Genomic DNA, 72,089 nt, shown 5'->3' on the forward strand with positions numbered 1-72,089 from the left:
AATTACCCAGTGCTAGAAATTCCCATGGATTTGTGGCATGATTTGGCTATGAACTCTGACCCTCAGATCTCAGTCTTTTGAGTAGCTTTGATTCTAGGAATCAAAGAATGTTTTGTGAGGAGTTGCTTGGAGAGAATATGCATTCTTGCCAGACTGGCTTCTAAATAAACATCCCCAAATCGCAGCCACCTGAATAGAATTACAGGCTTGAAACACTGGAACCTGGTGTGAATATTTCATTCTTGCTTTTGTTTAGTATGTGTGTGTGTGTGTGTGTGTGTGTGTCCCTGGGTAAAAGAGTGTAATATAACAAAATGAACTGCTCCATATGGTTCAGGCAGAGGAAAGTTTGTTGGGGAAAGAGCAAGCTGTATGCTTGAACAAGATGGAGATCCTCAGAGACAGAAGGGAAGATGGAAGAGAAAAAGAGAGAGGGGACTCCTGTTGAGCTGGATTACATAGGGAAAGGTGGGTGGTGGGACCACTGCAGATCTGGAAGTGATCTCAGAGCCTGGGGACCTCTCCCTGCCTGAGGGAGACAGGACCAGGCATTCTAGGAAATGACCTCAGCAGATGAGGAAGTGACCTCAGAGCCTCGGTGTTTTGCTGCCTCACAGTCAGGTGATTGCCAATCAGGTGATTAATGGTTTCAGGTAGGTGTAGTGGAAGGGGAAGGGGTTGTTTTCCCTTCCACATCTAATAGGCAGAAAGTGCATATTTATTGTAGAAATGCAGATTATTGCTGGTGTGCACTTTGAAGGCACATTTGGTTGAATCTCAGCACTACAGCTTTAAGTACAGAGAATTCTCATCCCCAAATGAAGTGGAGAGAGAGAAAGAGTTCTCTTGACATTAATGGGACCTCATTTGTTATTTGATGTTGAATTTTCCATCATAATTTTTTTTTTTTTTTTTTTGGCCAGTCCTGGGCCTTGGACTCAGGGCCTGAGCACTGTCCCTGGCTTCTTCCCGCTCAAGGCTAGCACTCTGCCACTTGAGCCACAGCGCCGCTTCTGGCCGTTTTCTGTATATGTGGTGCTGGGGAATCGAACCTAGGGCCTCGTGTATCCGAGGCAGGCACTCTTGCCACTAGGCTATATCCCCAGCCCCTTTCCATCATAATTTTTATCTAGAATATGGTCTATGGCTTTTTGACCTTGGTCATGGGTTGATTTGTTTGTGTGTTTGTTTGGGCCATTTCTGGCATGTAGGTGCATTGCCTGAGCTCCACTCCTGGTTTTTTTTTTTTTTGTTTTTTTTTTCGGGGTTGACTGGAGATGAGAGTCTCAAGGCCTTTCCTGCCCATGCTGGCTTTGAACTGGGTTCTTCAGATCTCAGAATTTCAGTGTAGCTACTATTCTAGCCATGAAAAATACTCTCATTCTTTGGTGTGAGAAACACTATCTGTTTGCTGATGCTTTGGAAACCTTTTGCTGTTGGCTGAGTGACACAGTAAATTACAGGTAGAAAGCATGTAGAAGCTTGCTTACAAGCATTGGTAAAAACAAGATCATATTCCAGTTCTTTTCCAAGCTGAATTCATTTCAAATTCCTGATGAGGTGTGCACAGGACACATGTACTCCAAAAGCACTGAAACTCCTGGGGCACCAGAGCCATGCTTGAAGTAGTAAGCACAGCACCAGATGACCTGTCTCTTGTACCCCAGCCAAACTTGTGATTTCAGGCCCCCTGGAGAAGACACTTCTGTCTGGGTTTTCATTTCTGATGCTGAAAAGCTATTCCAGGAGAGAGTGTTCCAACTACACAGATCAGAAAGGCCGGGAGGACCCTCCTCTGTGAATACCTAGGAACCATTGGGCTCCAGACTATAGAATTGGCATTTGTTAACCACGTTACAGAAATTGGTACAAATCTGGACTTTCTGTTTTGTCCCCATATCTCTCAATGGCGGCACCATGCCAGCCTGAACCCTGAAAAATCTCTCAGGGTCAATGCTCCTATGCCACTTTTGAGGGCAGTAGCTCTCCAGAGGGGCAGGAGAGAGCCCCCTTTTCAAATGGCCAATCCTGGCCGTGAGGCTCAGGAGGTGGTGGAGGGTGGCCAAGGAGATGGTGTTTCCATAGAATCTGAAGAAGCTGAGCTTGGAGCACTGGCTCAGAGAGGATAGGATGGCAGAGAGCTGCTTATCAGTAATGTAACAATGCTCCAGGGCCAGGGTCTCCAAGGTGCCAGACACTTGTGCCAGCCACACTCACAGGGGCTCAGCACTGAAGGAATACATTGGCAAACTCCTCAGATGCAGGTGCTTGAGCTGCCTGGTACAAGGACATTAGAACAAAAACCCCAGGTCAGCTTCCTGAAGGTCACATGAGCTTAGAGACAAGGCTTTCAAAGGCAGCAGGCTCCTAAAGATGACATTCACCTGTCCATAAAGGACTCTGGCATCATGCACATGAAGCTCTTGAAGAGGCTGCAGCTGCCCCACATGTACCCCCCCAATTTGCAGGAGTACCAGGAATTTTTGAGGCTCAACATTGGGAATTGCCACACATAGCAGAGAAATTGAGAATGTGAAGGCTCTTTATCTGGCCCAGGAAAGGATCAAAATACTCCATGGTTTCACCATGCGAGATTTGACTTGCCACCAGCTCCTAAACGGAGTCCAGCTTCACTGCAAGCAGAGCCTTTTGCATTTCAGAGATGGACCCAGACAGAATCTGCAGCTTTCTTGAGCACAGCTGGGCAGGTCTTTTCCTCTCCCTGGCCTGCTGGAGCAGAAAAGCTTGGAGATCATCCTAGATGCAATGTTTAATGGTCAGGTCCATGGCAATAATCACGGGGATTCTGCTTAGTCATTCCTGAACAGCGACACCCAGTATGCTCAGTCAGGGACCCTGGATAGGAGATTTGGGCCATGGCATGGTACCCTAGTGTCCACTTCTCTGAGTGGTCACCTTGCAGATTGAGCACTTGCAGTTTCCACCAACTGGGGCACTCTTTGTTGGCAAGTAGCAGATCCAGCCCATCTAGGGAAGCCTTAAAGGTTTCCGGGTCTGGTGAGTGTGCCAGGTCCCCCAGGGGGAGGCAAGAGAAAGGCCAGGCCTTCACCATGGCCATCAGCAGCTCTCTGTGGCCCCCAGTATAGGCCTCCATGAAGAGCGAAAGGAACAGTAGCACCGGCAGATTGTCCAGGACAGAGATGGCCAGGGCCAGGTGCCTCAGCAGACTCTGCATGGTGAGATGCTGGAGGGAGAGTGGGATCCTGGTGCTCATCTTGATGGACACGATGTAGATCAGCAATGCAGGGCATGCCATCCAAGGCAGAGTCTCTGTTTCTCTGTCCTGTTTTGTCTTGACTGGTTTTGTCTTTGAGATTGATACCAGTTTTAAATATAAATTTGTGTTTCTGATTTTTTGTTATTCATTTGCACATTTATGGGGGAAAAATCAGAGTATGCAATGTGCTGTGTCCTCTTCTATAAGAGGCAGTTGGGAGTGTGTAGGCAGCTGAGGACATTGTACTAACAACTAGCTAAAGTTAACAAGTTGAAACTATGAAGTGCTCCTGGCTAAAATTGGCCTAAGATAGTCAGGCCACCTGGTGAGCTAAGTGATCAGCCTCAGGTAAATGCCCTTCTTCCAACTGAAGATACTTAAAGGGTTAATTGATATGTAAAATGAGCTAGGAAATTGGGCTGAGACTGGAGTCAAGTACTGTATGTGGGCTGAGTCTTACTCCAGGGAACCCCCATCCAGCTTTCTCCAGCTGAAAAGTATTTGGTGTGCTAAAATGTCTTGCTAACACAAGCCCTGGTAAATCAGACTGGAGAATGCTAAAATCATTTGTTAAAAGTTTTATCTTAAATTTTGGTCATTGCAAAAGTAAGATTGGCAAAAATACCTCTTGCCATTGGAAAATGTATGGCTGATATTTATTTTGCATGCTTTAACATCTTTCACATGAATATGTGTGTGTGTGGGTGTGAATATGTTCAAGATTAAAACTTTCAGCATGATGTAGGAATGGGGTGAGTTTAAACTCAAAAGTTATCAAGTTTTACTGTTACCAAGAGTCTAAAAGGATATTGCATGGTCTTAATGAGAAACAACAGTTGAAAAGACTTCTCTAATTTGTGGTTGAAAACTTGGTATCTTAATGCATAAAACCATTTGCACTGTAATCAAGCTATCTAGTTTAGCAAAAGGCATTGGGAACTTGAAATTTATTTCCACTGTTAAAATTTGGGACTAAATGTTAGAAATTTGGATATTAATGTTTTATTATCATTTTAAGGAACTGCTTGGGTTTCTCATTCAGAGATCAATAAGAAAAGACAGGAAAAACCAGGGGCAGGCCTGTGAGTCTCTCATCCGGAGCAAGGGATGATCTGGCAAAAGTGCAGCTTAGACAGTCCACGCATGGTGGAAAGTACGGGCCCCGAGGGGGAGTCCAGACATGGTGGGAAGGGAGTAAGCTGGCACAAAGGCAATTCATAAAGCCCCAAGGAGTAAGATGGGTATATGCCTGTTCTGTAGGACAGGCCAATGGAGGCCTTTCTTCATCCTGTCTCTTTTGTTCTCAGATGAACACTGGAACCCTGATAGTAAAAATGAATGATTTGATTGGTATTTCTTTTTTCTTTTTCTTTTTTCTTTTGGCCAGTCCTAGGCCGTGAACTCAGGGCCTGAGCACTGTCCCTGGCTTCTTTTTTGCTCAAGGCTAGCACTCTGCCACTTGAGCCACAACGCCACTTCTGGCCATTTTCTGTATATGTGGTGCTGAGGAATTGAACCCAGTGCCTCAAGTATACGAGGCAAGCACTCTTGCCACTAGGCCATATTCCCAGCCCTTGATTGGTATTTCCAAAACTGCTACATAGGATGGAATAAAATTGGAAAGTCTTAAAAAGAAGGTTAAAAATGTTTACTTGTATGATGTAACTTGATTTCTGTGCTGTTTTGCAATTTGGATGTATTGAAAAAGCAAAGATGCTCATTCCGGATTCTTGTGTTTGTAATTCTTGTATTAAGGAAAACCTCAATTGAGTTCAGATGTTCTAGGCAGTGAGTCAGAACAACTGCATGCACAGGGACAGTAAGGACCAGGTGGAAGACAGAGAAGGAGCGGCATCCACGTTTTTGCAGGCCGGGAAGGAAAACTGTATGGTGGAGTTCACCAGGAGCTGAGCATTTGAGATCTGGTTCATCGCCATGTTGGCTGCAAGGGTGTTGTCTCCGGACATTACCTTCTAAAGTTTTCCTCCCAGCTTTCACCAAGGCTTTCCCTGTTGTGAAGAATTCCATCACAAAGAATCAATGGCTCTTAACACCCAGCAGGGAATATGCCACCAAGACAAGAGTTGGGATGCGCCATGGGAAAACTGCCCAAGAATTCACAGAAGCGGCATTCGAACCATCAATGGAAAACATATTTAAAATTGACCAGATGGGAAGGTTGTTTGTAGCTGGAGGGGTTGCTGTAGGTCTTGGCAACCTGTGTTACTATGGCTTGGGAATGTCTGAGATTGGAGCTATTGAAAAGCCTGTAATCTGGCCTCAGTATGTAAAAGATAGGATACATTCTACCTATATGTACTTAGCAGGAAGTATTGGTGTAACAGTTGTCAGCTTTGGCAATAGCCAGATCTCCTGTTCTGATGAATTTTATGCTGAGAGGCTTTTGGGTGACAATTGGTGCAATTCTTGTAGCCATGATTAGATCTGGAATGCTAGTTCAAACCATACCGTATCACCAGAACATGGGTGCAAAGCATCTTGTTTGCTTTCTTCATTCTGGTGTGATGGGTGTAGTGGTAGCTCCTCTGACTATCCTAGGGGGACCTCTTCTTATAAGAGCTGCATGGTACACCTCTGGCATTGTGGGAGGCCTCAGCACTATGACCATGTGTGCTCCCAGTGAAAAGTTTTTGAGCATGGATGCACCCCTGGGAGTAGGTCTGAGTCTTGTGTTTGCATCTTCACCGGGGTCCATTTTTCTGCCACCTAACACTATGGCTGGTGCTACTCTCTGCTCAGTGGCAATGTATGGTGGATTCATTTTTTTCAGCATGTTCCTTCTGTGTGACAGAAAGTAATCAAATGTTCAGAGGTAACACCAATGTATGGACAGAACAGATATGATCCAACCAATTCTATGTTGGGAACCTACATGGATACACTGAACATATTTATGTGCATCACAACTATGCTAGCAACTGGAAGTAACAGAAAGAAATGAAGTGGCACTTCCTGACTCCCCAGTATGTCAGAAGTCTTGTTGTTGAATGGGGGCAGATACCCATAGCAGAGTTTGGACAAGCAGCCTGAAGCAATGGGTACTTGTCTTAGGTTTCACAGTTCTTCAAATGAAAGCTAAAGTGTTGAGTGTTAAAGCAGAGGTTAGTAAAAGGCTCTACAAACAAGAATGCATTTATACATATGAAATTTGGAAGTGAAATTGTCCTAAATGTTAGTTTCAAATTGGGTAAAGGAAAAATTAGGGCTACCAAGATGATTGTTTAATTGCTACTCCAGTTTGTCTTGCAGTTTTTTTTTTCTGTAAAAATTGCAGACAGGCCTACAGAGGACAGATGATTCCTACAAGTTTGTCAGATGTAACTTTGGCCCTTAATAAGTTCCAGGTAAGAACATGCTTAAAAACTACTCCTGTATGGACCACGTTGTTGTTTTTAATTGGAGTAAAGTGACCTTTTGTAAGACTCATTGGTCTGAAGTCTACGGTTTGAAGCTAGCCAAGGCAGAGAAAGGTCCCTGTGAGAGTCTTCATCTCTAATCATCCAGCAGAATGCTGGGAATAGAATTGTGAGATGTGTGGAGCTCAAAGTGATAGAGTGCTAGCCTTGAGCTGGAGAGCTAAGGGATAGCACGCAGGCCCGGAGTTCAAGTCCACTGACTGTAAAAGTGTAAAAGTCATTCCTGGGACAAAAGTGATGGTGTATTTACAAGCAGTAAGCCACTGCTGGGATGGCAGAGATGGTTTCAGATCCTAGAGTCACTTGTCTTTGGCACTCCAAAAGTTAATCAGAGCCAGGAGGTCCTAGAATAGTTTGTAAGCAGGCCTTTCTAATGCTCATGTCTGTCTACTTAGTAACTAGACAGGAACTTGTCATCATCTGTGATAATGGGTAATAAAATCTAAGTTTGGGGATATAGTTTAAAATCCCAACCCACTGCATCTGCTTAAAGCCCTAACTGAGTGAATTTTGAGCTGGCATATGTGTTCAGGAAAGCAAGCTTATGGACCTTAGATTGTCTCTTTATTGAGATCTAAGGCCTGCAAAAGTAATTTAAGTATTGTTAGGTCATCAGAGATCAGTTTCCCCAGCAAGTCAGGAAAATGCTTCTGCAAACCAGAGTGCTAAAAGACTACAATGTTGTAGCCCAGAGGAGGTCTGTGCAGTTGTTAAAAGTTAACTGTTGTATCTAATTTCCAGTGAGGAGTGACGCTCCTAATAGATGCTGGCAAACCCTTGGTAAAGTAGGCTAATTGAGGTTATGGATTCCTGGCTAGGTAGGGTCCACATCTCTGAGTCAGCCTGAAGAAGTTACAGAAGATGTGTGATTTTCACCCATCAGCTCCCCTTTAAGATCAAGGTACCTGAGTCATTTTTGGGAAGATGAGACAGGATAACTTAGATACATGGAAAACAATGGTAACAAATGTGTAAGAGTGGAGACTTGCACTTGTGAGAGCTGGTTCTTTAAGCAGTCTATGCACAAAGTTGCAGGCAACCCAGCAGAAGGTGTGACATTCTATTGGAACCACTGAGTGCCACTTCCCCTGCCTATTCTGTTTGGATTGAGATCATAGATGGCCTGAGAGACATCTATAGGAATCTACAACTTCATCCTGAGCACCTCTACCATGGTAAAAGCAAATAGGACTTCATCACATGCAACTGATTCCTGCTGGAGGGCTGCTTTAGATCTGCTGAAACTAAGATTCTGGAGGGACATTCTTTCTGTGGTAACCTCCCCACTCTTGAGTTGACTGACACGCTCTAGTTAAAAAAAAAGGATAAAGTATGTGTGGCAGGCTAGAGAGTCACCCCCAGAACATGCCTGTGTCCAAGTGTATTAGGGTGTGTCCAGATGGATTAGGGTGTGACCCCAGAAGGGAGGGAGGTAACTGCCTCCAGTTACTGTGCCAGTTAGCTAGGTAACTGGGTGGAGATTTAAATAGATGAGAGCACCTGCATGGAGCCCTCCTGGGAATGGACCTCAAAGTTATGACTGGCCAACCTCAGGCACTTAGAGGCATAGGAAGCTGAATTGGCCCATATGTACAAAGAATTGTAGCCATAAAACTGATGGTCCTATACACCCAGAACACATCCCTTAATGTAAACAAAATAAGTCAATGGTTTGACTAGGCTGAAACAATGGGATGTTGTAGACCTGACTCTATCTTGATTATTAGGTCAACCTGACCCCAAAATTCTGCTTCTGTAAGTGGCTTGCTTAACTTATTTGCTCTAACCCCTGTGTCATCCTCCTATATCTGTGCCACGCTTGCTCGTTTTTTGCTTACTCTACCCCCTGTGTCAAGCCCCTACATCCGTACTACACTTTTACCTTTATAAACCCTGCTAACTGAAGGGTTGGGGATCTCAATTCAGATCTGCTGCATCAGTGACAGTTGTGAGTCCAAGCTTGAGCTTGCAATAAAGACTCTCGTGCATTTGCATCGGAATAGGGTCCTTGGTGGTTTTTGGGGACCCCAAATCTGGGCATATCACTGGCACAGTCACCAGACCCAAAAACTTTTAAGGCTCTCCTGGATGGGCTCAATCTGGTAATTGCCAAGTAAGAGCATTCTACTCTGTGGAAACTACCAGTGCTCAATCACGCAGAATAAGAAACTGGAGATCTAGATGTGGGGGTGCCGCTCCATTGCTGGGATCTCTTAGTGTTCCTGCCTGACTAGGTAACAGTGAATTGCTGTACTGTTGGGGTCCATCTTCCCCCTTGATGGAAGGGGCTTGATGCACCTGCCCCAGCCCTGGGGAATGCGGCCCTTCTACCCCCTCTGGATTGGAATCCAGAGGAACCGGTTGGGCAAACAGCCCCCCAACATTCTAGCCAGCCCGGCGCGCTCGAGTGACATTAGCCCTTCGGGGTCAGGTGATACCTTTCAGCCTATCGACATCCTGGCCAAACCCCTCCCTCGGAATCATCTCCCCTTGTCCTTATCTCAATAAAGTCAGTTCGCTCTAAGAAGCCGGCCCCGTTGCATATGTTTGCCAGACTTCTAGCGTAAGGAGGCGATCACATATCTGCGGCAGATCCCGTGCACGTCAGGTCGGAGCTGACCCCCGTTCCACTCTAACTTACCTGCAGGTTGGGTGATTAGGGGAGAGGGCGAGAAAGGAGGGTGGAAAGAAAGAAGGAAGAGTCCGAGCCGGGAGGGGCAAAAAAAACCCAACACTGTACAGGCATGACTGAAGAGCACCCCTTGATGATGGCCATGAGTCTGGAAGTGCAAGATGGGGCTTGGGATGATCTCCAAACCTTGGTTTTTCAGTGGGCCTGGTTGAGGAAAGAACATGTCCAGCTGTGCTTGAGGGAGTTGTAGATTCTGTGTGACTCCAGCTCTGAAATACAGAAGGCTCTGCTGGTTGTGAATCTGGACTCCATTGAGAAACTGTTGGTGAGTGAATTGTGGCATGGAGAGTCCATGCAAATCTATGCTCTTTACCTGAGCCAGATGAAGAACCTCCACATCCTTTCTGCAATATGCATGGCACATTCTACACACTTCCAGCTCCAAGATTCCTCTTATTCCTCCCAATTGGTGACACATCTGGGGCAGCTGCAGCGTCTCTAGGAGCTGCATATGCAAGAAGTCGGTGGAAAGCTGCCCGCCATCCTCAGGAGCCTGCCACCTTTGTAGGCCTTGTCTGAGCTCATGTGACCTGCAGGAAACTGACCTGAGATTTCTGTCCTAGTGTCCCTGTACCAGGCAGCTCCAGCATTTGTGGCTGAGGAATTTGTCTATTGATAACTTCAGTCTCGAGCCCCTGAGAGCCCTGTTGGAGTAAGTGGTAGCATCCTGGAGACCCTGGTCCTGGAGGACTGCAACATCACTGATGCCCATGTCTCAGCCTTCCTACCTGCCCTGAGCCAGTGCTCAAGGATCATCATCTTCAGTTTCTATGGAAACCACATCTTGATGGACACCCTACAGAACTTCCTGGGCCTCATGGCCAGGTTGGGCCAGTTGAGCCGAGAGATCTAGTCTCCTCCTTTGGAGAGCTATGGGTCCCCAGGGAATATTGACCCTGACAGTTCTTTTTTTCAGGTTCTTTCTGGGTTGGCCCAGGCACTGGGAGACATGGAGACAACCCAGAAGATCCAGATCTGTACCGATTTCTGTCCTTACTGAAACAGTTTCCAATACTACAGCCTTGGGCCAACTGGTTCCTGGGTGTTCACAGAGGAGGGGCTTCATGGCCTTGTTGCTCTGCCTGGGTAGTTGGTTGCCTCTCTCTGGGTATTTCTTCTCAGCATCAGAATGAAAGCTGGGGCATAAGAGCCTTCTCCAGAGGCACAGACCTCAATTTTTCATGTTCATGAAAGAGACAGGACCTGTGGGTCTTAGCTTTTCAGTTTATCAGAGCTCTATATCCCTGGGAACTTCTGCCCATTTTGAGGGTACATGTGTACTGTTCACATTCCATCAGGAGTTGAAATGATTTCCCCCTGGAAAGAGCTATTATACACTCTGTTTTTCCAAATGGTTATAATAAAAACTCCAAGGTCCGAGGCAGTCCCTGACCTCATATAGTTTACTGTTTGTATCCATCAGTTCATTGCAAAAGGAAGGGACAAAAAAAAGTAAATAGAAAGTTGTCATTTCTCAGAAATCTACAACCAGAGTAATTTTCATGCCTAGAATCCTAGCTACTCAACAAATTGGAGATCTGAAGATCATGGTTCAAAATAAGCCTAGTTTTCAAAGTGTGTGTGTCTCTCATATAAAGTAAACCACCAGAAAACTAGAAGTAGAACTGCAGGTAAACATGGTAGAGTGCTAGCCTTGAGCAAAAAAGCTTAGGGACAGAGCTCTAGCTGTGAGTACAAACTGGTATCTACTAAAATAATAAATCATCATTCAGACTCAGGTTGCTTCTTCACACATGTAATTGTAACTAAGGAGGAGGCTGAGATCCGAGGATCATAGTTCAAAGCCAGCTGAAGCATGAACTTTAGAGACTTTTATTACAAATTAGCCACAAAAAAACCCAAAGTGGAGTTTTTGTGTCATATGATAGAGGGCCAGCCTTGAATTGAAGAAGATGAGAAACAGACAGTGCCAGACTCATGTGTACATTTCCTAATACTCACACAGACAAGGAAGCAAAGCAAAGGAAAACAGAAAGGACATGGCTTATTGTTGTTATTTTCAACATACCATGTGATATTATGACCTTTTTCTTTTCTCTTTTCTTTCCTGTGGTTTTACCCCTGATATCACTGTAACTGATTTGGGGACTTTGGATATTGTATATGCGTGTATTGAAACTGGGAAAGGCAAAGGGAATACCCAAACCAACAGAGGATAAAAAGACAAACCAATGCAACAGCTATACTTACAAAACTATATATGGTATAAACCAACTGTTCAACTCATGGGCTGGGGAAGGAAATATGGAGGCCAAGGGGGCATGAGGGAGGAGGTAAGAAATACACAAAAAGAAATAATCTTGCCTTCTTGGAGATAGACAACCTTTAGTGAATAAATAAAATAATTGAATTAATGAATGCATGGGCTTTCTTGTGTTACCATGATTTATAAAGTGCTAAACAAAAGTAGCTTCAGTGAAATGCTCTTTGTCATCTTTCAAATTGGACCATGAATTGCAGAGAGGGTATGTTGGCTGGACACAGTGTAAAGGAAGCGTTATGAACCCTCACAGGCCATGTGAAGGGCACTGTACACCCACCTTCCCCTCACATGTCTGCAGCTCAGACCACCCTCCTACACTGACATCCTCAGACAGCGATCCTAGCTATGTCTGTGTCACAATGAATCCCTATCCCCCTGCACTTTGCCCAATGGATACATACTCACAAAAATTATAAAAATAATGAAATAACAAAGCACACAGAGAAAACCAGGGGCTGGTGTTGCACACTTGTCATCCCAGCTACTCAAAAGGCTGAAATTTGAGGATCAAAGTTCAAAGCCAACCAGAGCAGGAAAGTTCTTGAGATTCTCATCTCTGCTGAACCACTGAAAAATCCAGACCTTGCACTATGGTTCAGTTTTAGAGCTAGCACTGAGTACAAAACATCACTGATGGCATTCTGGCCCTTAGTTCAAGCCCCAGAAATGGCACAAAAAATTAAACCCAATAAACAAACATAAAAACCAAAATGATGACCAAGGCCAAGTATTGACAGATAAAATTTTGGAGGAAACCTAAGGGGGCAAATTTCAAAATCAGATGCCAAAAACATTCCATGAAAGCAATAGAATTCTATTGCTTGTTATCCATATTTCCTTGAGTGATGAAGGGACTTTCTGCAGAACTGAAGTCAAAAGAAGGTTGCTGGAGGTCAGGCAGGCTCTTATCTCCCACGAGAGACATGAGTCTCACAGACTTTCCTGCCTGGGCTGGCTTTGAACCCCCATCCTCACATCCGACACTCCTAAAAAACTAGGATTACATGTATAATCCACCAGTGCCCAGTGGTTTATTCTTAAGTATCAAATTTGTAGCACAGTTTCTGAGATATAGGCAATGTTTGTTTTATTGCTTTGGATACACAGTATACTTATTTTCTACACTGAGATTCCACAGAATAGTTATTCTGTACCTTCTGATAGTTCAATAAACTCGTGATTATTTCCTTTCTATTAGCACAACTATCAAGTTAACAAAACATAAACAAATGTGTCTTTGTTGAGATTTCCATTGCCCTGGCCCACGGGGTTTTGTCAACAGGAGCCCAAGGAGGAATTGACCTGAATGAGAGACAAACCAGACACAAGGAAGGAGACCAAGACAGGATTCTGATCAAGGTTTCAAATTTTATTTTTGCATGGAAGCTTATATAGTAATTAGCAAAAGGTAACTCACATAGACAGGGTCGTTAGGTTGCTAGGTTACAGAACCATGGGATGGTCTTTCCCAGGACAGGGACTGGGTGGAAAGTTCACAAGGTTGTTCATCAAAGCCAGACAGGATGTTAGGCTTAACAGGCAAGGTTGTAAAAGCATCAAGTGTTCTTATCAGTTAAGTTTTATAGTATCTATATGTTATAACATGGCAGCCATTTGGCTCCCGGCATCTCCTCCCTTTTTATTATAATTAAAAAGCCAATTATTACTTTGGTGGAGTGGAAGGCCTAGAACATAGCCAGCGCTTTAGAAGACAGTTGTTGTACAGTTATGTCGGGAATGGGGGCATTAACCCATGGAAGGAAGTAGAGACCCATCCCCCTAAGGTGTTTTAATGATCCTTTTTGAGGGGAGAGGATTTTGAACGGATTCAACCTCTATGCAGATGGGCATGCTTCCACAAACCCAAATGGAAATTGTTTGCAGCCCTCGTTGGTAGATACCGCTATGTTCTACCCTGCCATAGGTGCCCATGGCATATGTGTCTAGACGTTCCAGGTTCCAGCTGCCTTGGAGGCGCAAGGCTCTCTGTCCTGGCCACACATGTAGCAGGACACAGTGACCGCACCTCTGTTGTCCTGTCCTTGGCTGGCCAAATCCAGCCTATGATAGTGAATTTGAAGGGGTTTAGATGCAAGGGAATCAATATGCTGTTTTATAAAGCTCATAATTCTATTAAAAACACAGGGGCCGACGGCCACAACAATTAAAGTTCCAAACAGAGGGCCTAGTAAAGAGAGAAGATAGGGAAGGAGTACGTTCAGTCCGGTCCACAATGGGCTGTCAAATAGTTCTCGCCTCCGTTTGATCAAGTCTTCCTGGAGCCTTTGACCTTGTCTCTATCAATCCCAGATTTGTTGGCATAGAAGCAGCAGCGTTCCTGTAAAGCTAAGCAAATCCCTCCCTGTTCTGCAGTAAGTAAATCCAGTCCTCTCCTATTTTGTAGGATTACCTAAGCCAGGGAGTGAATTTGATCTTGAACATCATTTATGGTGCTAGATAGTGCCTGAACATCCTCTATTAGTTGATTAGACAGTTTTGCATAAGAACGGACAGCTACTCCCAGGCCTGCAGTTCCCGAGCCCACGGCAGCAGTTACGCCTAGTCCTGCTAAAAGGGGTATAAGTTGAACCACTCTTTTCTTTCTTCCTCCTATCATATCAAAACTAGGAATGGGTAACGGTTCACTACCTGGAACAAGGTCTACGTCTGGAAGTAACAAAGCAATCACAGACAATCCAGCCTAGTTAGCAGGTAGCATGGAGAAAGCCAAGTTTCCTTCACATACAAAGATCCTTCTTTTGGGGGGCAAAAGGGGCTTGTGGGAGAGGAATAATTAGTTACTTGTTAGAATTTGCCAAAGGAGATCAAGCCCACATCTATATCTAGGCTATTATTTTGGAAGTTGCCATACATACAACTAGGAAAATTACCAACAGGTTGTATTTTAACAGGCAGACTCGGACTGCAAGTAAGATTGTTATCTGCAAAATTAATTAAGTTATCAGAGGGAATAGCAAGTGGCATGGGCGTTCCTAACGATATGAATAACCAGCAATCATTAGCCAAATCGGGGTTGGATGTATTTAGGATGTTAATTGTGGTCTTTAGGATATCAGAGGTATGGACATCTAGATCTGTTTCCTTGGGCCTCGGGAGGGCCAAGGGGTGGTAATCAATTTTGGGGTAAATTTGTCTTTCTAGATCCTCAAGCCTTTTTTGTACTTCAACTTCTCTAACTATATCTGTAGGTCCTCCTCCATCAGAGATATTAATAGGGGCTTTAATGGGCCAACAGGTATCAGCGCCTGGGGTGCCCATGCAGGAGGCTTGAGTGTATTTATTGTTGCCTACTACTTGAGAAATATTGGAACAATCGCTTCCTTGAACTGCTAGTTTTATTTTTTTGTAATATGGCGGTAAAATATCTTTTGCCATCTGTGCCAGTGCATTCCTGTACAGTGGAATAAGAAGAGGAATGCATTTGGGTAACATAGCTACAACTCTAGGGACATTTTCCAGGAATAACATTATTGGATGGTATAATTTTTGGCTTATCAATGCATATCCATTCTTGTTTTCTAAAACCTCCTGTGTAACTAGATTCCATTTGTAAGTATGCAGTCCTAGTGCCACAGTCAACAACATTAGTATATTGTTTGGGGATGGTCTTAAGTCGTCCACCGCCACACTTGCATGGGGGACCAAAAAGGGCTTTAAGCAATTCTTGTTTGTTTATCGGGGCCCCCAATCCAGCATGAGTTGTGAAGGGCAGAGTCAACAGGATTGTTGTTATAAAGGTCCACGTTGTCATTGTTATTCCTGAAAAAGAAAAAGGTGTTCTCAGGGGATCATGTTTCCCTGGAGGATAGGTTATGATTAACAGTTTTAATCAAGCATTCAGGAAGCCAGTGTGCTACACCTTCTTTGTTGTCAAATATACAAGCTGACCCTCGACCCCAGATTAATACAGGGTCTGGGCCTTTCCACTGAAAGGTCAGTGGATCTTTCCACATAACAGTAGCATAATTATGAATTGTTTGTGGATGCCAAAGACAATTGGCTGCAGATTTTCCATTAACGTCCAGAGTTAAAAAATTAATGACAAACAAGGCATGATGGAGAATATATTTGGAGGATCCTTTTGTGGGGTAAAATTCCCCCGTTTTTAATTTCTGAAGGGTATTTTTAAGAGTTTGGTGAGCTCGTTCAATAATTCCTTTCCCTTGAGGGTTGTAGGGGATGCCAGGAATATGTTTTATTTGCACTTGGTGGCAAAATTGTTGTTAGTTTTTCCCTGTATACCCAGGGCCATTATCAGTCTTGATAATTTTGGGCTTTCCCATGACTGTTAGACAATTAAGTACATGAGAAATAACATTTTTAGAGACCTCTCCAGTGTGGAGGCTGGCAAAAATAAAGCCACTAAAAGTGTCAATGGTAACATGAAGATATTTAAGATTACCAAAGAAGGGATGTGGGTAACGTCCATCTGCCAAATTTCATTAGGGACCAATCCTCTGGGGTTGACACTTAAGTGAGGGATTGGCAAAAAGGTGACACAATTGTGACATTGTTTGACAATTTGTCATGCCTGTTCCCTGGTAATGTTATAGAGGGGGCGCAAGGTTTGAGCATTAAGGTGATGTACAGAGTGAGTTTCTTTTGCTCGAGCTATAGGGTCACATTTAGCCAAAAGGGCAAGTTGAGTTGCTTGATCAGTTACTTTATTGCCTGCTGTCAGAGGCCCAGGGAGACCAGAGTGAGCACGAATATGCCCTATATAAAAGGGGCAATGTCTAATTAAAATATGTTGTTGAATTGAGGAAAACAAGGGGGTGGCATTTGTAATTGGTTTAATACAGGGTACAGTTTCAAGTAAGGGGACGGAGTGGGCAATATAAGAGCTATCTGTATACAAATTAAGGGGAGTATTAGGTAACTGAATAAACACTTGTAAAACAGCAAAAAGCTCAACCATTTGTGCAGAGCGTTAGGGGGATTGTAGGGAAGTGGTTTGGTTGTGAATAGTAAAGGCTGCCATTCCATTTGAGGAACCATCAGTGAACACCAGGGAAGCATGGGAAAGAGGTTGACGAGAAGTTTGAGTGGGGAAAACAAGGGATTGATATTTTAAAAATTGGAGGAGTTTATCGGCAGGGTAACGATTATCAAAGATTCCTTGAAAGGAAATACAAGATACCGTCCAAGCGTCATCATTTTGCATTAGCCACTGAATTTGAGTGGGAGAATAGGGCAATATTATTTTATTAGGGTCTCTGCCAAACATTTTTCTGCTGTGTTCCCTTCCAATTTTAATTAGTTCTGCCACCCAGGTGGCATAAGGAGTGAGAACTTTAAGCGAGGAGGCAGGTAAATGTACCCAAAAAAGGGGTCCCTCTTGCTAGAAGACTCCAATAGGTTTAAAGATGGTGGCACAAATAATAAATTGGAGGGGTTTACTGTAAGAAATAAAAGTTACTTGTTGATATGTGATGTCAATTTCCACTATCTTTAAGGCCCCTTGGGTTGGGGCAGTTAGTGATTGACTGGAGGTTGGATTTGGGTCTCCTTTAAGGATGTCAAATAAAGGCTTAATTTCACCAGTGGTTAGTTTAAGGTACGGCCAAAGCCAATTAATGTCTCCCAGAAATTTTTGAAAATCATGCAAGGTATGCAAATGAGAAGTCTTAATCTGTAATTTTTGACTAGTATGATAAGGACCTAAAATATGACCAACAAATACTTGCCAGAGTTCCGCTGTAACACTTAGAGAACAGCAGACTGAATGAGATCCATGTGCCATTAAATTAAATCATATTATTTAACCTTACCTTACCAGCAGGTAGAAGAGAACACAAATGAATAACAATCAATAGGGCAAAGTATCAGGACAATGTAAAAGTCTCAGCTTCAGTGGATCCGAAGTGGCTTATGTCTTACATCCCAAATCAGTAGGCCAGCTGAAGAGATGGGTTGGATCTGGGCAAGGCTGTAGTGGCATCTCTGAGTCCCCTGGATAAATTGTCACACCTCCTGCTGGATTGCCTGCAAATTTCTACACAGACTGGTTAAAGACATTTGAAACCTCCCAGTATTCCTTGGTTGTTTACTCTGAGTACTCTGGCTTTTGTAGGCTGGTGCCCTACTGGTTTAAGCAGGGTGACAACTTTAAAAGATTTTAGAAGGCTTGGGCCTTTAACCATCTTCTTACTCACAAAATCCACTAGGACCAAAGGCCAACAAAGTCTGCTCTCTGCAGCAGCCATGACAGTTTCTGAGACATAGAGGGGGAAGATACCAGTGCTTCCCCAATGCAACCCTGTGGCTACCAAACACAACTCTGATGCTTTTAACCTTGGAGTAAATCTTGGTTGCAACTCTGTCATGATAGGCCTGCTATAAATCCAACTCTAATCTTGGGAGGGGGTGGGGCAGAGCTGGGCCTATCAAAATCTTCACAGGACTCCTAGATTCCCTGAGCAGTTTTCCATGAAAGAGAGAGAGAGAGAGTAAGGAATCAGTGAAACCAGGCAGTTTGGGAGCAGACTGTGGAGGCAGCTTCCTGTAGCCACGGACTGTCACAGTCCATACAGCTAGCACATATGTCCACAGTCCACACAAGTAGCACATATGTCGAACTGAATCCTATAAAGCAAAATACTAATTCTGGGTCAGGAAAATATAGGTTAGCAGCAACATTTGCATACTTGTTTAAAAATGACTCTGGTCCCTTGATCTTAAAGAGTTTATGAGAGCACAGGAAAAAAAAAAGGGAGAAGCAAAATCTTAATCTATACCAAAGAATTGTCAGGATTAGATGTACACTTGACTTTTAGCATAGATAGAAATAAAGAATAACACACTGGGTTTACATCATTGTACTTATATCACATGCAGTATATTATAACCTTTTGGAATTTTTCTTAGACACTTTTGTTTGCACCCAAACATGGGTTTAAAACCTGTTTTACCAACAGACAGACATACAGACGGACAAACAGACATACAGGCAGTTGTGCGCAAGCTTTGGGGCACGCAAATATAATAATATCATTTTGCCCATATTGTAGAACCACGTGGTTAGAAAACAAAAAAACTCTTTCAGCAAACAAAAATTTTCACAGATTATCTGAGAAGCCACATTTTGAAAAACCAGTTTAGCTCCAATGGGGAGCTGATGTGGGATGCTATGACCAGAGAAGGTCCAGAAGATGGGAGACAGGACATGAACAGAAAGAATACAGACATGTGGCAAGGCATAATGGCAAAGGAGCTGGTCAGAGCCTTAGCAGGCTCACAGCAAGACACCTTCACCTCCCAGCATTCGAACTGCAAGGCACCTTTGAATTGCAAGGCCACAGTTACAGAGTTCAGGGTGGGGGGCAGGGTTACCGGGAGCTGGAGACTCCATGTCCCTGCCCAGCCTCCAGGAATTTGTCACGCCCATCACCTGGGGCATGGGCAGGCTTCCACCTCCAACCAATTCTATTGTCCACCATGTGCTGAATGCTAGAGAAAAGTTAGGATTTATCCAAACAAGCATAATTTAACTGAATTCCAGACTTAACAAACATCAATAACAAACATAGAAAAATTTTCTTTGTGTCTTTCAAAGCACATGTTAAACAAACATTGGTACCTTTGGAATCTAGAAAAAGAGACAGAGAGAACTTCATCTGCCCAAGTGCTCATAGAAGTTAAATAAAATATTCCAAATTCGTAAGACTGGGCTCAAACTTGAGCAGCTTTTAGATTGTGCTCCTCTCATTGTAGAGCACTCAGTCAGGAGAAGTTACCTCGGTGGTGTTAGCATTTCCCTAGCCTCAGGTCCCTCCCCTCTGTGAGCAGCCTTCACCTAGGAGAGCTGTAAGTCTGCCAGGACTGTCGGTGGGGGCTAACCAGTATCTACCTTTAAAGGAGTTTATTGTTCTGGATGAAGCTGTGACAATAAGACTATAACCAATTTCAACATATTCTCAACATGAGTCAATCTATCTTTAATAGGCTCATCATATGTTTTTTTGTCAGCGTCTGAGCCATCTGAGTCTTCCTTATTATCTAGTCCAGTGGGTTCAGATATTATTAATTCTCTCAGCTCTTCGTGGGCAGCTACATAAGCTCCCAGAGCTGGGCGACGCTCATCAGGCCCCTGTCTAGTCTCTCTGATCAACTGATTGAATTTAATCTATTCATGTCTAGGATCCAAACAATCTCAGATCAGATTCCAAAGAGTAATAGCGTCCACTGGGGTTTTCTCAGGGCCATTTGCCTCATAATGTTCCTGAATCTTTTTTCCAATTTTCTGCCAAGTTTCTAAGTTAATGGTTCCTTCCTCCGAGAATAAGGGGCAAAGATCTTCCAAGAATATAAAATTTTTTTTACCAAATCCTTTTTCTTGACCCGTGTTCCTTGTGCTTTGATAGAGGCTTTAAGCCCCCGGAGAAACAGTTCATGTTTGCTAAGTGTTTGTCCCATAGTTGCGTCGCCTCTCTTACCTTAAGGATCTGTATTGCAGATGGGTGTTTCTGCAATGATCTCAGTGCAGATCTTCACTTACCGGCTGGGTGGCGATCCAAGGGGAGGGAGCAGTGCTGCTCTAATGGATGATGTTCAGACCAAACTCTGTTCCTCCAGCCCCATGTTGGGCGCCACTGTGTCCCGGCCCACAGGGTTTTGTCAACAGGAGCCCGAGGGGGAATTGATCTGAATGAGAGACAAACCAGACACAAGGAAGGAGACCAAGACAGGATTCTGATCAAGGTCTCGAGTTTTATTTTTGCAAGGAAGCTTATATAGTAATCAGCAAAGGGTAGTTCATGTAAACAGGGTCGTTAGGTTGCTAGGTTACAGAACCATGGGATGATCTTTGCCGGGACAGGGACTGGGTGGAAAGTTCACAAGGTTGTTCATCAAAGCCGGACAGGGTGTTGGGCTTAACAGGCAAGGTTGTAAAAGCATCAAGTGTTCTTATCAGTTAAGTTTTATAGTTTCTATATGTTATAACATGACAGCCAGCAGCAGAATCCTTATCAGTTAAGTTTTATAGTTTTTATATGTTATAACATGGCAGCCATTTGGCTCCCAGCATTCCATGATGTTGGGATGCAGCTGACATCGAGTCATAGACATCCAGGTTCCAATGGCTCACCCATGTAACACTTTCCACTTAGGAAGCAGAGGTTTGGGAGAGAGCAGTTCAAGGACAGCCTGAGCACAAAGCTCACGAAGAGACCCCATTTCAACAACAGGTGTGTGGGGTGGTATGTTCCTGTCATCTCTGATACAAAATGGCTAATATCTAGAGATCTATGGCTCCAGGTCAGCTTGGGTAACAACAACAACAAACAAATAATTCCACCAGGTGCCAGTGGCTCATGCATGTCATCCTAGCCACTTCAGAGGCTAAGATCTGAGGATTGTGGTTCAAATCCAGGAAGGGCAGGAAAGGCCATGAGACTCTTATCTCTAATAAACCAGCAAAAAGCTGGAAGTGGATAGTAGACTCAAATATGAAGAACAAAAATATGAGAAACAGAGATGAAACTCGGTTTTTATACCCCAGACTTGAACATATGCACACACATACACACACAAGTCTGACGAATGGACAGGAGAAAGGAGCTCCCCATTCATCTATGATCAGGGCACAGGAGATGGGATCTAAGACAGGCCAGAGCCATGATATACAGAGACAACTATCTCAGAACTGTACCATTTTGCTCTTATGGCATCTCTGCTTTGGCCCTAGTGCTTGTGCAATGGAGACCCATCTTCCCTAACATCTCTGAACAAATGAAGCTGAAAATCTACACACAACCCCACTTCCAACTCTCATGCAATGTTGCCTTGAAATGATATCTTCTACTCATGCTTGATTTTACATTTTCTTTATTTGTTTGATGGATACAGTAAATTACACACAGGAATCGACTGTCCCACTACTTAGAGATTTTCTTACAACCATTCAGATAAAGAAGATTGTGTTCCAATTCTTTCCAGGCTCAATTCACTCCAGATTTCTGATGGTGTGGGCACAGGCACAAGTACCCCCAAATGAGCTCAGAGTCTCCTAGGGTTTCAGAGCTCTGATTGAATGGAGTAGCTCAGGATCAGAGGCTCTGCCTCTTCTACCTACACTTAATTTGCAGTATGTGTGTCTCAGAGAGATGTGTATCCCAGATTTCATTTCTAATGCTGAGGAGGGATTCCAGTAGAGATGGCTGACTACACAGTCAGATCAGACAGGCCAATTAGGCTCTCCTAACATCCACCTCCAAGATCCATCAGGCTCCAGATGATAGTATCAGTACTTCCTCCATTCAGGAAAATATTTGGTACCATGTGGAACTTGTGGGTTGGGGTCACTTCTCTCACTGCCAGTACCAACTTAAGCAGAACTTTTTCAGTTCTCTCAGGGTCATTATCCCCTGGGTCATTTTCCTCTGGGTCTTCATAGCTCTCCAGAGGGTCAGGATAGAGCCCTCATCTCAAATGGCCCATCCTGGCTGTGTGGCTCAGGAGCTCCTTTGGGGTGGTCAAGGAGATGGGGCTGCTATAGAAACTGAAGAAGCAGAGCAGAGAGCACTGGCTCAAGACGGGCAGGATGGCATAGAGATGGGCATCAGTCATGTTACAGATATCCAGGGTCAGGGTCTCCAGGGTGGCAGCCACGAAATCCAGCAGGTACCTCAGGGACTCGGGCCATGAGCGAATGCCTGAGAAGCAGGTGCTTGAGTTTCCTGGTGTGAAGACTCCAGGACAGAAACGACATGTCCTCTTCCTCCAGGGAACAAATATGCAGTGACACAGTCTTCAATGACTCCAGGCTTCTCAGAATGGCCAGCAGGTCTCCAGGATTGAACATGATGTCTTCCAAATGAAGCTGCTTGACATGTGGCAGACACCATAAATATGCCTTGAATTTCCAGGCATAGGAGTGAGGCCTTCTCTGGAAAATGCAGATATGTTTGAACATGTTGGAAATCTTCAGACTGTGAAGGTATCTCATCTGCCTAAGATAAGGAGTACATTCATTCATGGTGTCTGGACTCCAGAGTTCCCACACCACCAATTCCTGGATGGAGTTCAGCCTTAGCATTTGTGGACCCTTCTGGATTTCAGAGAAGGAGACAGAAGGTTCAACTTCCTTGAGCACAACTGGACTCATTCTTTTCTCTCGTGGGCCCACTGGAGCAGGTAGGATTGGAATGAATAACACGTCCCATGTTTGATGGTGAGGTCCATGGCTATCATCAATGGCTGCTCTTCTGTCATCCCTGAACAGCAACTCACTGTTGTCTTCTCGGTCAAGATGTCTGAATAGGAGATTTTGGCCATGGCCATGTACCCCTGTGTCCAAATGTCTGGGTGCTCTTTTCCCAGACAAAGTACTTGTAGTTTCCAGTGACTGGGGCTTTCCTTCTTGGCAAGTAGCAGATCGAACCCATCCAGGACAGCCTTGAAGGTTTGTGGTTCTGGTTACTCTACCAGGTCCCCCATGGGGAGGCAGGGGAAAGGCCAGGCCTGCACCATGGCCTTTAGCACCTCTCTGTGGCCCCCGGCATAGGCCTCCATGAAGAATGAAGGGAACATCAGCTCAGGCAGATTGTCCAGGGCAGAGATGGCTAGAGCCTGATATCCCCCTCTTCCATAGCTTTGCATGCTCCTTCCCTAGGCAACACTAGGCCCATCTAGTAAGGGCAGTAAATGCCTAGCCTCCATCCCCTCTTCATTGAGATGACACTCCTTTAGTGCAATTATGACCATGTAAAGCAACAAGATCCCCTTACATGTGACCTCCAGGGTCAAGGCAGCTGCAGGACCTCCTTGACAGCAGCTATCAATTATAGCCTCATTTCACAACCTCCTAGGTTAGATATGTCATTCCAGACAATATAGCGCACTTCTCACTTCTCCTGGTGAGAAGGGGTTTTGCCAGCACTCTTTGCTGGCAATAAACCTTTCCTTTCTTCTTCTGAACCTGGATTTCTGTGTGGTTTCTGGCAATGTCTAATACATTCTAACATTGGTGTGTTGGACAAGAACTAGGTGATAATTTGGTGGATTTGCTCTTCTCCTTCACCCCTGGTGTGGTATCTGAGCTACCTGGGACCCTAGTTCCCTTGTGGGCCTGGAGCCCAAACTTCCGCCAGACTGATACTGCCAGACCAATACAGCCACTGGGAAGCTTCCTCCTTCCCCAGAGCACTCTCCCTCATCCAATTCACCAGCCTTTCATCAGCACAGGGTAAGTGGACTAGGGTTCCTGCGGTGTCAATATTTTCTCTTCTCCACAGGCTCCTGTTGCCAACCTTTCCTAACTCCCATGAAAATCCTGGTACCAGGTCATTACTGAGCCTCTGGCAGAGGGTTTGGGACCTGAGGCCTTGGGCAACAGGACCTAGGTGACGACCTGGTCACTGGACCCCAAACATTCTCCCTAACACAAGACAAGACATCTGGGATGCCTATGCTTGTTTTGGTCTTAGTCTCATGTCACCGATGGGTAACCTGCAGTCTAAACTCCCACCTGACTCCCCTCGGGGTGCATACTGGCCAATAGCTCTCTCTCTCTCCCTCTCTCTCTCTCTCTCTCTCTCTCTCTCGCTCCATCTGGCTCTGAACTTTAAATGCCAGCACCTTATCTCTTTAACTGAGCAGCCAGTAAACGACCTAAGGAGACAATCTAACGGCTGCCTAACAGTACCTTTAACCCATTATTATATGGGATTGAGACAACAATTATGAGAGCTCAGGAAAATGGGATACATCCAGGACTTCTCCTTTCTTTTCTCACTCTGTCTCTCTGCCACTCTTACCCTCCCATCTCCTCCTTGTTGAGTCCACCCACACTCCAATCCCTCCCAGGCCAGAGCATCCCCTTCCCCTCCCAGCACAGTCTCCGATAGAGCCCCTCCCTTCCCTCCCCTTCTCAGTGCAGTCACCCCAGAGAGCCCCTCTGCCCACACCCATGGTTTCCTCCCCCTGTGGCTCTGTGCCCTAGGTTCTCCTACCCTCTCTAGTGAGTCTGCCCATGACTCTCTGTCCCTCTATGGTGGCTCCCCCCACAGCTCCTCCCACTATCCTTACCTCTTCTACCACTCTCCTGGTGGCTCCACTCTCTCCCAACTTCCCGACTGCAGCCTCTGTAGCTCTGCTCCAACTCCTCTAACCTTGCCATTATTGCCTTTCTCCAATCCTCACCCCTCCTTCCACCTTACCACTATACCACCGCCCCCTCTCCATACCCACTTCTTCACTTCAAGGTCCTCCTCTTCTGGCCCTTCCTCACCCTGCTCCACTCCCCCTGCATGTCCTGCTCTGTGCACTATGTCCTTTTCTTCTGTAAATATCTCTGCCATCTTCCTCTAACTTTCCTTGTCTGGTATCAGTTCCATCTCTCTCTTTCTCTCTTCTCTCTTTCTCTGTCTCTGTCTCTCTTTCTCTCTCCCTGTCCCCCCTCTCTCTCCCTCCTCTCACTCTCTCTTCCCTTTCTGTTTGGTGACCTCCAGATTGGAGATCATTTACCACTAAATTGCCTCCTCTCCTTAGAACCTGTTCAACCCCTCCTCCCCCAATGCTCTCTACAGGCCCTGGAGACTTATACCTAGGAAGACAAAGGACACATGCTGGGTTCTCTGCTGGCCCCCACTCTTCCACAAAGTTTACTCTTCTTCACTCTTCTAGGTGTTAAAATATCCAACTCACATATTAATCTGCCTCATTACCAAAATTGTTTTAAAGGTTTTCTGTTCTTGTTATCAATATTTGCTCAAACATGGAGATTCTGTTCAGATTTCCATTAAAGTTAATTGGCTTTATTTTATTTACAAAATATTCAAGCCAATTATTCAAAGGTCAATATGTCTTACTAACAAAGATGTTTAAATATATTTGGGTTCTGGCCAGCTAAGTCTTGATAATCTATAATAAAATTATTTGAAGATAAAAAAATATTTCCTTTAAAGTTTTGTTTTCCTAACTGACCACTTGGTTCCATCATCTTGGGCAAAATAATATCATTTTGCCACAGGAATTCCCGGAAACTTACACGGCTGATTTTTCATTTTTAAAACCTAAGTGCCGGGAATTCCGGGAAGATGACAGAAGAACAGCAGAGCCTTATCTAAGCTCCCTCCAAGAACCCAATTTTACTACTGCAGAGAAACTTTTACACCTAGAAACACAGCCCATGTAAGTTATAAAAGTAAGAGATTCTGGCAAAAAAGGAAAATTCAAGGCAGCTGTGTTGAGAACTCAGATCTGAGCTCTGAGTGGCTCCCACCTCCATGCCAGTGCCGCTGCAGCATCCGGCATAACATGTACCTACAGCACACAGCAGTGAGCAGGAAGAAATCCTCCAGATGGCAGCAGACAGATCACAGGCTGAGCATGGATGGGATGAAATTGCAGAGAAAGCATGAGTACCCCATCAGCCACATTCTCACTCGTGCCTATAGCAGCATTTGGAAAGTAGCCCTTCTCACACCACCAGAGTGAAGCCCATCTTTGACTTTGGCATAGACTAGGCCAGAGCAGACTGTAAATAAAGCAGGCCAGGGGAAAATGAGGACAAATGGGCCTTCTTTGAAAAGTGCAAGAGTAACTTAATAGTGAGAGGCAGCTCAGCCTAGGAGAAGGTCTCCCCAGCCAGGTGGGAGGATCTTTCCCTGGGGCAGCCACTCACAAACTCAGGTAAACTCAGCCAGAGGTGCTCTGCCCTACCTCATCAGCTGGAATTTCCAAAATCAAATGGAAAGTTGGGGCAAGTAGCTACTGGTGGCTCAGAACAAACAGACGAGAGAGGCAACAGTTCTTGGGACTGATTGTTGCCACTACAGAGGACGCCCAACTCTGAACAGCAAACCGAGGTGAACCACACAGCCAGCTCTGCCTAGAAGAAGGTACCCCACCCAGGTGGGAGGAACTTCCCCAGGGCAAGAGGCTTTCAGCCAGGCAAAAAAATAAGCTAGAGTCACCTCACCCTGCTGACAGGAAGCATAGCAAGAGGCAGACATTAAAAGCAGCATCCCCACAGCAGACAGGAGAGTGAGTGCTGATGCTACAGTAGAAAAGTCAAAGACCAGAGAGCAATAGCACCACAGGATCCAGAACATAAGCAGACTGGACCGAGCCAGACTGCAGTGCAAACCACATAACACAGAACAGACCAAAAGGGCTGAGACCAGACACATTGAGGGAGCAGGGCACCTTAGAATCAGAGAGCAGAGGCCAGCCACCACCTCCACACCCTGCCTAGGAGAGATTCCACAGGACCACGGGACACATTCAGACTCCAGGACCAATGTGTAAATCACAAAGAAATATTCCAAATTTCATGAATGGGCAAGACAACACAGGAGCTGCAAAAATCAGAATGACCAAAGAGGAGATGGAGAATAAAAAAGCACTTCAGGCTATGATGGCAGAAGTGACCAGAAAAATCAAGATGGAATTCCAAAAACAATTTCAGGAAAACAAAAAGGAATTATCAAGGGAACTTCAGGAAGAAAGAAATGGAAAGAATGTAAGTAAAAATAGATACGGTCCACGCCTCATTTTAAAGAAGATCTTAACATCCTGAGAGCCGAAATGCATGAAAAAATAGAATAAAAATTTATCTTATTAAAAGAAAGAATTACCACATTGAGAGCTAATCTAGCAACCATATACAGCTCCCTTTGCACAATGCAAACTACACTGGAAGATACTTCTGAAAGGATTGATTATTATGGAATGTAGAATCTCATTTTTAGAAGACACCTTAACTGATAAGGATCAGAAGATTATCACACTCCACAAAACTGTCAATCTTCATAAAAGATGAATCCAAGAGACAGAGCACAAGGCAAAGAGATATAATCTGCCTATAATCAGAATAGATGAAGGTGAGGAGCATCAGAGGAGAGGTATATAACACACATTCAATAGAATTCTCACACAGAATTTCCCCAATCTCAAAAAAGAAAACCTTATCCAAATAACAGAAGCATATAGAACACCTGGCAGACCAGACCCTAGAAGAAACACCCACAGACACACCATAGTCAGGGTTCAGATCTTAACAATTTAAGGGCTGACCTGAAAACTGGAGTAAATAAATATAAGTTTTAGTGCTAAAATTATAACAGCTTCTAATCCCTGGTGATGACTCCATGATAGAGGGCTGCACCCCCACCCGTGAGACTAGTTTCTTATAGTTTGACATTTAAAAATGTAGGGAGCACTTTTTCCCCTCTGTACCTGGGTATCAACTATGGTAATGGACAGTAAAAAAATGATCATAGTCATAGACTATAGAAATAACCATAATAGTAGTAGAAATGCCATGGTAACTGTTGGGTTGGTTTACTTATGATTGAGTACTGGATTGTATTAGCCCACTCAAGCTTGCTTAGTGGTAATGGGAAAACAGGGTCGCAATTGTTAAAATAAAGTTGGTACTAGGTCAGCCTGACAGCAATATTCTGCCTCTGTAAATGGCTTACTTAACCCATTTGTGACTTTCTCTACTCCCTGCATTAACCCCCTGCATCAGTGCTACGTGACCACCTGTTGTCAATTCCTGATACTGAGGCCAGTTCCTGATATAAAAGCCAAAACAGATAACTGAAAGGGTAGATAGCCAATAGAAATAGGACAAGACTTGCTTGCTAAATGCCATCCAATCAAGTATCTGCCAAGTTGGAAATACCCTACCCCTGTTGTAATCACAACAAAAACCCTGACTATCTGAGGGTCGAGGACTCTCAATCCAGATATGCTGTGTTGGTGACGGTTGGGAGTCCAGGCTCGAGCTTGCAATAAAGACTCTCGTGCATTTGCATCGGTATTGGCTCCTTGGTGGTCTTTGGGGAGCGGAAATCTGGCATAACAACAGCAAGGAACATGTCCTGAATGCAGTCAAAACAAAGAAAGAAGTATACTACAATGAAGAAAAGATCAGTATGGCAACAGACCTCTCCACACAAATTTCAACAAATTAAGAGCTTGGAAGAACTTCATTTGAGTCATGAAGACCAACAACTGCCAACCCAGACTTAGATACCCAGCTAAATTAGAATTTATTCTCAATGGAAAAACCAAAACCTTCCATAATAAAGGAAAATTAAAGGAATATATGAACAAAAAGCCAGACATACAGAGAATTCTAAGAGGAGCCGTCATCCAAAAGAAAACAACCAAGATCAAGGAACCCCAACAGTCAAAAGCCAATGAGAAAGCATCTTAATAAACCAAGAAGGAAAGGAAAGAAGCAAACCACAAGTTAATAGGGAAATGGAAAGGGAGAAAAACCACACCTATTCATACTACCTACAACCATCAATGGACTCAACTCTCCAATCAACAGGAAAAAAGAACTGCAGAGTGGATCCGAAAACAAGTGCCATGTATCTGTTGTCTTCAAGAGACCCATTTCACAGCAAAGTACAAAAACAGGCTCTGATTGAAAGGATGGAGTAAAACCTTCCAAGAAAATGCAGCTGCCAAAACAGCAGTGTTAGCCATCCTAATTTCAGATGAGCTAAACCTCTGATTAAAATCAGTTCAAAAAGACAAAGATGGTCACTACATCTTAATATAGGGAAAAATCCAGAGAGAAGATATCATGGTGATAAACATATACTCACTGAACAAAAGAGGTCCTAAATACGTCAACAAATTCTTTCAGAACTACAGAGCAAGATAGACCAAAATACAATAATAGTGGGAGACTTTAATACTCCACACTCACCAAGAGACAGACCCAAAACACAGAGGATTAGCAAGGGAATCGCAGACTTAAAGAACTCCCTATCCCACAAGGATCTGTCAGATCTCTACAGAGTATTTCACCTAACAGAGTCCCAATACACATTCTTCTCAGCAGCCCATGGAACATACTCCAAAATAGAACATATAATAGTCCACACAAAAAGCCTCAGCAAATACAAGAGTATTGACATTATACCATGTATTCTATCTGATGACAGTAGAATCAAGCTAGCCCTTAATAACAAGGAATACTGCAGAAACTACACAAACACTTGGAGGCTAAACTCATTACTGTTGGGTCCTCTCCCTGAGGGCTCCATGTAGATGCCCCCACCTCATTAAGTCTCCACCCAGTTACCTGGCTAACCTGCAGACCTGGAGGCAGTTACCTCCCCTTTCCCTGAGGTCACATCCTAATCCACCTGGCCACACCCCTTGCCCCTGCCCTAGATATAGGGCAGGGCTGGGTGGGGGTCTCTCTCTCCTGCCTCTCTGGCCATGGATCATCTCGGCCACAGGCCAGCAGTTCGGTAATAAACTTTCTTTCCTGCCTGAATACCGCGTGGCGTTCTCCTTTACCGGCTACCTACTTTAAAAACCTAACATATATGGTGCCTAAACCCGGGATAGGGCTTAAGAGTTAGGACAGGCGGAATTCCCTCTATTTTTCTCCTTTTCCTGGGAGTATCCCCAGTCCTGACGGCCCTTTTCCACGAACCGAACTGCTGCAAGTTGCCATGCAGCACTTTTCACTAATACCATTGCTGGCCTCCACATCCACCTCCTCCTCCACACCACTTGTCTACCCTGGTGAGTGAAACTGCTGCTGCTCTGGTTCTCTGCCACTCTGTCCACCGCTTCTGCTGCTTCTGCCCGGTAATCTCTCATCCACTCACCAGGCGCCTCTGTCCTGTGCTTTTTGGGTTTTGCATCACAGTCACACCAAAGCTGGGACACTGCTAGCATGCCTCTTGACAGTGCAATGAGGCCTGCTCGAAATACTCGCACAGATACAGTTTTTGCCACTGCAATGGTAAATGGTCTGAAGTCACTTATATTCAGGCTCTCTTTCTCTCTTTTCCTCTCTTTCTCTTCCTTTTTCTCCCTCTCTCATCTGCCTGCTTACTTGCTTACTTTATAAAAACTCCAAGTCGTACCATCCTGATAATGTGCCTTGCTCACAAAGCTGCCTCTCTTCATAGACCTCCGATACTGAGGCTTGACCACCAATGTGCTTTGTCAGCAAAGATATCTAAAAGTTCTTTTCTCTAGCATTGACCATGTGGTGGATATTGGGTTTAACAGGCATCAGCTCAGGCACCATTATGCCATGCCACATGTTCTCTATTAGTGTGTTTGTGTCCTCCTGCCTACCCCCTCAACATGGCATCCCACTAGAGTTTATCAAAATATGGTTTCTCCATTTTATAATCTGAAAATTGTTGTTTGCTAGCAAAATTGTTTTTCTAACCGACCATGTGGCTCTAAAATATTGGGCAAAAAATGTCATTTACTATTGGAATTCTAAAAGAGTCTACTGCTAAAATTCATTTTTGCATGCTGTAAAACCTATGTGCACAGTGTGTATGTGTGTTCCGTGTGTGTGTATGTGTAAACATCATTTGTTAGTATGTCCATCTAGCTATATATCTGTGCTAAAACTCATCACATCTACTGAGTTTTGTCATTACAGAATTCTGGCAAGTATTTGGTCAGTTCTTGACAAGGTACAGGTAAGCTCTAGTCCCCTTGGTCTCCTTGTTGTTTTAATTGGAAATAAAAAAGGGCTTTTGTGGCAAAGATGCCTTGGATTGCAGTTCGAAGCCAGCCCGGGCAGAAAATCTCTCAAACTCCATCTCCCAACTAACCAGCGAAGAGCCAGGCTGGAAGCATGGCTGAAGAGACTGATCTCTTACCAGCCAAATGCTGGAAGTGGAGCTGTGGCTCAAGTGGTAGAGTGCTAGCCTCGAGCAGAAGTGCTCAGGGACGGTGCCCAGGCCCTGAGTTCAAACCCCGTGAATGCCAATGGGGGCAAGCCATCCCAGCAACAAGCACTTAGACCCCTGGGACTCAGCCAGTTCAGGGAACAAGGATCATGGAGAGGAGTAAGAGGAGAATTATGTCACATCCTAAATGGAGTCACTTTGTCTCGCCCTTTCAAAATTAATCAGAGCCGGGGGATCAAGAGATAGTAGCTTGTCCATCTAATGTCCATGCCTGAGTATAAGAACTGTCCAGGGGCTGGGGATATAGCCTAGTGGCAAGAGTGCCTGCCTCGGATACACGAGGCCCTAGGTTCGATTCCCCAGCACCACATATACAGAAAAACGGCCAGAAGCAGCGCTGTGGCTCAAGTGGCAGAGTGCTAGCCTTGAGCGGGAAGAAGCCAAGGACAGTGCTCAGGCCCTGAGTCCAAGGCCCAGGACTGGCCAAAAAAAAAAAAAAAAAAAAAAAAAAAAAAGAACTGTCCAAGTCATTCAATTTTTAATTTTGTGCCCTAAACCCTTCCTTTTGCCTTAATATATTTTTTGTCCAGCCCCTGCCTCATGAGACTTCTTCCAGGCTTCATTCAAGGACTGGCATCTACCACTAAGGGACCCTGCTGCTCACCTTCTCCAGGAAAGGCCACATTTCTGCCTTTTATCCCTAATGACGATGCCCCTTGCCAGCAGGAAGCAGCCAGAGAGAGTCTTCGCCCTTTTTCATAACTATTAAAAGGCTGGAATGTTAGGGCCTCTCCCTGAGGGCTCCATGTAGATGCCCCCACCTCAATAAGTCTCCACCCAGTTACCTGGCTAACCTGCAGACCTGGAGGCAGTTACCTCCCCTTTCCCTGAGGTCACATCCTAATCCACCTGGCCACACCCCTTGCCCCTGCCTTAGATATAAGGTAGGGCTGGGTGGGGGGTCTCTCCTGCCTCTCTGGCCATGGATCATCTCGGCCACAGGCCTGCAGTTCGGTAATAAACTTTCTTTCCTGCCTGAATACCGCGTGGCGTTCTCCTTTACCGGTTACCTACTTTAAAAACCTAACAATTACTACCTAAAATTTGGGTCACAGAGCAAATTAAAGATGTAATTAATGAGCTCATAAATCACAATGTCAATGAAAATACATCACTAAGAAACCTTTGGGATAAAGCAAAGGCAGTACTGAGTGGCAAGATCATTGCCCTCAGCTCACATATTAAAAGAATGGAATCAGATCAGGTGAATAACCTCATGATGCAGTTAAACCACCTAGAGAAACAAGAAAAAAATTGAATCTAAAACGACTATGAGTGTGAGAGAATAACTCCTCTAACTGCTCTGACTGGTGGGAGACTTAGCCTCAGCACAGAAGTTCTGATGCCTTATTAGCAAACTAATAGACCCATGGGTAAAAATCTGCATTAAAGAATCTCCTGTGTTTGATGACCAAAGGAAGCCACCTTTGTCATGAGACTTTTCCCCCCAGGATAGAGCCTCCCTGGGGAGATTTGTTTGCCCAGCTGCTCCAGGGAAGTCTTTTCACAGTAAATAGAGAAGTCAAGGTCAAAGATAATTAGTCTCCAGGTAGCTAGGTGATAGAGTTCTGCCTTGACTGGTTTAATACTCTGTTTTGATATCAACAATCTTTGTAGTAGCTCAGTTCTTTGTAGCAGCTCAGCCCTTTTTAGTAGCCAATCTTTTTAGAAGACATCCTTTGTAGTGGTGAAAACTTTTGTAATAGTTTCCTCCTTCGTAGTAGCAACAGCCTTAGCTTTGTATTGAAATGGATATCTTGCTGTATTAATTTTTACCCTTGAAGTTGTGAATTGATTTTTAACCCTATATAAACCCTGGCCCTCCTGAAATAAAGTGTGCATTGGTCCACTTGCCTCTGCATCCTCCATGTCCGGACTACGGTTGCAGTTACCCGAGTCCAACATAGGAGGAGAAATATTGCAAAGATGAAAGCAGAGATAAATGCAATTGAGAATAGAAAGACCATCCAACAAATAAATAAAAGTAAAAGCTGTTTCTTTGAGAAAATAGCGAAAAATCATCGACTCTTTGCAATACTTTCACTTGGGTCCATTGCTCCCATGCCAGGCCAGCTGACCCCTTTGCCCTGGACAAAGACTACCGTAGTGGAACATGGGAGGTCTCCAAACATCCAACTCAGCCACGTTGTCTGCACCTCAGGAAAGAAAGTTAAACTGAATATTGTTGTAATTTTCTTTTTGTCTTCTTTTCTTGCTACCCTGGCTAATGTTGATGCTAACCCTCAACAGCCTTTCCAATTATTTTGTCATCTCACTCCAAAGTGGGGTGACCCCCTTATTTTAGCAACTAAGGAAGCCCCCTTAGGAACCTGGTGGCCAGACTTACTTATGTGATCTGGCCACAAACAACTGGGGTGTGCCAGATCACTTGGACCTGAACCTGAATAAGCGACTTCCTGAATGTGATGAGCAGGAGTCCTGTAAAGTCCCATGCAAGCAAGAAGGAATACGGATGTAGCCACCCAACCCTTAGAGCACAGCTGAGAAGTTTACAATTCTATGTATTATTATTTTGTTGCTGACATTTGGACCGTAAACATTATACAACTAATAGTAAAAGGGTACACTGCTGTAGCTCAAAAAGAAGTCTGTATAGCTGAAAGTTAAATGTTGAATGTAATTTCCAGTTTGAAGTAATCCTGCAGTCCCTTGGTAAAGTAGACTAAGGTTACAGGTTCCTGGCTAGATAAGGTCAACGCCCCTGAGTCAGCCTGAAAAAGTTACAGAAGATGGATGATCTTCACCTGTCAGCCCCCCTTTAAAACCAAGGGACCAGAGTTGTTTTTGGGAAGATGAGGCAGGATAAACTAGAGGCACGCAAAACAGAGGTACAGAGACAGTACTTGTGAGAAATGGTGACAGGCCCTTTGGTTACTACTTTGGGCCCTATTGGCCCATGCCTTATCTCTATATCATCCCCTAGACATGCAAGCCCTTGAAATGGACAGAAGGGAGCCATGATTAGCTCCCAAGGTACCAAAGAGAAAAGGGGGAAAATGAAGAGCCAGACTAAAACCATTTTGAAGTCAGGCTCCACTTTACCACGTGAACCTGAGGTAAGCAGCCCTGTGAGCAAACCCAGGCCACCAATTATTCTGGCTAGCAGAACAAGCTTATTAGGGCCCAGCTAGTCAGGAAACTTCCTACTTAATTCTAACTGCCTGGGAATGCTTAACTCTATCTGCCCCGGAATGCCTGGAGCCTGAGCCAATCAGATTTGTACCCGTATACTAATCTTGCTTGAATACCTGATTGCTATAACTTTAGCTTTTTGCCTTTTTAAGCTCTGTGAAATCTCAGCAGGGTGCTTCCTCCTAACCTCAGCTGCGTCGGAGTGTAGGACGAGGCTCGAGCTGTGGCCCGCTTGAATAAAGCCTTGCTTTTGCATTTTGGAATGTCTGGCTCTCGGTGGTCTTCTTGGTGGTCATCTCACGACTTAGGCATAACAATAGGATGCAAATTCCAGGAGTCACAGCACAGAGAAACCTACAGCCTTCACACCAACCCGGCCCCTCAAAGATGTGTGCTGAAGATGTACCTCAAGCAGTAGAGCACTATCCATGAGTAAAAGAAGCTCAGGGACAGGGCCCATGCCCTGAGTTCAAGCCCCCAGGACTGACTACATTTTAGGGTTCCAATCAAATTTTCAGCCATACCCCATGGGGGCATTATTCAGTGCATTTCATGAGGCTACCAGGGGAAGCAAGTTCATTACCACAGGAGATGAGTGCTTATTGGGTGGGTAACAGGATTTCAGACAAGGCTCTATGGCAATGGCCTCAGGGAGCCATAGGCAGGATAATTTGGCAGGTATTGTACCAAAACAAACAAACATTTTAAAAAGCCAAACACCATTATCAAAGCTGCTCACTCAAAACCTGCATTTGTGGCTCACGTCTGTCATCACATCTATTTAGGAGGCAGAAATCTAGAGGATCGTGGTTCAAAGCCAGCCTAGGGCAGGCAGGAAAGTCCATGAGACTCTTATCTCCAATGAAGCACCAAAAATCAGAAATGGAAATGTGGCACAAGTGGTAAAGGGCCAGCCTTGGTCAAAATGAGGCCGAGGGACAGTGCCCAGGCCCCGAGTTGAAGTCCTCGGAGTGGCAAAATAATAATAATAATAATAGTCAACCCCATGAACGTCCCCTTAGACATCTAAAATACAGACAGCAAGTAAATCTGACAGAAACAAAGGAAATGAGCAGAGTTGGCTGATAATTAATGAGATCAAACTAACACCAAACCTCCAGATGTGACTGCACAAATTCCATAGAACCAAAGGAACAGGACTGAGGATCCCAGGTCCAGCCCAGCCCAGATAGACAATATTATGAGAGTCTCTAGCTCTAAATGAGCAGCACAAAGCCAGAAGCGGAGGTGTGGCTCAAGTGGCAGAGCACCAGCCTTGACCAAAAAATCCATAAGGAGATCTTGAGTTCAAGCCCTATCACAAGCGGAAGAGGGAGAAAGAAAGAGAAGGAAGGAGGAGGGGGAAAGAGGATCTCACTGATCACAGCTCACATAGTTTTCTTTTTTTTTTTTTGTCAGTCCTGGGGCTTGAACTCAGGGCCTGGGTGCTCTCCTTGAGCCTCTATGTTCTGAAGGCTGGTGCTCTACCACTTGAGCCACAGGTCCACTTCCTGCCTTTTTCTGGGTGGTTCATTGGAGATAAGAATCTCATAGGCTTTCCTGCCCTGTCCTGGCTTCGAACCCTAATCGTCATCCCTCAGCCTGCTGAGAAGCTAGGATGACAGGTGGGAGCCACTGTGCCCAGCAGGATTTGGTCATTTTAATCAGGTCAACTTGCTCCAGGGCCTTTCCTGGATGAAGGCTGGGGCCTCCACTAGTCGGTTAGGCAAGGCGAGGTGATGGGGGATGACACATGGGGTTCTGTTGAGACTTGAGCCTGGGGTCATGGATGCCCTGTCAGCACTGGGGGCGCCCTAGGCCCAGGCCTCCCTGCGAGCAAATGGCAGTGATTCTCCAAGTTCACTGGGCGAGGGCCATCTAGGTTCAGGCTGTCATGGCACATGCGCTGGTGCATCTTCACTATCAAACCACAATGATGTTGCACTTTCACTCTATCACCACAAGAGGGCAACCAAAACACAGCTTCAACACCAGTGCCTTTTGGCCCTTGAACTCAAACTCAGGGCCAGGGCACTGTTCTCCAGCTGTTTTAAATTTCTTTAATTTGGAGGGGCAAGGCTAGTGCTTTCCCACTTGAGCACAGCTCCACATGCGGCCTTTTGCTGATATCATTGGAAAAAAACTTTTCTGCCCAGGCTGGTTTCCATCCTCCAGATCTCACCCTCCTGAGTAGCTGGGGTGACAAGCATGAGCCAGAGGCGCAGGGCCTCAACACGTTATTTTCAAGAACACGCCAAGTTTTCTGTAATTCACCAAAGGTTTGCTATATTAAGACCAAAGGAAAGCAGGGGAAGAGGTGACATTATCAAAAAATAAATGTATTCATTACCAGACTTATGGTATGGTAACTTCCTTGTATATCATGTAATTACAATAATTTCCCAAATGACTACACAAAACACAACCTCTATGACAGGAAATCTTTGAAGCATGGCACAGAGCAAAAGAGAATTATTTCAAGTGAGACAAGGCAAACCCTAATGTTCAGAAACACTCAATATGTTGGAAAATGTGGACAAAATGGGAAATACATGGCTCATGATTTATTCTGCCATTTATAGCACCCAGAGAGTAGGTCATAGCTCATAATTTGATGCTTTTATGGCAATCTTCTTATCATTTGCTAATCACTACTTTCTTTTTCCTTCTTATTTGTGCATGTTGGTGGTGGAGCTTGAGTACAGGACATCACATTCTCATTTGGCTTTTTCTGCTCAAGGCTGGTGCTCTACCACTTGAGCCACACCTCCACTTCTTTTTTTGTCAGTCATGGGGCTTGAACTCAGGGCCTGGGTGCTGTCCCTGAGCTCTTCCACTCATGGCTAGTGCTACCATTTGAACCACAGTGCCACTTTCAGTTTTCTGGTGGTTCACTGGAGATGAGTCTCACAGACTTTGCTGTGCAGGCTGCCCTTGAACCATGATCCTCAGATCTCAGCCTCCTCAGAAGATGGGATGACAGGAATAAGCCACCAGCCACCTGGTAGTGAATCATTTCTGTAAGTGGATAAATCTTACATTTTAGAGCTTTAAAAATAAACTTGATTCAAAATGGGAGTGCTAGATCACTACTCTGTGATATAGATAGATAGATAGATAGATAGATAGATAGATAGATAGATAGATGTAGTTACCTCCCAAATTCTCCAGGCTTTCACAATTCACTCCACATGGAGATGTCTAAAATTCAAATGTAAGCCTCTTGCCCATGAAGGCCAGTCCTAAGTAACCTTTCAACAGCTGTAAATGAGTTATAAAAATGTCACCATCATGCCTGGGCATGTGGCTTAGTAAAGCCATGGGTTCAATTCCTCAGCACCACAGACAGAGAAAAAGCCAGAAGTGGTGGTGCTGCGGCTCAAGTGCTAGAGCACTATCTTGAGCAAAAGAAGCTCAGGCCCTGAGTTCAACACCCATGACTGGCAATTCTTTTAAATTATAAAATAAAATAAAATTTGGGGGTTTGGGTGAAAGGGCAGCAAAGGGTTAGGGGAGGGACCCATGTATCTCCTGGGGGTGTCCATATCCACCCCTCAGAACTCTGATCCTGTAGGGACAGCATGGCAGGCTCACTCTGTTGGTGAAGACTCCTGGTACTTGAACTCGGAACCTCTCATTCTCACTGGGATTTTTGCTAGACCCCTTGAGTCACAGCTCCACTTGTGGCCAGGGAGGTGGAGTAAAGCCAGAGGTTACAGGAAATGACATGGAGACGGCACTGGCATATGCAATGGGTGCTTTACCTTGCTCAGGCAGCAGGTGCAGGTTCGAGTCTCTGCCAACCACGATGCCATTCCCCACCATGCTCTCCTGGGGCTCCTGCAAAACACTGAAAATGCCATCCCAGCCCACCCTCACCAGCCAGCACTGTGTGTAATTATATATGTACAAGATATATATAAAATATAGTACATATAACATGTAATACACATATTAGGTATAATATGTAACATGTATAATACAATGTATACTATACAATTGAACTATGCATCAGATATATTTTTCTATCCTATGTAATATATTCATAAACATACATAATATATACATATATTACATATATACGTAACATTATATATATAAGTTATATATATATATAACTTATTTTGTATTGTATACACACACAATCCTGATGACTGTTCCCTGGTCCTGTGGTGTTCCTTGAGTGCATGGTGGTCACACATTTTGCTCCCCATGCCCCCCCCCACCAGTCCTCTGCTGTTTTAGAGACTTTCTCTGAATGGGGGCTCCGTGCCCACCCCAGCATTGCCCTCCCCTGCTTTCCTAGGCCTGTCTCTGGCATTGGCTATTGGATGGCTTATTTGGGGGTAGGATCAGATGAGGGAGGGGCCTTCTCTCAGCAAAGGAACATATGAGGCATGGATATCAAACAGTCAAAATCAAAGAGCTGGGCACCATGATGGACGTTTTCCACTTGCTACTTTGTTTAATGGAACTCAAAGGCCCCTGTGGGGCCCCCAAAATCGCCTCATCTGGCTGGCGGGTAGCCCCAACAATGAGGTCTAGGGGGAGATAACGGAGCTGTGGTGATGGAAATGATGGGGGAATGAAATCTCATCAGGAGCCATTAGCCTTACTACGCACACACCCCCATGCTCACACAATTATTTCTATTAGTTTTTTTTTTCTTCTTCTTTCTCTTTTTGCCTCTGCCCACTGGAACTGCCATAAACGGCAATTCCAGGGGGGCCAGCATAAAGGGGTCCCACTTTTTTAAGGAGAAAAGAGGGCTCCCCTCAGATCAGAGACCTGGAAGAAATAAACTCAGGCCACACTTCCATCCCCATGCTGAGCCATTAGCCATAAAGGAAGCCCAGGCCGCCAGGGGCATGACCTTTTATCCGGAAGAGGAAAAGCAAGAGGTGGCAACAGGTGCTGGTGTGAGCACACACTGTAATCCTAGCTACTCAGGAGGTTGCCATCCCAAGGAGTGAGGTTCAAAGTCATCCCAGACAGAAAAGTCTGAAAGACTAGTTCACACACACACACACACACACACACACACACACACACACACACACACACACAAATTCATGTTGGAGGTACAGGACCAGCAGAACAAGCACGGAGCAGGGCCCTGGATTCAAACCCTGGTGCTTTCCCAAACAAAATTACTGCTCTGAAAAATTAGCATGCCCGTTGGGGCTGAAAAAAACATAGTGGAGAAACCCAACAGTTGGAGAGGCCCTAGAACATTCTCACTGAAGCCAATCTGTACTTGTTGGCAACATTGCCTCCACTCTAAAAATATGCCAAAAGGGCTGGTGGGGGCATGGCTAAAATGGTATAGCACCTGTCTAGCAAGCCAGAGACCCAGAGTTCAAAGCCCAGTCTTACCAAAATAATACAACTGTATACATTGTGTGTGTGTGTGTGTGTGTGTGTATGTACACACAGAGAAAGCAAATAGAATACAGAATAACCATGGACACATATACATGCAAAACACACATCGTGTGTTATTACATTATAAAGGTCAACTAAATCCGCCATTCCCTTGAATTCCACAAAGATGAGATATATGTATAAAATAATAAAGAATTAAAAAAAAATTCTAACCACGTGCCAGGGGCTCAAGCCTGTCATCCCAGCTACTGAGGAGGCTGAGATCTGAAGGATCAAGGTTCAGAGCCAGCCCAGGCAAGAAAGCCTGTTTTCATTAAGATACACTGGGTATTTGCATTATTTCAGTGACTGTCAACATATTGAGAGGGAAAAATCCTTGACGACTAAAAAATTGGAAAGAAATAAAAAGGAAGGGAACTCTTTCATTTGGTGTTTGTTTTTCTTGTGCCAGTGCTGGGGCTTGAATCCAGGGCCTTGCACCCTCTTAGCTTTTCTGCTCAAGGCTGGTACTCTTCTACTTGAGCTACCACTCTAGATTTTGCTGGTTAGTTGAATTATGAAGAGTCTCTCTGGGGGCTGGGAATGTGGTTTAGTGATAGAGTGCTTGCCTAACATGCATGAAGCCCTGGGTTCGATTCCTGAGCAACACATAAACAGAAAAGGCCAGAGTGGCGCTGTGGCTCAAGAGGTAGAGTGCTAGCCTTGAGCAAAAAGAAGCCAGGACACTGCTCAGGCCCTGAGTTCAAGCCCCAAGAACTGGCAAAAAAAAAGTCTCTCTGATTTGTCTTCCTGGTCTGGCTTTGAACCACGATCTTAAGAGGCAGCAGAAAAGAGGGAAATTCTGTGCTAATTTCAGAGTGGAAACACTTATATTTCAGAAGAGCTTGTTTTCATTTCACATACAGATGGCACCTTCTGGCAAGTTTTTTTTTTTTCAAATTTTTATTATCAAACTGATGTGCAGAGAGGTTACAGTTTCATACGTTAGGCATTGGATACATTTCTTGTACTGTTTGTTACCTTGTCCCTCATACCCCCTCCCTCCTCCCCCTTTCCCTCCTCCCCCCCCCCCCCCGGAGGTGTTCAGTTCACTTACACCAAACAGTTTTGCAAGTATTGCTTTTGTAGTTGTTAGTCTTTTTTTACCCTGTGTCTGTCAAATTTGGTATTCCCTTTCAATTTCCTGCATCCAATACCAGTATACACGGTTTCCAATATACTCAGATAAGATTACAGAGATAGTGTAGGTACAACCACAGGAAGGTGATACAAGAACATCATCAATAATAGAAGCTACATATATACATGGGACGTTGAAAGTAGTTACAACTGTGATATAACAATCGTTTCCATAACATGGAGTTCATTTCACTTAGCATCATCTTATGTGTTCATATGGGTATAGCTATTGGGCCTTGTGATGCTCTGCTATGACTTGCCTAAACCTGTACTAATTATTCCCAATAAGGGAGACCACAGAGTCCATCTTTCTTTGGGTCTGGCTCACTTCACTTAGTATAACTTTTTCCAAGTCCTTCCATTTCCTTACAAATGGGACAATGTCATTCTTTCTGATAGAGGCATAAAATTCCATTGTGTATATGTACCACATTTTCCTGATCCATTCGTCTACTGAGGGGCATCTGGGTTGGTTCCAGATTCTCGCTATGACAAATTGTGCTGCGATGAACATTGTTGTGCTGGTGGCATTACTGCGATTTTGTTTGTGGTCTTTTGGATAGATACCCAAAAGTGGGGCTTCTGGGTCATAAGGGAGTTCTATATTTAGCCTTCTGAGGAATCTCCATACTGCTTGCCAGAGTGGCGGAACCAGTTTACATTCCCACCAACAATGAAGTAGGGTACCCTTTTGGCCACATGCCCTCCAACAATTGTTATTGTTAGTTTTCTTGATATAGGACATTCTTACTGGGGTGAAATGGAATCTCAATGTTGTTTTGATTTGCATTTCTTTTATGGCCAGTGATGTAGAGCATTTTTTCATATGTCTCTTGGCCACTCTCATTTCCTCATCAGAGAAATCTCTTTGTAAGTCTTTAGCCCACTTGATGAGGGGGCTATTGGTTCTTTGTGGTTTTGTTTTGGAAGAAGGTAATTTTTTTAGCTCTGCATATATTTTAGATATGAGGCTTTTGTCCGTTGAATGGCCGGTAAAGATCTTCTCCCAGTCTGTGGGCTTTCTGTTTATCTTGCGAGCTATGTCCTTTGCCGTGCAGAAGCTCTACAGTTTGATGCAGTCCCATTTGTCCAACCTTTCTTTGATTTGTAGCCTTTCTGGGTCTTTGTTAAGGAAGTTCCATCCTGTGCCAAGGAGCCCAAGTGTTTCTCCTACTCCTTCCTTTAGTGTTTTCAGGGTGTCTGTTTTGATTTCGAGGTCTTTAATCCATTTGGAATTGATTTTGGTGCAGGGTGATATATAAGGATCTAGTTTTAGTTTGTTGCATGTGTTGAACCAGTTTTGTTCTGGCAAGTTTTGATAAAAATAAAATTAAGCAGATCTAGATAGAATACTGTTTGCGGGAGGGGGGTGGTGCTCAAAAAAAAAAAGAAAGAAAGAAAAACCCTGATAAAATAAAATTGATCCTATTCTTCTACTGATTGAAATCAAGAATTTTTTTGAGGGAGGGAGGTTGGTAGGGGCTGGTCCTGGACTCTGTCCCTTTGTTTTTGTCAAGGCTGGTGCTCTACAACGTAAGCCACAAGCTCCGATTCTGGCTTTCTGTTAGTTCATTGGAGAGAAGAGTCTTAGATGCTTTTCTGCCTGGGCTGGCTTTGAATCACAGTCCTCAGATCTCAGCCTCCTGAGTAGCTGGAATGATAGGCAGGAGCTCAGCATGAACCAATCACTTTAAATACAAAGCTAAGAGCTGATAAATTTACAAAAATAGAGGCACACCTCATATTGGCAAATAAAAAGTACAGCTTGAAGGAAGAGGGAGGTACTTAAAAGCATTTGACAGAGTAAATCTGTATTCCTCACACAGCCCTGTCAAGCAATCCCACCTCCAACCAAGAGAAGAGAAAAAATAAATTAGAGATGGTGCAAATGCCACAAGACCAGAATATAAATACATATGTCACAGAGAGCAAGAAGCACCAATATCCTTTCTCAGAGAATATTTAGTGTGCTGCCTCCTAGCAAAGACATAATGAAAAGGAAGGAAAAGAAGACCCTAATATGTAGGTAAATCTCAAGATTCTAGCCTTGCATCTTCTGTCTTTTATTTCCAGCCCAGAATGCATTGCTACAGATACACAGGTACAGGTACGGGGCTGCATCCAGAAACAGCTTTAGCATTCCTCAAGCATACTGACCCGGTATTAACTTTCGACTTCACCAGAATTCAGACTTCACCCTCTAACTGCAAACAATGGTAATGATAATAATAAGAACATGAATCTGTCTACAGAATGCAGAATTTAGGACCTAGCATATCTCTTTATATGACATACATTGTAAAAAAGACAGACAGGTAAAAACAAGATTGGACAGGCATTGTTGTCTTTCATTGATCCTATTTAAAACCATTACCTCAATAGTCTCTTCCTTCCTTCCTTCTTTCCTTCCTTCCTTCCTTCCATCTTTCTTTTTCCCTTCCTTCCTTCTCCCTCCCACTGCCTGCTGGCACCAAGATTTGAATTCAGCATTTCTTAATAGCAGGTATTTCTTTGCCTACTTATTTATTTACTGAAAGTAGTGGGGCTTGAACTTGGGACCTCAGGCTCATTAGGCCAAGCTCTACCACCTGAGCTACACCCTAAGCCTAAATGCAATCCCTTCTTTTCTTTTCTTCTCCCCCTCCCCTTCCCCTTCCTCTCCCTTTAGTTTCCTTTCCCCTCCCCTACCTTTTCCTTTCTTTTCTTTTCTTTTCATTTTGTGCTATTGCAAGGGCTTGAACTCAGGGCCTTACACTCTCACTCAGTTTTTTCACTTACTGTGGGTGCTCCACAACTTGAGCCATACCCCTTCCACTTCAGCATTTTGAGGGTTAATTCGAGATAAAATTTAGCAGGACCTTTTCTGCCCACTAGCTCTGAACCAGGACCTTAGATCTCAGTGTCTTGCACAGAGAGCTTGGATTACAGGTGTGAGCTCAGATGAACGGGACAGGCAATCAGGATATTCTCCTTGCAGACTGCACACACACACACACACACACACACACACACACACACACACACACTGTCTCTTAGGCTAGCTCCTGGATGTCACCAACACTTCCTTGCTTTCTACTTGGCCTCTACCACCAGGCTTGGCAGGCTGATTTGGCTGTGGCTTTTGCCTGTGCCTGTGGCCCTGCATTCCTGGGTCTTCAGAAATGTGGCTTCATGTGCAGATAGCTCTCCTCCCTCCCTCCCTCTTCCCTTCCCAGGCACATTCTTTATAGAGTAAATAATTTGAAGCAGACCTCTCCTCTTCCCCCAAGCCAGGACCATGGGAGCCAAAGGCAGGCAGGCACCAATTAGAGCCACTCAGGTTGCATAAGCTCAGGGCAACTATGCCTGTGCCTCTGTCCCAGCAAGACACACTTACTCAGTTCGTTAAGTTGATTTTTTTAAATCGGGAATTCAAAATCAGCAAGCACGTGGTTGTCAGAAGACTTAGAAATGATGAAAGAAAAGTAAGGTACTCTCTGGGAAAGGGAATCCACATGCCATGAGTGGATCAAGAATCTACTTATAACCTGAACTAGATAAGCAACTTGATTCTGCCCCTTCCTTCCATTCATCTGGTGCTTGTCCAAGAAGCTGAGTCACCACGTGGGAGACCCACCCGTGCCATGTGCTCCCATTCACTGCTCACAGGTCTGGCTTGGCTCTGTGCTTAGAGTGCCTTCCTGCATAGTTAAGAAGCACCATTTAAATGAGCAGCCACGGACAATACCAGTGGCTCACGCCTGTAATCGTAGATACTCAGTCAGCTGAGATCTGAGGACTCCACTTTGAAGCCAGCCTAGACAGGAAAGTCCATGAGAATCTTTGCCTCCAATAAATCACCAGAAAAACAGAAGTTCTGCTGTGGCTCAAGTAGTAGAGCACCAGCCTTGTGCAAAAATGCTCAGAGACAGCACTCAAACTCTAAGTTCAAGTCTCAAAACTAACATTGACATAGTCACACATACTTCTACACATACAAAAAGTAAAATAAAACACATAAGATGGGCTGGGAATGTGGCCTAGTGGCAAGAGTGTTTGCCTCGTATACATGAAGCCCTAGGTTCGATTCCCCAGCACCACATATACAGAAAACAGCCAGAAGTGGCGCTGTGGCTCAAGTGGCAGAGTACTAGCCTTGAGCAAAAACAGGCCAGGAACAGTGCTCAGGCTCTGAGTCCAAGGCCCAGGACTGGCCAAAAAAACCCACAAAAAAACAAAAACAAAAAACTCATAAGAATATCTCTATGTTTTGGATAGCTATATGTTATTAAGGGATACTGTCCTTTCATTAAAACAACAACAACAAACAACAAAAATACTTGGTAGGTGCTGGTGGCCCATGCCTGTAATCCTAGCTACTCAGGATATTGAGATATGAGGATTGTGGTTTGAAGCCAGCCCAGGCATGAAAGCCCTTGAGGTTCTTATCTCCAATGAACCACCTGAAAACCAGAAGTGGAGCTGTGGCTCAATGTGGCACAGCATTAGCCTTGAGCAGAAAAGCTCAGGGACAGTGCTCAGGCCCTGAGTTCATGCCCCGTGACCAACAACAACAAAAATTTATGAAAATTTCCTGAGACAGAAAAATGAGCAGAGTTTACTAATGAGCTTTGAAAATGAGCATCCCACATTCTTTTCTTTTGTCTTCTGATTTCTCTTTTTTCTTTTTTTTGCCCATCCTGTGATTTGAACTCAATGCCTAGGCACTCTCCCTGAGCTTCTTAGCTTCTTGAGTTCTACCACATGAGTCCCAGTGCCACTTTGGCTTTTTCAGTTTCTGTGGTACTGAGGAATCAAACCCAAGGCTTACATGCATACTAGGCAAGCACTCTACCACTAAGCCACATTCCCAGACCCATTGTCTTCTGATGACTTGCAGCTTCTATACTTCTTGTTGAGTTCCGTGAGTCTGCTGGCTCTGGCTTTCTAGGCCCATCATCATTCCCAGCTTTCCCAGTTTACCTGGGAGAGCACACCGGATGCCTGTCAGTCCAAATTTTCCTCAGTGGAGCCTCTCAGCAGGACTTGGGTGTACAGGGGCATCCTGGGCTGCACCAGCATCACCGGCATACTCAAACTCTTCCTGATTATGAGGTAGTTCTGAACCTTGTGTGTGGCCTCTCATGACTAGCAGCCTGCTTCCGTGATGTGGAAGCACAGGTACCAGGTCTTTTATGTGGGGGTCTGGATGTGTTCCCTGAAAAGGTCCCAACACCAACAGTGAAATATCTAAACAATCTTGCTAAACAACAACAAAATCCAAAACCCCAACCTCTACCCCTCCAAAAAACCCCAAAAAACAAACACCCAAAAAGCACACTACTGACTAGCTGAAATGAAAAAACAAAAAAATTTTTTTTTTAAGAAATAAAATGAACATGCCTCCAAGCAACTCCACCTGTTGGACAATAGAGGATGATTCATAGTTCTAAGGGAATATAATTTTCTAAATTTTTTTTCAGTCTACAAAAAGAGCACTGCTTCAGATTTCAATTGTATTTCAATTGTATTTTCAATTTGTATAATATTGTAATATTATATATATATATATATATATACACATATATGCCATAGATAGATCTTTATAGTCTGGGGGTGTAATGCTCATTTCAATATTCATTTCTATCCGTTACTTTATATAGATTTCTTCATTTCTCTTCCTCCCTCCCTTCCTTCCTTCCTTCTTCCCTCCCTTCTCTCCTACCTTCCCTCCTCTCTTTCCCCTTTCAAGAATGAAGGGCAAGGAAAGATGGATCTCCATACTAGAGATCTCCTGGTAGAGAATCTTGAAGGCATAACATAGTTCTAAGTTAGAACATACAGAGTCTGAGTGGCTCTTGCCTGTCAGCCCAGCTACTCGGGAGGATGAGATCTGAGGATCAAGGCTTGAAGCCAGTCTGGGTAGAAAAGTCCTGGAGCCTCTTATCTCCAATGAACCACCAAAATGACAGAAGTAGACGTATAGCTCAAATGGTAGAGTGCCAGCCTTGAGTAATACAACTAAGAGAAAGTGCTTGGGCCCTAAGTTCACACACACACACACACACACACACACACACACACACACACACACACAGTGAGTAGAGTGGAAAAGAAAGTGCACAAGGTAACTAATTAGGAAAATCTGGGTTGGGAGGCTGCCTTCGTGGTGCTTTGCTTTGGCTCTCTGAGATCACTTGCTAAATGAATTTGCTTCTCTGGCATTAAAAGGTGCTGGTAAGTTGTATTATTAATGATGTAGAATGTTTACACATAATTACATGATGCTTCTATTCTATCATCTACAACAAACCATTAAGATTAATTGCTAGCTAATTGTTCATTATCATCATGCTCAAAAGTCTATTTAGTGAGCTCTAGCTATACTTCGACTGTTCTGTCTGTGTGAATAGAAATTACTCTCACAAGACAAAAGCTACCTAAAGATGCTTTTTATATTTCTTTCTGGTAGACAAACATTAGGAAAATTACTCAGGTTAAAAACACTCATTTAAACAAAATCAAAAGCATATTTGTCCAAGAAAATGTTTATGCAAATAGTACATGTGTTGAAAGTATCTCTCTCAGCAACCAAGTCTCTGTAAGGGAGACTGGAAATTGTTGATGATTTTATTCATGACATTGTATTTAATATGCAGTCTCAGCATTTATTTGTATGCCCCAATGACCCAGAGACTCAAAATTACATATAAATATATTTTTCCTTTAGTATTTTTGTGTAGGTGATGGGACTTGAACTCAGGGCCTAGATGTTTTCTCTTAGCCTTTTCTCTCAAGGATGACCACTTCCAGGTATTTGCTGGTTAAATTGGGGATGTGTCTCATAGACTTTTCTGCCTGGGTGGGCTTTGATCCGTGATCCTCAAATCTCATCGTTCTGAGTACAACCCCTGAGCTGCTGTACACCTCTTTAATAATAACAATAAAAGTGTATTAAAAACATAAACCAAAATTAAAAGTAAAAAAGTGGTGCTTTAATGCTAACTATGACTAATTGGGAGCCAATAGAAACACCAGCTGAGTACTTATCACAACTTTTATTTGTAAGCACACAGGAGAGAGTTTTCTGTTAGAAAATGACAATTCATCACTAAGTTGCTTTATCATTGACAAATAATCCACAGGGTATTTTATGGGGTACAATAACTTATTTTTTCTGCTTCCTTTTACCAAATGCAAGTGGAAGGAGTCAATACGGTAATTAGCTTGATAGAATGTAAAATTACAAGGTTTTTTTTTATATAATATACATAGGCATTATATATATATTATATGTAATGGGAGGTTTTGCTATTATGTGAGCAAATCATTCTTAAATCCCCAAAGGAGTGGGAAATATTTAAATGAATAGAAAGTACAAAGCAAAGCTAAGATTCTTTCACTGGAACTGTATCATAGATTGACATGTGTAAAAATTTGATTTTTGTGAATGACTAACTGGGGGAGAATGTAAAGGGACTTGAACTCAGGGCCTCAAGCTCTTTCTCAGCTTTTTCACTGAAGGCTGGTGCTCTGCTACTTTGAGTGACAGCTCCACTTCCAGATATTTTGCTGATTAATTGGAGATAAGACTCTCACAATCTTTTCTGTCCTGGTTGGCTTTGAACCTGGAGTCTCAGATCTCAGCCTCCATTCCAGGAACTAATAGAAGGCTTAATAAATTCTCTAGCCTTAGCAGCTTCAAGTTTTTCCTTAAGTAAGGGCCACTGATCTACCCATACAGGTGTTGAGGTTTTCCAGTATATAGGTTATGCATGTAAAGCTTCCCTTATCAGTGGCCCTGTAGAAAACCCAAGCCTTGTCTGTTTGGGTTTGCAACAGGCTGGTAATGTTCTAACCTTCCTTTCCCTTGCGGTCCCAGACCTGACATCCCATCATATCCTTGATTTAGCATTTGTTGAGTAACAACTGGGCTGGGACTGTGGATGTAAGCACCCATCTGATATAGCGCATCATGGCCACACAGATTTACTGGGAGATCAGGCAGAACAAAGGGTTGAAAAGTGCCTGAATGACCCTCCTTGCTTAGCCACTATAGCATCACAGGACTTTTTTGAGTAACTTTGGACATGCCTATAACGTGCGACATGGTGTAGCTATCCTCTTTTGGCCAGGAGGGGCCCCATGTAGAACTGATATAACAAAAACATCAGCTCCGGTGTCATGTAGGCCTGTAAAAACTTCCCTTCTATGTAAAGTTTGAATTCTGGTCACTCCTGTCCAATTCTCTGAAGCCAAAAGGCCTTATTTGTGGAGCCAATGCCTCTATTTCCCTGGTTATGTTGAAGAGACTCATTACAAAGAGGAACTAAAGGAAGTAAAATTGATTGAGCAATGGGAGTATATGCAGGAACAAGCAGGTTCCTCTTTCCAGTCCAGCTATGATTTTAATTTCTCCTGTATAATCATTATTCAATACACCTGGGTAGACAATCAATCCTTTGATAGTCCAGCTGGACCTGCTCAATATTAACCCTACTGTCCTGGGAGGCAAAGGCTCCTAGACCCCTGTGCGGATGGCGACTGGAGGAAGATCTCCCTCCAGATACACTCTCTCTGCTGTTTTTAAATCTAAATCCATGCTCCCAGTGGTCTCCTTCTTAAGTATTGGCAAGGACTTGCTGCAAGAAAGGGGAGTCCCCATGGCTGCCACTTTTTTTGTGGGAACCCACAGCTGGCCCATCATCCCATTTCTCTGCAGAGACCTCCCAACCTTGTCTGTTTTAGAGTGACATTCATTTGCCCAATGTTTTCCCCTATAGCAGTGGGGACAAATACCTGGGGTTTGGACCCTATGTATTGCGTTTTAAGGGCATGCCTTCGCAAAGTGCCCTTCTTGGCAAAACTGGAAACACCTCCTCCTACCAGGGCCATTCCCTTTTCCCTTTCAAGTCCAAATCTACTTATGCATATGGTGAGGTGGGATCCCCCGAAGGGCGGGGGCCAGAGTCACTCCCTGCACATAGGAAGGGCCAGTCTCAGCACAGAGGTGCATATAATCCTCTAAGGTCCCTGTTTTCTTTCAGGGCCTAATTGCTACCTGGCATGCAGAATTCGCATTTTCAAAAGCTAGTTGTCGAATCAGGATTGTGCCAGCTTCTCCATCAGCTACAATTCAGCCAACAGCCTTAAGAAAGTGGGAAATAAAGTCTTGAAAAGCCTCATCTGGCCCCTGTCTGATCTTAGACAACTCCTCAGTCTCTGACCCCTGTGATCTTAGACAACTCCTCAGTCTTATCCCCGAAAGTAGAAAGCTTCCTCCATGCTTTGACTGAACATTCATGAATTTGCCCACAGGCAATTTCTGGTAATTATTCTGTTGCTGAATAACAGAATATTCACCTGCTCATCATAGGATACAGCATGTCATAGGATACAGGGATGTTGGTGCAGTCATTGTATATTGCCACGTGTTCAGACCTATTCATCCTTTCTGCCTTCCATAACAAATAATCTTCCCCATTGAGGTAGGTATGAGCAATTGTCTTCCAATCCCCTGGACATAATGACTGTCTGGCCAAATTATCAATCAGGGATAAGGTAAATGGAACAGTTGCCTCATATGGAGCAGTGGAAGTCTTAATTTCTTTCAATTCCGTAGAATTTAAAATACCATACTGCCAGTTGCCTTCATCTTGTATGATAGGAAAAAGCTGAAAATCCTCAGTATCTTTCCCTCCCCCCACCTTGGGATTCAAAAGACTGACAGAGACTTTCTATACCTTTAACACGTTCACACTTTGTTGGACAGCCCTCTCCTTCCTCCTCCGATAAACAGAGGAGATTTCCTTTACTTTTCTCCTCAGATTATGATTTTATAGAAACAATTTCAATCTGGTGATCGGGATCCAGAACCTAATCATGTTCCAAACAGAAAATGTCAGAGGGGGAAGAGCTTGTGTTCATCTAATTTTTATCTCATTCTTTAATTCTTGGCCCACCTTTTGCCATATGGCCATGTCCACTGTTCCTTCCTGGGGGAGCCAGGGGCAGAGATAGTCTATAACCTCAAAAAATTCTTCTAGCCCTTTTGAACTAATCTTACAGCCTTTTTGCCTGAGAAAGGCCCTGAGGGCCATCAGAAAGAGCCACTTCTCTTTGCTCTGTTTTGCCACCATATTACATCACCTTCTCTTTTTCTTTTTCTTATTATTTTCCCTTTTTTATTTCAGTTCCAATACTGCACTTTGTGGTCCCTTTACCTGCTTACTTTTGTGTGCAAGAAATTCTTCCAATTATTTCCTCGGGTCCCTGTTCAGGTGCCAGATGTCACAGGCCAGCCGCAGCATGAACAAGGATTCCGAGGGGCAAGGAGATTGATGATGAAGGAGACTGAGAGAAAGCTGATTGAAAAACTCTTGCATCAAAATGTATAATTCACATCGAGCCATCTTTTAGCACACGCTGTAATCCCAGACACTCAGGAGGCTGACATCTCAGGACCACAGTTTGAAACCCCTGGGGGTGGAACTTGCAAAAAATGTTATGGCCAATTAAGCAGCAAGTGGTGGTTTGGCTCTAGCTGTAGAGCACTAGAATTGAGCACAAATGGCCAAGCAGGAGTGTACACTGCTGGACCTTTACAGGTTTCCACAGGAGAGAGTGGATGGGGAATTAGGTGCCATTTCAGGTGTTGGGAAATAGTGATAAGAAGCGGCTGTGTGTATGAACTTGTCAATTCTTGTCATATCAAAGAGCGAGTATTCCAAGATAAGGGATATCTATAGTCACATGGGTTTGGAAAAAGGGATAGAAAATGTAAATCCGACAAATCAATATGGGGGGGTGTTTAAGTCTTTTCATTAATTTTATTGAAAAATCAGAAAATGGAGAATGACTTTTAAGTGTCAAGATATGTTGAGCTGTGTGCTAGAGGTTCTCATTTGTAATCGTAGTGACTTAGGAAATGTATTTCTAATTAAGCAGGAAAAACCAGGCTGTACTGTGTGGCTCCAGTGTTAGAGTGCTAGTTTTGAAGCAAAATGCCATGAAGTGCATATGGGCCTGAGTCCCTGACCATTGTAGTCACACACACACACACACACACACACACACGAACACACCCATGCACATGTCTAAGATTCATTGAATGAAAGAAGTCAGGCTCAGAAAGAGAAGGGAGCAATATGTTCTTTCACATGCAATATTAGGTATAAAATAGGAACATAATATATTAAAATATATGGAAATGCACATATCCACTAACATATACACATGGTCACTTTTACTGAATGATTGTACATCTCAGGATAGAATTTCATGGTGCAACGTATCTGCAAAACAGATGGTACAAAAAATGAACACCAGAAAACTGAAGTACATTATCTCTGGGGTGTTGGTAAGTGTCATGGGGATGTGGAAAGGGCACATGAAGAAGAACTAGGTTGGTGGGCAAATACTACAAATATTCCATTTACATATGTGAAAATGGAAGTACTGAAGTCAGGGGACATGTGGGATGGATATAGATGACAAGACTTGTGGGAAACCATGACAAAAATCAAGAAGCATTGTGCCAGCTGATATATTGTGCAATAATTTTAAAAATTAATTTTTTCAAAAGGTAAAATTTCATGCCTTCTACCTTATTCACATTGTTACATTACATACATCATGACTAGAATTATGATGGATGAAAATCTTTTCATTCATGCAGCATCCTGTTTTTGTTCCATTTAGCTTACCTCTGTGCCATATGAGTATGCCCTTAAGTGACAATAACAAGTTTCCTGGTTTCTATCAGATGGCCCCAAAGGATACATCAATAGCCAGTGCCATGGTCTTATTACTGCTTCACTTCAGCTGGAATTGGGTGGGACTGATAACCTTACAAGATGAGAATGGTTTGTGGATTCTTCCTGCATTGAAAGAAGAAATGACCAAGAACAAAGTTTGTGTAGCCTTTGAGCTAGCATTCCCAAACCAGTCTATCTCTGATAGTTTGAAATTCATGGCATATTATAACCAGATTAATAAATCTTCAGTAAATGTTGTCATCATATATGCTGATAGTGAATTCCTACTATGTTTAATGAAATTTCTTGAGCAATTTTTAATAAAAAGCAAAGTTTTAATCATGTACTCAGAGTAGGATTTAACCATGGGAAAGAGATATTTCATGCTAAGTTCATTCCATGTACCTCTCATTTTTACACACCATCACCCAGATAGTTCTGGATTCACAAGTTTTGTCAAGGCAGTTAACCTTTCCAAATATCCAGAAAACTTTTTCCTTGCTAGGCTGTGGTTTCTGTCTTCCAATTGCTCAGTTTCTTATTGTGTAATGTGGGAAAACTGTCCTCATGATGCCTCCTTGGATTGGTTGCCTGAGCACATTTTTGACATGATGATGTCTGGAGACAGTCATAATATATACAATGCTGTGTATGCTATGGCCCAGGCTCTCCATAATATGCTTCTTCATCAAACAGATGTCCATGCAATGGGAAATAGGAAAGGGGTCATGCCTTCCCCTGAACAGGTAAGGCCTTCTGAGTTGGATGGCAAACACCAAGAAGAAATAAAGTAACTTTGTAGAGATGTTTCTTACTGTATGAAACTAAAACTATACTTTTTAAAATGTCTGTGACATTATCTACACATGTGTTTATGTGCTCTTCAGGAACAAGATATATTCCATTTTTCTAAAAAGTTTCTTTTTGCCAGTCCTGGGGCTTGAAATCAGGGTCTGCGCACTGTTCATTGATTCTTTTTTCTCAAGGCTAGCACTCTACCAGTTGAGCCTCAGTGACACCACTGGCTTTTTTTTTTTTTTTATGTTGTGGTGCTAGGGAATCGAACCCAGGGTTTCATGTATACGAGAAAGCACTCTAACCTTAGGCCATTATTCTCATCCATCTAAAAATATTTTTAGCTACAAATAACACCAACATGCTAATAGCTAATATTTCAAAAACCATAAAATCACATTTCCCTCTGCATTTCTGAGAATTTTTTTTTTTTTTTTTTTGCCAGTCCTAGGGCTTGGACTCAGGGCCTGAGCACTGTCCCTGGCTTCTTTTTGCTCAAGGCTAGCACTCTGCCAACTTGAGCCACAGCACCACTTCTGGCCATGTTCTATATATGGGGTGCCGAGGAATCGAACCTAGGGCTTCATGTATATGAGGCAAGCACTCTTGCCACTAGGCCTTATTCCCAGCCCTCCCTCTGCATTTCTTAAGTAATTCCAAATGACGACATCCTGCACCTAATTATTTATATTTCTCATAAGTTATCAAGTTTTGTTCTATTTTACATATTAAAATTTTACTAATCTCAATATTCTGTACGCTGGTCACAGGACCCTGAGAGTGTGTGATGCCTCTACTTTGTCTACACTGTCCTCCCCTCCAGTACTATCCTTGTTCCTTATTTGCTGGGTACTTCTTACAAATTTGGGTCTTCCCTGGGTGAGATGTAGCTCCTTCAGAGACAATCCCAAGTACTTAACTCCTACTTTGCCAAATCTTACTTGTGTCTTGGACATCTTTTTCTTTTAAAAATTTTCTCTAACAATAGTTTCCAGACTGTTAGAGCTGAGTAAAGATTTCTTTATATGTTCATTTTGTGGCCTTTCTTCCTGACAGACTCATTCTGACAGCTCCTAGTCTTCACTCTGTAACCCTTCATAAACTCAGATGAAACCTTATTCTCTCTCATCAAAGGCAAGCAACTGACACTTCTGACACTGCAACTTATACAATACCTTTCTTTTCTATTAACAAGTATTCTTAACAAGTGTTCACCAAGGACACACCCTGTCTGAAACTAAATAGCAATCTTGTAAATTTGAATCATCCCCCAAAGAGCACACTTTGCAACAACATTTTATACATTCAATTTTGAAAATGCACCCTGGTAGACATAATTGGTATCATTTCCATTGTAATAAACAAGCCATACAGTCTGAGGATTACTGTAGCGAACCCATCAATTAACAGACACTCTGGATGAGGGCCTACTCCATTAGGCAAACCAGCCATAATGGCCTGTGATAATACCACATCCTTTCTCTTTTCTAAGCTTCTCTATTTCCAATATAATCATACTACAATCATTAAGACAAAAATGTTCCTAGTTAGTTCCAAGTTGTTAGCTAATACAGTGGAAAAATTTATGGAACAAGTGTAGATGCTACGCCACAATAGGAACTGATAATTAGTTCATCCATTCTCTATCAGCATAGAATATTTCATCCCCAACAGGAAAATTATTAAACTATTTCTTAATAATTTTAATAGCTAAAATTATTAAATTATAACTTTTTAAGAGTACCTTGTTTCCCAAATTTACATGTATATATAAATAATAACAGTTTCTGTCAAGCCCTAAGAGTAGCAACTACCTGTGGAAATAAAACTGATGGGTCCCTGTACTTGTGAGGCCCTTGTGTGCAAACCCTACCTGCTAGCATACCTAGCATATGTACCCTGGTGCTTCATGGTCTGCCCTAAGGGACCTTGGTGACAACCTTTTCCAGAGGACATTCATAAATATAGACAGATATGAGGAATGCCCTCTTGAGACCCCAGGGTATAGTGACCAAAGATCACATTGCCTGTGTCATCTTGTTCATCTACTCTTAGCTAAATGACAAATAGCATGTGGTCGAGGCTCTAAAAAGAAAAGAAAAAAATGAATAAAATAAAATAAAAATTTACCAGTCTCAAACTATAGACATTCATAAAATTAGTGGAAAAATGTTGCTAGACAACTGGGAAGTGTCTCACTCATGACTATTTACATGGAATTGGTTTCTGTTGAAGCCTTTTATTTCCTTGCTGATTGACCAGGACTCAGAAAGGTTTTTTTTATTTCTCAATAGATTTTCTTCTAGGATACTTCTTTGTATATCTCTGCTATTCTTGAATAATTCTGAATGAGAAATTTAAGGCGATAAAGAGCTTCCCTTAGTGCAGTTTTTTCGTCTGAATTGTGGGATGTACATCATAAGACAATGTATCTGTTTCAGCTGCATCCTTTTCTGAAAAACATTTACTTTCACAATCCTGTTGTAGATCAAGTGCTTTTGCATGACAGAAGGAAATGGGATGCAGAGTATGACATTGTGAACTTTTGGAATTTTCCAGAAGGTCTTCCACTTGAAGTCAAAGTAGGAAAGTATTCTCCATATACTGCACATGGCAATCAGCTATCTTTATCTGGAGACATGGTAGAGTGAGCCATAGAAACTACAGTGGTGTGTTGGATCTGAAAATAATGATTTTAAGGACATATAAGCAAGCAAAATTCACCCTCAACATTTGGACCTAGTTGAGTGCCAGCATCTTACTTCTGTAATACTAGCTACTTACCTGGCTGAAATCTGGAAATCTTGTTGAAAGGTTGTGAAACTCTAGGCCAATTAACTATCAGTAAAGCTTGAAGTGGAGCTCTGGGTCAAGCATTAGAGGGCTAACCTTAAGCAACAAAGCTCCTGTAGACATAATAGTCTTTCATTTCAAGACATTTCTGACACATATGCAAAAATGTATACCCTGTATGATCAATCAACCAAAGTCTTATACATTTGAATATTCCCATTTAAGAAGCCCTATTGACTGACTGTTGAGTAGGAAAGGAACAGAATAATTAAAGAGGGCTGGGCTCTGGTGGCAACTGCATGTAATCCTATTTACTCAGGTGGCTGAAAACCTCTGATCTAAGATAGCAGGTCACTTTAATGCTCATCAGAGAAGAAAAGTCTGTGGGAATCTTATCTCTGTTAATTACCAAAAAGCTCAACTGGAAATTTGGCTCAAGTGGTAGAATGCTAATCTTTTAGCAAATAAATCTCTAAGGCAGTGACTAGACTCTGAGTTCAAGTCCCAGGATCGGCATGAAAAAAGAGTTTACGGTGTGTTTCTAAATATTTATTGAAAATGCTATTATAAAATCTAAATTGGATTTTTCTTAGCACTTTTAAATGCTGTGAAAAAGTATTGGAACAAACTCTTTATGTGTTTTATTTTGCTCCATTGTGGAAGTTCAATTTAATGGTTAGTTGCCAGTTACTCAGGCATCTTTAGTGAGAGGAATCACTGAAGGAGCCTGAGCTAAAAGAAGATTCTCACTGCTTGGACACTGGGTAAATTAAGAAGATATTGTGGTTCTGGGGTTCAAAGACCCCTAAAATGTGAGGTCAGTGCATTGCCTTACAGCAGTCTACTAAAGATTCAAAGAAAATTTTTCTACTTACTCCTCATCAATCATAAATGAGTAGGAGATAACATATAATGACATGAATTCAAGGAAACTCCATAGTGCTGGCCAATAGGACTTACTTTCTCACCATTAGTGTCCGCCTTTTAAAGGGCTCACAACTCTCAGTATTTCAACAGGCTAGTTAGAGCTTAAGGCTATAGAACATAAGCCTTTTGTGGTAAGATATGAAATCTATAACAGCATTTAATTAGATGACCAGATTTCTGTGCATACAATACAATGCTTAATAATCCTATTCTTTAAAATAATGAAATTTTGGGAATCTCAGCTAAAAGTCTGAACAGTTATATGCACATATCTGATTTCCCTCAGCTTCCTCACTCTATCTGCAGTGAGAGTTGTGGTACTGGATTCAGGAAATCTCCTCAGGAAGGAAAGGCTACTTGTTGCTTTGACTGCACCCCTTGCTTAGAGAATGAGATGGCTAATGGGACAGGTAAGTTCCTGAATTAGGAAGAACTTTATATATTCTCTCTGTCTCTCCCAGTGTCCCTGAATCTATGCAAACCAAAAGTTGTTTATTAGAATTGTAGCATCAAAGTTTTTCTTCCTTCACTTGGTAATTTAATTGTGGCCATAAAAGGCACTGCTCCTTGAAAAAAATTATGGGGTCTGAATTATGTGTAGGATTATTTTTTTCCACTCTGTTCTCCCCATTTTTATTCAAGTAATCATTGACATAAGTTTAACACCTATCATATGAAGTGCAAACCTTTTTAAAGATAAGGACCCCATTTTCTTCAAAAGAGCTTTAGAATACAAAGAAAACAGATCTTGCACAGATTTTTTTTCCTAGTTTCCAGAAATATTCTTGCAAAAGAGCAAGTGCTGTGGGTTGAGTTTTGTGTAAGAATCAGCAAGAAGTTATGTTCAGCATGAATTTAGGGTTTCAAAGAGAGATTTGATTTTCTGATGCCTACTGCTTTACAGATGAGTAGCAGTGATAAATATAGCCACTTCATGGAAAGTATAAATGGCTCCCATTTGTGTTGGACTCGTAGGAAACTGCATACTTGTGGATGAGGGGTTTCAGTAGAGCCCACAAGACTGAAAATAACTATGGCACACTAAGAGGCATAGAAAAAATATTTTTGGATATTAGAAATAGCAAGTAGTGGTATGTGTGAAAGTCACTTTTGGTAAAAAAAAATATAAAAGAGAATGTGGGAATGTTTGTTGAAATATGATGAAAACATAAATAATATTGAACAGGTCTGGTAATATTTGGTTATGTTTACTTTTATGTTAATAAGTATTGACATGGTAGAATGATCATTTTGAAGGGATTTTCTAATTTTTTTTTAAGTACTGAGAAGGGACTAATGATTATTTGACTTCCTTAGCAGATATGAAATACTGTGTGAAGTGTCCAGATCATCAGTATGCCAACACACAAAGAATCCAGGTTTCCTGGCTTATGGAGAGCCCTTGGTGATGGCCTTGGCCTGTATGGCTATTTGTTTATCTACACTCACAGCTGGTGTTCTTGGGGTCTTTGTGAAAGATCAGAACACCCCCATTGTCAAGGCTAAAAACCAGGTTCTCAGCTACATCCTGCTCATCACCCTCATCTTCTGTTTTCTCTGTCCCTTGCTCTTTATTGGTCATCCCAACACAGTCACCTGCCCTCTAGAGCAAACTACATTTGGAGTTGCAGTCACCATAGCTGTTTCTGCTGTCTTGGCCAAAACTGTAACTGTGGTTCTGGCCTTCAAGGTCACTTTCCCAGGGAGAAGGATGATGTGGCTGCTGGTGTCAGGGCCTCCTAACTTCATCATTCCCATGTGCACTCTTATCCAGGTGACTCTGTATGTACTCTGATTAGGGACTTCTCCATTCATTGACATAGATGTATACACAGAACATGGCCACATCCTCATCCCGTGTAACAAGGCCTCTCTCACTGCTTTCTACTGTGTCCTGGGATACCTGGTTTTCTTGGCCATGGCCAGCTTCACTGTGGCGTTTCTGGCCAGGAACATGCCTTACACTTTCAATGAAGCCAAGTTCCTGACCTTCACCATGCTGGTGTCCTGCAGTGTGTGGTTCACTTTCCTGCTTGCCTACCACAGTGCCAAGGGGAAAGTGGGTGGCTACTGATGTTTTTTTACATCTTGGATTCCAGTGCAGGGCTCCAGGGCTGCATCTTTGCCCCCAAGTGCTACATGATTTTTCTAAGACCAGATAGATATTTTCTGCATGCCTTCTGGGACAGAACCCAGACTAAAAAGAATAATCCCTCTTAGGATGAATCTTACATATTTGTTCAAACATAGAGAAGGTCTAGAGTAATTCTACTTCTTTCAATATATTTTTGGTTCCTTCTGTTTAGTCTGCACTTATCAGATCATCTCCACTCATATATTTTCACTGTTCCTAGTTTTCTAATTGGGCCTTCCTAATAGTATACATAAAATGTCTTTTTTGCTTGCAGTCTTAGATCTTAAACTTTAAGACTGGGTACTGTCACTGAGATTGTTTGTTTTTTGTTTGTTTTCTTTTGCTGGCTTTGCTTTTTGCTCAAGGATAGTTCTTTAAAACTTGAGCCTGAGCTGCCCTTTTGACACTGTGTTGGTTAACTGGAAGTAAGATTTTGTTTACTTTCCTGCCCAAGTTGGCTTTACATTATGATCAGCACATCTCAGCTTTGTGTGTAGCTGGATTCATGGATATTTTTCTAACTTTTAAAGTATATTATCTCCCTGTTCATACATCACTATTCTTAATGACAACTCATTAATATTTCCTCTTTAAAATATTCAACATTTTTATATAGTCATAGTGTATTTTGCTTAATATTTTTGTATTTCCATTCATATATCTGCCTTTTTCCACATTTGTCAATCTGTTTTGTTGGATCATTCTCCGCTATCCTATCTCTTTCCATTTCCTCACTTTTTCCTTTCATCCACTTTCTTCTTCTTCCTCCCCCTCTGATTTCTCAGTATTGTTTTAATAGTTCAAGAATGGGTTTCATATACTACAAAATACGCTTCAAATTTATATTATGAAGTATTGTCTTTATGAAGTAATAGCTGAAAAAAAGTAGAGAATTATATTAGGTTGCTTACCCATGGCTGGATATACTTTTGATGTATTTTTGTTTAATAACTTGAAAAATATTGTAGAAAGTTACATACATTCTATCTGCCTATATATGTATACATATATATATATTTTCTTTTTATGTTATCAACTGATGTTATCTCTATTGATTACAAGTAAATGTTACATTTCTGGTTATTTATTTTTATAAGAAATGCATTATTCATGATTAAACAGACTGAATTTTTGGGTTCTATACTATGTTTAAAGAAACACATGACTACTAAGACACATTGTCTCATAATAGCATGGCTTTCTGCTCTTTCCTAAGGTTCATTGCACTTCATTTTTTTCTGAAACTTGTATTCCTTTTTTTGAAAATTTATTTCTATATTTTTATTTAATTCTACAGAGGTTTTCAAGATGTCAATTTATGAGTACAATGACATTTGTTTTCTACTATGTGATTGATTATATGCTAACAATGAACTTTCATTGTTTTATTTTTAAATTGGAATGGTCAAAAAGACCCCACATTGTGTTTATATTCCTTTCAAAAAACGTACTACCAGGCTGAGAATATGGCCTAGTGGTTGAGTGCTTGCCTTGCATACATGAAGCCTTGGGTTCGATTCCTCAGCACCACATATATAGAAAAAGCTGGAACTGGCACTGTGACTCAAGTGGTAGAGTGCTAGCCTTAAGCCAAAAAGAAGCCAGGGATGGTGCTCAGGCCCTGAGTTCAAGCTCCAGGACTGACCTAAAAAAAAAAAAAAGAAAAACAACAACAAAAAGCATACTACGTAACATATATTTCTAAATTATTAGTGTTTTTATTATGAGATAGTCAAAATATTTAGTTTCTATTAAAGTTAATATTTTAGCTTTTTTCTTGATTTTAATACTTTTATCCCAACAATTGCATTATTATTGAGGAGTAAAACACTGATTTCCCATTCATTAGCAAGCATTTAAGACTCATCACAACATGAGAGATCCCCAACTATCCGTAACATTTTATTACCATGCTGGTGATAAAAACAAGACTTAGCCAGGTACTGGTGGCTAACTGTAACCCTAGGTATTCAGGAAGATGAGATCTGAGAATGATGACTTACAGTCATCCCTGGCAGGAAATTCATGAGACATTTATCTCCAATTAACCAACAGAGAACCAGAAGTGGAGCTGTTGGTGAAAGAGTTATAGTGCTAGCCTTGAGCACAAAAGGGACCAGGGACAGCACCTGTGTCCTGAATTTAAGCTTCAACAACCTCAAACCTATCCCCCTATGACTCAGATAAACAGTGAGTTTTATCACAAGAAATCCATAAAACAAAGATAGCAAAATCAAATGTGTTTTGGTGATCTGCAGAAAGCTGTTAGAAAACAAATTTCAAAACACTCCAGGAGGCTTACTGGCAGTTTAAAAGAATCTTATATATATAAACCCATACTAGAGCACAGCAGCACTGGAAAATGCCCAGCTCTGGCTACAGAACTCTTGATATTGTTGTGTGTAGGCCATTATGCTTCTTGTTGTCAAAGAAAAACCCTGGGCTGGGAATATGGCCTAGTGGTAGACTGCTTGCCTCATATACACGACCCTGGGTTCCATTCCTCAACCCCACATGCATAGAAAAAGCTGGAAGTGGAGATGTGGCTCAAGTGGTACAATGGTAACCTTGAGAAAAAAGAAGCCAGGGATAGTGCTCAGGCCCTGAGTTCAAGCCCCAGGACTGGAAAAAAAACAGAACAAAAAGAAAAAAGAAAAAAGAAGAGCCCTGGAAGGACCACTGCATAACTCTAGCTCTCTAATCAGACATTGGCTGCTACTTGTACAGTTCTTCAAAGGAGAACCACAAGCCAAATTATTTCCTCACAGATCAGGACCAAGTATCACATATTCAAAGCTAAGTTACAAGGAAATTTAAGCAAGCACACAGTTTTTGGGAGTCTTTGCACCTCTCTTTAAAATCTGCTGTTAAAATGAAGAATACACCATATATATCTATGTTTGATAGAAGATTGCTATTGAAAGTGAGGGAAAACATTCTGTGTTAAGCCCTCTATTCTTCAAGAAAAGCTTTGCACTTCAGACAACATTGTAAGATGTGTAACCAAAATTTGAAGACAGTGGAAGCATAATAGAAGGGCCATAGACACCAAAGCCATACCATGAAGCCACGGGAAAATGAATTATGCCCCAACAGCTACCTTATGAGGACTGAAATTAAATAAAAAGGAGCCAAACAAAAGTAATTTACTCATCATACTTATAGTCTGGAAGCAAATACTTCATTCTGACATAGGTATTTTGAAGTACCATGACACACACTCTGTTGGCCATTCTTAATCAACCTGCTTTTAGTGATAACTGTAAAATCTAGTCTTACCTCTTCTGCCTCAAATCTTGTATCTAAAAGAAAGAATGGTGAAAGAGGCAATGTGTACTTCCTCTCTTTACTCCAACATGATTTCCTGCCCCTCTAAATGTAAAACTGTAACACTGTTTTCTTAGAAGACAGACATTATAAAATCTTTGAATTTTATTGTAGGAAATATGTTACAATGTAGTACTAAACAGAGCCTTGCAAATACATGACATTCACTAGTCTCCAACATTGTAATTACAGTAAAATTACAATAAACATTTGAGAAGAGGAAGTGGCCTTTGGCTCAAGTGGTAGAGATCTAGCATTTAGCTGAAAAGCTCAGGGACAGAGGCTAGCCCAGAGTTCAAACCCCACAACCAACAATAATAAAAATATTTACCGAGAACGGTTTGTTCAGATCTAGTGATTCCCTTGAATGAAACTGTAACTTTCACATCTAGTGTAAACCTAGGGGAAAAAAACACAAAACCTTGAGTTTAAGGTCTAAGTTTACATAAATAGTTTACACTGAATTGCAAACAAGGAATTTGCATCTTATGCTTTCTTAAAGGTTGCAACACACTGACTTAAACATCCTTAATTATAAACAAAGATAGTTTTATACTCAGGAAATAAGAACAAACAAAAATGTGTAACATGTGCATTATCACACTGACATATAGAGAAAATTCCCTGACTACTTTCTTATAATAGCAAGAAGAACTAAAGAATCCAGACTGCAACTCTGGGCTTTGGTTTAAGTTCTGCTGTAAAATAAACAAAAGAGATTTCACAAATGCCTAACCACCTCAGAAATTTCCACAACCAAAGATTTCTACATTGGAAAAAAGTGAACCTGATATCAGAACTTATGCCATTTTACCATGCAAATTTCCCCTATCCAATTTCAATGAAGAGATAAAGTATGAAAATAAAATGTAAATATGCATAATATGAATATGAATAATGAAAAAGGGAAATTATTTATTAATAGAAATGAAACAATTTCTGACAACACAAGACTAATTTGACAACAGTTTTTAGCAATGTCAGAAGTGTGATGAAAGTGCTTAGAGGCACAATAGTAAGCAAAAAAATATTAGGAACAAGGAGAAAATATATATTTTTAAAGAAATAAAAAGAGTTAGAGATCATCAAATGGACCATAGAGAGATTATGTTTTATAAAGTCATTTAAAAGAAGCCATTTCTACAATTGCTCAGTGGAGCATTAGAGCAAGAAGAATGAAAAATACTCATATGTGCAAGAGTTTATAACCGATGAGCTACCAAATAAACTTTTCAGCATGATTAGATTAAAAACAAAAATATATCCAAATCCAAAATAGGCAAAACCATGACAGATAGTAAAGCTTTAAGAAATTAAGTAGCCTGGCATCAATGGCTCATGCCTGTGATCCAATCTACTTAAGAGGCTGAGATCTGAAGATTACCATTCCAAACCAGCCCAGTCAGGAAAATCAATGATACTCTACTTTCCAATAAACTACTCAGAAAAATCTGGAAGTGTTTCTGTGGCTCAAATGATAGATCCACCTTTAAGCAAAAAGGGCTCAGGACAGTACCCTAGCCAGGAATTCAAGCCCCAGGACCAGCAAAAATAAATAAATAAATAATAATAATAAAGAAAAAAGAAGAAAAGAAGAAAGAAAGAATGAAGGAAGGAAGGGAGGAAGGAAGGAAAGAAACAAAGAAAAAGACAAAGAAACAAAGAGAAATCAAGTAACCAATACTCTGAGTCTCTCTTTTAGAGACCTAAGCATAACCAGTCAGCAAACACTGTTCCAGAGCCACTGAAAGTGATGTTCTGTAATGTTATTTTTCTTCCAACACTTCTCATACCAAACCTGTGGTGTTTATGCAATTTTTACATTGCCTAGACTTAGAATATCCATACATGTTCAGATCTCAGTCCCAGTACATTGACTCAAGTGCAGACACCAGTACAAGGCATGGGTTCACTCTGTCTAGTGACCATCACCTTCCTGAAGTGATAGAGTGCTGCTGCCTGATTCCTTCATTAACATCCATTCTCCCCATGTTGAAAGGTGATCATGAAAAATAAGATGCTCCCATTGCTCACAACGTACTAGACCTTCCACATAGGCCAGTTCTTAAAAATCATACTATATCTCCACATCAACTATTAAATATAAAAATCCATTGTCCAGCAGGCAGAACCTAAAGGTGTCCTTCAGACTGTCCCTTCTCAACCTTTCTCAATTGCAAAACATTACACTATCTGGACCAAGTATCTGAAGAGAAAACACAACAGATGAAACATTCATCTCTATAGAAAACTGAGCATCGCACACACACACACACACACACACACAAACAGAGTTGTATATCTGTATCAAAGGTTAACACTAGGGCCACATAATTTATAAATTATGTGTTCTTGATAATAACCATTCTAGATTATGTGATATGATAATGCAGAGTACCTTTGATTTTCATGTTCCTCATGGCTACAGTGGTCAGATACTATATTGTATGACTTCTTTTTAAATTTTTTAAAATATATTATTCAAAGGTGATGTCTGGATGTGTTACTGGTATGTAAGTCAGACAAGAAGTACATTTTTGAATTCTTATTTGTCCTTCCTTTGATGTTCCCTTTTCCTGATTATTTTCCCTAATCTGTTTGAATTTTTATTCTTTAATATAATGATGTTAATCCCATCAGATGAATAGCTGCCAAATTTCCAACCATTCATTTGACTTTCTCTTTACTCTATTAAATGTTTCTTTTGTTGTGTTGAATTTTTTAATTTGACTCAGGGTTTTTAACTATTTTATACTTCCAGTGCAAGGTAAGAAATTCTAGTCCTTGTGAGTGCAACAAAGGATCCCAGCACTGAGCCAAACCCAGAACATAGTTTTTGCTATTATTTCCTGAGCTATTTGAAACATACTAAGAAATTTCCATATGCCTATGTCTTGAACTGTTTTATCTGTTTTAAATCTACTAATTCCATGTTTAAAAGTTGAAAGATAGTCTTGCCTCATTGCTCAAAATACGGATAACTACTCTTGACAAGGCCACACTCACTAACCAGGGCCTTATCCAATAGTCTATGCTTTGTAAGCTTCTCCATGTATTGGATGTTTCTGATTATTTTTCAGGTCTTCTATTTCACTTCATTTGTGTGTGGGTACTGTATGCCTGACAGCCTCCTCTCCCATAGCTTTGAGATGCTCTCTTCCTAAGCAACACTAGGTCCATCTAGTAAGGAAAATAAATGATTAGCCTCCATCCACTCTTCTTTGAGATGGCACTCTTTTAGGGTATTTATGACCATATAAGGTAACAAGATCCCCTTAGAGTGACCTTCAAGCATGGGAAGCTGCAGGACCCCTTATCTACCATTTGGGTAACAGCCATAAATCTTAGGCCAACATGATGAAGCCCCTCCTCTGAATGTCCACACCGAGGTCCCCGCCTTCAAGACCTCCTAGGTTATATATGTCACCTCAGAGAATAGACTGTACTTTTCACTTTTCCTGTCGAGAAGGGTTCTTGCCGGCCCCCTTTGCCGACAATAAACTTTTCCTTTGTTCTTCTGTACCTGGATGTCTGCTTGGATTCTGGCAATGTCTAATATATTCTATCATTGGTGCATTGGCCGGGAACTAAGTGATATCTCCCTGAATTTGCTCTTCCCCCACCCCCTCACTCCTGGAGGGTGGAATCTGAGCTGCCTGGGACCCTAATTCCCCTGTCGTCCCTGGGCCTAAACATCTGACAGACTGACAATGCCAGACCCACACAGCTACTGCACAGCTTCATCCTGCCCCCAAGCGCTCTCCCACTTCCAAGTCACTAGCCTTTCATCAGCACAGGGTAAGTGGACTGGGGTTCCTTCAGTGAAGGTGACATTCTTTTCTCTTCTCCACAAACTCGTCATGCCAGTCTTTCCTTAACTCCTGTGAAAATCCTGGTACCAGGTGATGGCGAGTTCCGGCCAATGACCCTGGGTCTGAGGCCTTGGGAAAATAGAGCTCGGTGACGACCTGGTTTCTGGAAACTGCCCCCCCCCCTCGCCCCCATGTTCTCTCTAAGACACTCCAGGGATGCCTGTGTTTGTCCTGGCCTTAGTCACAAGTCACCCATGAGTAACATGCAGTCTAAAATCTGGCAGGCTGAAATCCCACCCAACCCACCCCCTTGGGGTGCATACTGGCCAATAGCTCTCTCTCTCCATCTGGCTCCTGACATTATCTCTGTAAATGAGCATGGCCAATAAATGACCTTGGAGCCAATCTAAATGGCTTCTTAATGGTACCTTTAACCCATCATTAGTTGGGGTTTAGACAATAAGTATGAGCACTGGGGAAAATGGGCTGCATCCAGGACTTCTTTCTTCTGTCTGTCTGTCGGTCTGTCTCTCCCACTTCCTCCATTGCCCCCCCTCCAGCAGCTCCGCCCAAGGCTCCTGCCCCTCCTTGTGGTCCCGCCCATGACTCCCACCATCATTGCCTCTTCCACCACTCCTCCAGCTCCACTCCCACCTTCCCAGCTGCAACCTCTGCAGCCCTGCTTCCAGCTCCAACCCCCTCTGACCTTGCCACTATTGCCTCTCTCCAATCCTCACCCCTCCTTCCACCTCTACCACTATACCAGCGCCCTGTCTCCACACCCAATCTCTACATTTCTTCAGCTTCAGGGTCCTCCTCTGCTAGCCACTCCTCACCCTGATCCACCCTCCTACTTGTCCTGCTCTGCCCCCTAAGTCCTTTAAGGCTGTAAATGTCACAGCCATCTCCTCTAACTTTCCTTGTCTGGTATCAGCTCCATCTCTCTCTTGCAGTTCTCTCTCTCTCTCTCTCTCTCTCTCTCTCTCTCTTTCTCTCTCTCCTCTCTATCTTCTCTCTCGCTCTCTATTATGACCTCCAGACTGGAGATCATTTACCACTAAATTGCCTCCACCCCTTAAAAACCCCCAATTCTCTCAACAGGCCCCTGGAGACTGACACCTAGGAAAAAGACAAAGAACACATGCTAGGTTTCCTGCAACACCACCCCCCTCATTCTTACAACAAGTTTACTCTTCTTCCCTCTTCCAAGTGTTAAAATATCCAACTCATATAAAGAGCCATTAAAGAGCCTTATCAAAATTTTTAAAGGTTTTTGGTTCTTGTTAGAAATATTTGTTCAAACATGGAGATTCTGTTCAGCTTTCCATTAATTTGCTTTATTGTATTTACAAAATATTTGAGCCAATTATTCAAAGGTCTTGCTAACAAAGATGTTTAAATGTATTTGGGTTCTGGCCAGCTAAATTTTGCTAATCTATAACAAGACTATTTGGAGATAAAAGTATTTGCTTTAAGGTTTTGTTTGCCTAAATGACCAAGTTCTGTCATATTGGGCAAAATAATATCATTTTGCCAGTGGAATTCCAGAAAACTTACACGGCCGATTTTTCATTTTTTTTTTTTAATCCTTAGCATGCCTTAAACCTTTTATACGAATGTGTGTCTATGTGTGTGCGTAAACATGTTCAACACAACCTCATTGTAATACATGAAACTGTTATCACTCTGTAAAAGGTAAACAGTCTCTGTAATGCCTAGATGTGTAACTCTTATGCAGCCTGAACTGGAAAGAAGCTGATGAAGTTGTTATACTAGTGAAACAAGTGTAAGCCAGGAAAGCGTCTTGCAAACTTTGCTTAGGGCAACTGAAAATCAGGTTCTCCAGGCAGCTAAACTATACTAAACCTGTGCTAAAACTCTCATCACATCTACTGAGTTTTATCATTATGGAATTTGGGCAAGGATTTATTGGTCAACCCTTCACAAGGTAAGCTCTACTTATTTTTATTTGATTTCCTTGTTGCTTTAATTGGGCATAAAAGGGCTCTTTGTGGCAAAACCTCATTCGACCTGGGGATTGCAGTTCAAAGCCAGACCAGGCAGAAAAATCCTTTTGAGACTCCATCTCCCAACTACCATCAAAGCGCTGGGCAGGAGGCATGGTTCAAGAGCAGTAGCACTCAGGCTCAAAGTGGTAGAGCTCTAGCCTCGAGCTGAAATGCTCAGCGTCTCTATCCAGGCCTACAGTTCAAACCATGTGACTGGGCCATCCCAGCAACAAGCACCTGGATCTTTAGGCCAGTTCTGACAAAAAGAAACTATGGAGAAGAATAAGAGGGTCACATCCTGGTGTCACATCTTAAATGGAGCCACTCTATGCTTGCTCTTTCAAAACTGACCAGAGCTGGGAGATCAAGGGAAATAAGATAAGGAGCTTATCCGTCTAATATTTATACTTGTCTTCCCTTTAACTGGACAGGAATTTACATTTTTGCCTGGAGCACAGGCAAAGAACTAGCCAATCAAGCAAATTTATCCAATTCTTAATTTTCTGCCCTGAGCCCTTTCTTTTGCCATTTGTGCACTCTCTTAACATTTTTGTTATTGGCCAGCTCCAGCTCATGATATTTCTTCCAGACTTAATCCAGGGACTCATGTCTACCACCATGGGACATCTGAGGCCTACTGCCTTCTCCTGGAGGGGACAGCATCTCCACCTTCTACCTTTAGGGCCAGTGCCCTTGCCAGCAGGAAGTAACCGGAGAGAATCTGCATCCACATTCATAATCATCAAAGGGCTGGAGATGTTGTCCACCCGGGAAGAGCCCTGTGCTAGTCCCTGTCCATCTCTGAGCAGTTCTCTGGAAACATGGAGATTCTACAGCCTCCTCTCTAGGAGTGACTACCATAGGCCCTCTTGAGTTCTAGCAAAGATAACTGACTGGCCTCCTTGGGAAGACTACAGCACCCCTGCTTTCACTCTCACTCTCACTCTTGTTCCAGAGGCCTGGTGCAGGTCTAACAGTTACAAGGAGTCTTTACGGACTTCCCACTCTCCCCTTACTCACCCCTTTCTCACTTTTTACTCCTCTCACATACTTTCTTTTGACTGTACCTTCACTTCACCTTTACCTTCCCCATTTCAGGTCTCAGATTCTCCCAATGTAGCCTTCCCTCCTTTAACATCTAGGAGGCTTACAGCCCCCAGGCTGCCTTCTGAGTCCTCCATAAATATCAGAGGCCTGGCAGTTTTCTTAAACAGTGTCTGTTACAGACACTGGGGCCATTAAACACCAAGCACTAAAGGTATCAGGAAGGAAACATCACCAGCAAACCTATCCACCCCAAACAAGTAACATCTAACTGGCTTCCTTCTGAGGTGAGTTTAGGAAAAGAAGTACCATCAAACTGGCCCCTGCCTCATCAACTATTGGTAACATCTCCTCTCATTTGCTCTTGTGTTTTCTACAAGGCAACTTCCTACAATGGCTGTAAGACCTTTGCTGTCTCAGGCTACAATTTTCTACCTGGTCTCTCTAAACAACTGTGCTATACAATATAGGGATCCTCCTCCTCAGAGTCTTTGCATTATAACATCTGGTATTGCCCAAATGACTAATACCTCTAGCTTTTGTCTGAGGCAGGAACTGGAGACCGAACACGTGCTCAGAACCTGCTTGCTTCCAGTGTGCAAAACTGCGGCTGATATACACAGCTCAACAGTCTTCTCATCAGGCCAGACTAATAAACTATGCTGACTCATGTAATTGGGGAATACCTTCAGATAAAAGACCTGCAAATGCTCTGGTGTTATATACTCCTCAAATTATTATGCCAGAAAATAACACCTGTGCCCAGGTTCAAAATTGCACCTATGTAGAACTAAATTGCACCTGTGTAGAACTAAAAAGGGTAGCTTTACTTATATCAACTATGAGCCCATTTTATATGCTAAAATCTATCTCCCTACCCAAGGGCTGATTCTTTAACTGTGAGGAGTATTTCAACTATAGTCCTGCCAGTCTACCTCATAACTCCCGATGCTGCCTAAGTCACCTGGTGGTTGTACTGCCTCACAAGGAGCTCTGCCAGTCTCAACATTGCCCTCACTTTCTCCTTGATTGGGATATCGAAGCTGGCAGTAGGAGCCTATGAGGGTATTGTGTGTTGGGCATGCATAGTGGCAAGAACATGGACTACAGCTCCTGTGCCATTGCATTGTTAAAATCAAGAATGACAGGCACAGAGGCAGGCTATCCTTGACAATCATGCAGCAATTGATTACCTATTTTTACTACACCAGCAAGAGTGTGAGGAGGTTAAAAACATGCACTGCTTTAACCTAACTAATAGCAGCTATGCCATCAAGGAGCAAGTGAAACACCTCCAAAGCTTGCAGAAAAGCTTCCAAAAAAGGAAGAATGGGATGTATTCAGGTGGATTACACCATGGCTCATGCCTACCTTGGGTCCATTAACTGCAATTTTTGCCTCATACTAATTTTTCATATTCAGGTACATGCAGAACATTCTTATGGGAAAGATGAAGCTCGTCACCAATCAGTCTGTCAATCAGATGCTTTTAGGAGAGCACCTGGTCCAGTGTTCAATACCGTCTACTTCACCCCTTTCTCAACAGGAAGCAGCTCCAGAAGACACGACCTTCACCCTAATCCCAACCTGGTACTCTCCTTCAGTTATAAAACCAAACAGTGGGGAATGTAAGCCTGACAGCCTCCTCTCCCATAGCTTTGGCATGCTCCCTTCCTAAGCAACACTAGGTCCATCTAGTAATGGAAGTAAATGATTAGCCTTCATCCCCTCTTCTTTGAGATGGCAGTCCTTTAGGGTAATTACGACCATATAAAGTAACAAGATCACCTTAGTGTGACCTTCAAGCCTGGGCATTTGCAAGACCCCTTATCTATCATTTGAGTGGCAGCCATAAATCATAGGCTGACACGATGAAGCCCCTCCTCTGAATGTCCACACCGAGGTCCCCACCTTCAAGACCTCCTAGGTTATATATGTCACCCCAGACAACAGACTGTACTTCTTCTCACTTCTCCTGGCAAGAAGGGTTCTTGCCGGCCCCCTTTGACATCAATAAACTTTTCCTTTGTTCTTCTGTACCTGAATGTCTGCATGGTTTCTGGCAACATCTAATATATTCTATCAGATACACATATGTGTTTGTACATAGAAGCACACGTACTGGCATATGTTTATGTATACACATATAAGATGTATATATGGTTGTATATTTGTACAGACATACCCATACACATATGCACATATCCATAGCAGAGACACACAGAAAAAATATATAACATTGACTCTGTGCAACTACACTATTGAGAGATTCTGCTTATCGACTACAGTGAGAGTAATCAGCTGCTCCTTTTACGTTTGTGTTGAATTTCATTTTCATTCATATAATACTTGTTCTTTTCTTGCTCCCACAATATCAAATGTTGAAGAGTCGATTTTACATTGCTCTTTGTTAAGTACTAGGTA

The 72,089-nt window shown here is 42.7% G+C and overlaps 3 pseudogenes; all 3 read left to right on the forward strand.

The window, feature by feature from the left end:
- The first annotated feature begins 4,381 nt into the window (after positions 1 to 4,381).
- LOC125341337 lies at positions 4,382 to 6,200 on the forward strand (annotated as a pseudogene).
- A 20,716-nt stretch (positions 6,201 to 26,916) lies between these two features.
- Positions 26,917 to 59,559, forward strand: LOC125341338 (annotated as a pseudogene).
- An 8,960-nt stretch (positions 59,560 to 68,519) lies between these two features.
- LOC125341339 overlaps positions 68,520 to 72,089 on the forward strand; it is a 25,065-nt pseudogene continuing 21,495 nt past the window's right edge.

The sequence above is a fragment of the Perognathus longimembris genome, chromosome 24 (assembly GCF_023159225.1).
Source record: "Perognathus longimembris pacificus isolate PPM17 chromosome 24, ASM2315922v1, whole genome shotgun sequence".
In the NCBI taxonomy this organism is placed as follows: Eukaryota; Metazoa; Chordata; class Mammalia; order Rodentia; family Heteromyidae; genus Perognathus; species Perognathus longimembris.